This window comes from Coenobita brevimanus, chromosome 63, assembly GCF_032717465.1.
Source record: "Coenobita brevimanus isolate Jiangsu-jjx chromosome 63, ASM3271746v2, whole genome shotgun sequence".
Taxonomy (NCBI): domain Eukaryota; kingdom Metazoa; phylum Arthropoda; class Malacostraca; order Decapoda; family Coenobitidae; genus Coenobita; species Coenobita brevimanus.
In genome coordinates, this window is record NC_137016.1 from 28,177,302 (window position 1) to 28,249,390 (window position 72,089).

At 42.0% G+C, this 72,089-nt stretch overlaps 1 protein-coding gene and 1 non-coding gene across 2 annotated transcripts; one reads left to right on the plus strand and one right to left on the minus strand.

Moving 5' to 3' along the window:
• Positions 1-11,504: 11,504 nt before the first annotated feature.
• On the minus strand, positions 11,505-54,263 carry Hacd1 (3-hydroxyacyl-CoA dehydratase 1). The gene is made up of 6 exons (XM_080275836.1): positions 54,149-54,263; positions 28,094-28,211; positions 25,594-25,717; positions 25,360-25,465; positions 20,193-20,371; positions 11,505-12,112 (listed from the first exon to the last, which is right to left on the minus strand). Exons 1-6 carry the CDS (start codon positions 54,229-54,231, stop codon positions 12,036-12,038), a joined length of 687 nt encoding a protein of 228 aa, XP_080131962.1. The 5' UTR covers positions 54,232-54,263; the 3' UTR covers positions 11,505-12,035.
• LOC145404530 (5S ribosomal RNA) lies at positions 16,020-16,138 on the plus strand. The gene has a single exon (XR_013898187.1). It is a non-coding gene; the product is annotated as a 5S ribosomal RNA (ribosomal RNA).
• Positions 54,264-72,089: the final 17,826 nt, after the last annotated feature.

Consider the following 72,089-nt stretch of genomic DNA (forward strand, 5'->3'; position numbering starts at 1 on the left):
TCTTTGGTGCAGTACTCTGTCAAATGCATTCTTGAAATCTAAATAGATACTCTCCACCCATCCTTCTCTTTTCTGTAATGTTTGTGTAACACTGTCATAGTAGCTTAACAGATTAGTAACACATGATTTTCCCTTTCTAAAAAAGAACTGCCTTTCTGTTGTCATACTGCGTTTTAGATGATTTACCGAAACTTTTCATATCAGCTTTTTTAGTATCTTACAACACTGGTCAGTGATACTGGTCGGTAGTTGAGTGGATTCTGTCTATTCCTATTCTTGAATAGGGGAACAATGTTTGCTTTATTCCAGATATCAGGTAGTGTACCTTGACCTAAGGATTCCATGAATACAGTACTGTACTGTATTAAGTATAATCGTCTGCCTAACTCTTCTGCACATTCATGTAGCACCCACCCTGAAATTTCGTCAGGACCATATACTTTTCCTTTGTCTAGTTTACTTAACTCTTCATGCACTTCTTTTTCTGATACTTTTAAATCAAGTAATATGTGTGGACATGCATGTTCCACATCATCTCTTTCAAAATTATTTTCTTTTGTAAAAACTGATTGAAAGTTTTTATTTAGTGCTTCACAAGTACAGTATCTTTCTCTTGTGTATAGATGATCCCCTCGTCCATAATGGATTGTATTTTATCTTGAACTTTGGTTTTGGTTTGGTTGTGGCTGTAAAATAGCATAGGTTAATGACTATTATTTATAATGTCTTCCTCAAACTGTCTTTGAGCCCCCTTTCCAATCTTTGTATAATCATTTCTTGCCTGTTTATACTTATGATGTGCCCTCTCACTATTGTGTCTTCTGTATCTATTCCACAGCAAATATCTTTTTCCTTTTGATTTTTTACATTCTGTATTAAACCATTTCTTTAGTTTCATTTCTGTATCTTTATGCTGAGGGATGTAATTTTGGACTCCTGTTTCATAAAAATCACAGAATTTTCTAAATATAACATTCAGATCTTGTCTTGTGGTAGGTCGTGGCGACCATCATCCACTCACTTGATGTAGTGCTGCCTACTTCTTCCGTAGCCTGTATCATTCTTTTTCTGTGCCTGTCCTCCTCTCTTCCTATTTCTCCCATCTTTCCTGTCACTTCTTATTGCTTTTCTTTCCTTTACAGGTGGCTTTACATTGAGTGACAGGCCTAATGGTTTCCTGTAAGCCAAGAAACCATTTACAACGCTGGGTGGTAACCATATAACCAAACCATACGTGCTCCCTACGTGTCAACAAGTGGGTTGGTGGAGGGTTAGTGTCCCTCCTCGTAAAACAACCCCCTTACAGGATTATGGCGTCTGGCAGTAGATAGATAGTAGATAGATAGATCTTGTCCCCAAAGCTCCTTTTCCCAATCTGTTTCTTCAGGTCATGATAGTTGCCCTTTTTGTAGTTTAGACTCTTTGTAACTCTCATTACTGATAACTATGTCATATGCAGTCATGAAGTTGCAATTTAATACTGCATGGTCGCTTTTGCCAAATGGAGGGTGATAAATTATATTGTCAATATCATTTTCATTTCTAGTAAATATAAGATCTAGTCCTGATGGATCATCAAGTCCTCTTCTTCTGGTGTTTTCCTTTACATGCTGTGTTAAGAAAAACTGCACAAGATCCAGGAGCTTTTGATCCCAACAGTTTTCATGGCTTCTTACATCTAGAGTATTCTAATTTATATTTGTATTGAAATCTCCAGTTAATATATTTCTTTCAGATATCTTTTCCATTCTGTGTAGTAATGGTCTTGAACTCTGAATTGTACTTTCTGATAGGTCTTCATATTCGCGTCTGTCCGAAGTGTTTGTTTTGGGTGGCATGTATAAATTTGCCACAGTTAATTTCCTTTCATATGTGTTGATCTCCAATGCAATCAGTTCCACTTGTGAGGGTATATGTCCTTTTATTTCTTAGACTTGTAGATTTTTCTTTGTAAGATTATAATTCCTCCTCCCTTTCTTAAATTTGTCTCTTCTTCATATATTGTATTCCTGTAAGTTTAGTGTATGGTTCGATATCCATGAGGTTACGTTTGTTTCAGTTAGGCAAATGATATGTGGTTCCTTTTCTTTGGTATAGTCTTTTATCTCTAATAATTTAGGCACCATTCCATCCACATATGAGTACATCAATGTAACCCACCTCATGCCAGCTATTTTTAGCCCTATGGGTGCCCCAGTGCCGACTATTTTTCGACCTTTTTTTTTTTTTTTGCTGAAATGATAGTTTTTGATATGGAAACAACGAATTTCACCATTAAAATGGTCACCGAGGCTTGGAAATGGGTTTTATTGAATCCTGCATACTTGTATACAGGTATAGCAGCTCTCTCACTCTCATCACGTAGGAGAGAAAGCTGTTTTCTGTGTAAGGTATACTCGGGTATTTATACTGGGAAGGTATAGCAATGTTCAGTACACTTTTCTGATTACTTATTATTTCAACATCTATCACAATTTGCATCTTTCTCACTGTGAATGCATTATCTTACACTTGAAGATAGGTATAACCTGACTTCATTACATACAGTCCTGGGACTTACAAGAAGGTATTTACAACGTGACTTCACTACATAGTCCTTCCAGTTACAAGAAAATATTTACAACTTACACTTACATGAAAATATTTACAAAATGCCTTCACTACGTACAGCACTGGGTGAGACACACAGGCAGAGTGAGGCAGAGTGAGCGTGAGGGGGGGAGTGAGTGAGTGTGTGGCCTTGACAGCCTGGGGGATGGTAGAGGAACAGTTACCATACATGCCTGCCGATTTTTACCACATGAATCTTGAAAAATGTGGTCATAGTGAATTTTTTATTTTAAACCGTTTTAAAACAGCACTGGCACTGGCTGCAGAATTGTCAGACCGTTTTAAAACGGCACTGGCGCGCGGCGCGTTAATCATCTTATTTACATGCTTGCCATAGCTTGAGTCTACTGCCTTCCTTCCTTTTTTTTTTTTTTCCCCTGTTGGTTATGTACCACTTTCGTAGCTGCAAAAAATTTACAGTTCTTTTCCTCTGATCTTTCCTTGTTCTTTGTCTTTGCTTCCTCCCTATTCTCCTTTAGTATTCCCAATTCCTCGAGTTAGGCATCATTTTATCCATACGTTTTTAAATTCCTTGTTTTCCATGAGTTTGTTTGCATTTTTTAATATTTGCTCCACGGTGTTCACACTCTGGAAGGTTACTTTCAGTGTGTGTGTGTGTGTGTGTGTGTGTGTGTGTGTGTGTGTGTCCTGAGATTGCAGAATTATTTTCAGTTGTGATGTGAGGTTGACTTATTATAAATGACCAAATGTGTAGTTGAGGTATGGGAGTTCTACCAACCAGTAAAGAGAATGGGAAATCCTATGTGATGTCATCACATAGAGGGAGTGGATATGATTAAGTTGGTGAATAAGATTTATGTGAGAAAGTTTGAATGCATGAGGAGGTATGGTTTGATATGGTAAGTGAAATTATTTAGAAAATGTGGTAGGGAAATTGTGGAAGCAAGAGAATTGTCTATCCATCCATCATCCATTTCAGTTTACCTCAGTAGAAGTATGGAGGCCCAGGTCTATACCACTAATCTACTAATTCCAGATACTGAAGGCGAGAGTGACCAGTTGCTCATGTTTAAGTGGCCTGAGGAATATACCTCAGCCCTCATGGGCCACATCCAAATGGAGTATTTTAACTCCCTGCACCATCAGGCATCTAAAAAGTGCATAAGGGCAGTGGGATTAAAGTACTGTACCAGCACACAGCATGAAGGCCAACCCTTGATCTCCCAGCATGCATCACAGAACTATCCTGTAAAGGGGAGAGAACTCTACTGTAATTGGAGTTGCAAAAACAATAATGGGTAGAAATGTATGGGTGATGGATGTCTGTAGATGTATTTGACAAGGATTGTGCCTCTTGTTCTTAATTTGGCCATTAACAGACTGGTTTTGTACCAAGGGTGTTGCATGAGTAACTGGATCACATTAGAGCAGGGGTGGGGAACATCCAGCCTCCGGGCCTTATAAGGCCCGCAAGACCATTTGATCTGGCCCATGAGGCAATTCATAAATGCAATTTCATAAACTCGTGAACAAATATACATACATATATATATATATATACACACAGTATATATCTTCATCTTCATCATTCAATCCCACAATGCCCCACGAGGAGCGTAGGAGCCCGGCGGTATGACAAGTTGGTCCTGACATTTAAGATGAAAATGACCAGCCTCACTCATCCCAGAGTGGCATTATGTGAGCAATAAACCCCAACCACCCCTTGGGTATAAACCTTCACTGGCTCAGTCTGATTGGAGTGCTATAATTACCCACTAAACTACCAGGTGCCAAAATTTGGTTATATGGTTACCACCCAGCATAGTAAATGGTTTCCTGAGAGAGATATATATATCTATATCTATCTATCTAATATATATATTATGTACTGGGCTAAGTTGATTTTAAGTTGATAATTTTGTATGGCCCACGAATGATGTTACATATATTCTAATGACCCTTAATAGGAGAAAGGTTCCCCACCTCTGGATTAGAGTATGGGATGATATTGAGAATCTTCAGGGTTTCAGTGATCAGTGTATGACTCATTTCAGAGACAAGTCTGGTGATAAACTTTACTTTTCAGTTGTCTCCAGTTTCTACATCCTATCCATCACATTTAATTATGGGAAATTTGTTGTATTAGATTATGAATACAGTAATGGCGATGGTCTCCTTTGTTGGCAAAGAAGTTGGTGACCCCATCATTGGCTACATTTGATGTAAACATTATGTAACTCATGAAATACAGGAAGAGGAGTGTTAAAATTTAGATAATTTCTTGTGCAGTTGGTGTCCTAAAGGATTTAAGAAATGTTTAGATTTACTATTTAGAAACTAGGAAACAGGTTTAGGATAATGATTATGATGTACTGTACTCAGTTTGAGTGGAAAGTGTCACTAAGTGAAAATGTAGTACAGGTAATTGCTTATATTAGATTGCCATGTGTTGGTTGTGTACTGTCTATCTTATACAAGTATTATTTATTTAAAATTTTTGTCATTGTGTTGATGAAATGAAATTTACTCCAAATCAGCTAGTTGTATATATTGTCTGTTACAGAAAGCTTTAATATGTTGCCAATTGTGACTGCCAGCTTTTAGCAAGTTGTAAGTTTTTAAAGAATTGTAGGAAAGTGCATCCTGTGTCAGCATTGACTTAACCAAATTACTGATCATCTTCAATTACAGTTGCTTCATTGTATTTTCCCAATACTGTACTTGTACTAAAAAATTTATCAGTATTATTGACATGCACTATATTATCTTCACTAGTTGTAATGTGTCTGTTACTACTGATTACAGTTAACTACAGGCACTGACAAAGAGCATACATGTGGTGGTGCTGTGCACCGTGAATGCAGCCAAGTAGTTGCAGTGTCTGCATGAGAATCAAACCTCCTTAAATTTCCCTGCACCAAACCATTTGGAAAGGACCCTGGTCTGATCCTGGGAACCATTTACTATGCTGGGTGGTAACCATATAACCAAATTATGGCACCTGGTGTTTAGTGGGTAATTAAGGCACTCCAGTTGGATTGAGCCTGTGTAGGTTTATATCCAAGGGATGGTTGGGGTTTATTGCTCATGCAATGCCACTCAGGGATGAGTGAGCATGGTCACTCTCATCTTAAATGTCAAGACCAGCTTGCCTAGCCCCGGGCTTCTGTGCTTCTCTTGGGGCACCATAGGATTTGATGATGGATGGATGGATGTTGTACTACAGTATTAGTATCATTAGTAACACAAACTGATTATTTGTGTAAGGTGGACTACAGCTAACAGCGCCTCACCCCAACCCTGTAGCTAAAAGCCTTACGCCTTTGGGGCTCGGCCTCCCATCGGTGTTACAGGCCTACTGGACGCAGGGTAATTTTTGTACTTTTTGTTTTTTATTTAAATTACAAAGTACATCTTATTGGCAGGCAAATATGGTATGTGGGAGAAACTGTGATGTGACTAACAGTTTGAACAAATGGGAGTTCACTGTTGGTTATGAGGCAACTCAGAGATGACACGTGCAGCTTCCCAGTGCCCGTTTTTGTGACCATGGGAGATGCATGAAGAAACAAATAGTTTTTCAGAATACAGTTTGTTGTGACTGGCATGTGACCAGAGGGATTGCCAGTTTTGTAGCAGTAAGGCATTAATTGCAAGGGGAAAAAATAAGCAAGGAACTGGATAGGAAACAGAAGTGGGAAAGAAAATGGCTGACCAGGAAAGGTGACCTCCACAGCACGAATTTGATTCATTCATCATCCAGTCCTACGTTGCCCCATGAGAAGCATAGGAGCCTGGGGCTAGGCAAGTTGGTCCTGACATTTAAGATAATGATCAGCCTCACTCATCCCTGAGTGGCATTACGTGAGCAATAAACCCCAACCATCCCTTTGGATGTAAACCTTCACTGGCTCAATCTGATTGGAGCTCCGTAATTCTATCTATCTATTGCCAGATGCCATTTGACTCTGAGTTATTTGTTTTATGGGAAGGGGCACTAACCCTTCACCAACCCACTTGTTGACATAGGGAGCACGGATGGTTTGGTTATATGGTTACCACCCAGCATTGTAAATGGTTTCTTGGCTTACAGGAAACCATTTGGCTTGTCACTCAATGTAAAGCCACCTGTAACAGAAAGAAAAGCAATAAGAAGTGACAGGAAAGATGGGAGAAATAGGAAGAGAGGAGGGCAGGCACAGAAAAAGAATGATAAAGGCTAAGGAAGAAGTAGGCAGCACTACATCAAGTGAGTGGATGATGGTCGCCACCACCTAATTACCCACTAAAAAAACATCAGGTGCCAAAATTTGGTTATATGGTTATCATCCAGCATAGTACTGTAAATGATTTTGTGGTGTACAGGAAACCATTTGGCTTGTCACTCAGTGTAGAGTCACCCACAGGCAGAAGGAAGGGGAAAGAATGAGGGAAAGAAAGACAGAAGAGGGAGCATAAAGTCACCCGTAGGCAGGACAAGTAAGAATGAAGGAAAGAAAGACAGAAGAGGATGGAAGGAAAAAAGGATGGAGGAAAGGAAAGGGCAGACATCCGAGAGCAGCACTACATCGAGTAATTTGGTACCACTAATTACTAATCTGATTCTTAAATTTGGCTATCACTTAATCTTGATGTAGTACATCATTAATGTGGGAAAATTCTGTGCTGCTTGCAAATTCATTAAATATGTGTCAGTAAGTCTATATAGTGTCACAAAAGATAATGATAAACTTAACGTTTTTATTTATATCACATACTAAGCTCAAACTGGTTTATACATAACATTCTTACAACACCTTTGCACATTAAATGTTTCATTAATTCATTCATCATCCAATCCTACACTGCCTCATAAGCTTAGGAGCCCAGGGCTAGGCAAGTTGGTCCTGACATTTAAGATGAGAGTGACCAGCCTCATTCATCCTTGAGTGCCATTACGTGAGCAGTAAACCCCAACCACCCTTTGGATATAAACCTTCACTGGCTTAGTCTGGCTGGAACTCCATAATTACCCACTAAGCACCAGGTGCCATAATTTGGTTTTATAGTTACCACCCAGAGTAGTAAATGGTTTCCTGGTGTACAAGAAACCATTTGGCTTGTCACTCAGTGTAGAGTCACCCACAGGTAGAAGGAAGAGGAAAGAATGAAGGAAAGAAAGACAAAAGAGGGAGCGTAAACTCACCAATAGGCAGAAGTACGAGGAAAGAATGAAGGAAAGAAAGACGAGGATGGAAGGAAAGGAGGATGGAGGAGAGGAAAGGGCAAACACCCGACAGCAGCACTACATTGAGTGAGTGGATGGTGAGTGCCCCCATCTACCATATAGCACATTAGATGTGCTTCTACATTTTGCTTTTGCATTTGTAGGAGCAATTACTTTCATGCTGTAAAGTCCAACAGTAGTCGCCCATCTTGTTTGGAGTGAATCAGCCTTGATATCGGCTCTCCATTATGGCAATTTCCTGGTGGAACCTTTCACCATGTATATCACTGACATTGCAGAGATTAAATGAAAAGGGTCCAAATGAGAATGAAAAAAGTGTTTCTTGAGTGACATTCGACCACTGAGTGCATGGTAACTCTTCAACATCTTGTCCACAAGCTCCTCATAATTCGGTGCTTGAAAATTTCCTAGGTAATTCTTGTAAAAACCATGAAGCTCTCCCAAGCAGCCCTTTCCAGCGGAGATACACTCATTACAAAATCCTGATCGTTGAGTACAAGACGAAATTTGAGGACCATTTAAAACACTTGCCAGAGCTCTGGCCTCAGATACAATGCCTTAGAACGTCTTTAGCAAGTAGTGGAAGCCTGCACCATTTGTTCAACAGCCTTCAAAAAATTCTTCATCTAACCAAGTTTCAAATGCAGTGGAGGCAAGAACACCATCTCAGGGCCAACAGGAGGTTTGTGAAGAAGTTGAACCTTCCAGTCATATCTTTTGGTCGCGCCGGCAATTCCTTTTGTGTGTAATACGTAGTGTCTGCTCTGGTGTCCCATAAACAAAGAAAACAAGTGCTTTGTGTAACCTTGCTGAAGTCCTAGAAACAAGTATATTACCTTCAGGTCCCCAGAAATGTTCCACTGATGTTTTTTTGTAAACAGCAGTCAACAAAGTACTCATAGTTTCATAACTTTCATTCATTCCTTGGGCATGTGCAGTTGGAACAGAATGGAACTCATTTCCTTTATGGAGAAGGACTGCCTTCAATGTATTCTTCCCAGAATCTTAGAAAACCCACCATCCTCCTGTTTGATAAAGACGAGACTTACAAAAATGTTGCACTAACGATATGTCATAACAGTAACGATGCATGTTGTCCATCCTGGAGTACATTGAGAGCTCTTCATGTTTATGATGGAAGATAATGATACAAACTCCATTTTGTAGCAAGTCATTGAGTCAAGATCCAAGGAGTTCATTTTTCTCCTTGGGCAGGTTAAGGTCTCTTAAATGTGTGGCTCCTTTTTCTATAAACATCCTTGAAAGTCGGCATCCATGCAGCTATCCTCCTTACTAGATTCTGATTCACTTGTGGTACTTAATGAACGATTTGGAACTGGCGGCTCGGGGTCATGGGATACTGGACTAAGAGTAGAAGGTACAGAAAGTTAGGATACTTGATGTTGGACAGGGTTTTCACTGAATATCCTTTGGTGTTAGTGAGGCAAAAGAAGCAGTCAGTATAGTGATCCTTTGGTTCGCAACAAACCATTGGTACGTTGAAAGGCATACCTGATGTCTGTTTACCAAGCATCCATTCATTCATTCATGTGGTTTACATAGGGCTTGCATGTTATACAGGGTACCCATATCTTGTCTTGATCACCAGCAGGACATTTAAAGTAATGCCTGTAAGGAGATTCAACATACTTTGTAACTGGTTTCTTCAGGCTTTCAGGTGTAAAGGGCCTGCAGATGTAGCAGAAAGTTTTCGGATGTATTCATACAGTTATGCTGCTCTGTTGCTTGTCTACACAGATTGAGGTACTTTGTAGCAGTAATGAAAATCTGAAATGGAGTAATTGCAAATAAAAGATTACATATGCATGCATTGGTATTTAAAAAAAAAAAAAAAAAAATGATCATGGGAAAATTTTTACTCTTCTGGCTGTATGTAATTCACTGAGTTGCCAAATATCTTGTGATTCAAGAACTTAACTGCAACTGATATAGCCACCACAAGAACTAGATGAAGTGCTTCTTTATAAGGTATATTCATATGTCAGGAGTCAGGTTGGATTTTCCCACATAGGAACAGCTTTTCCTAAGGTATACTGGTTCTCAAAAACTGGACATGCTAGCAAAAATTGGATATCATATTCGAAATTTACAGGCTCAGGTTGCTTAGAATCACCTAAAACTATACAAGAACTGGTCGACCAGTGTAATTCGAATATCCCAATACTGTACTCTGAATTTTTCAAGGTGAAATTTTTTAAATTTTTCTGGGTTTTATCTAAGGATTTATCTGGCTTGGACTTGGATGTACCTACCTGCAACTATTCAGCCATACTTCTAAGCATTTCCGGTGAGTAAAACACTAACCCATATAATTTTAAGTGTTTATTTAATGAACATATACATATTTCTAATGTTTTAGAAGGTCCCTCTCAATGGTCCAAAACAAAAGTCTGAAAGACCCTCAGTCTCCTGCCATTTAGATTATGGGACTTTTACTACAGTAATCCCCTGCTAACCATGGGGTTCACCAACCACAAAATTCACTTATATATGGTAATTTATTTTGTATACCAAATCACCCACTGCAGGGCCTTGGTTCACATACACATGGTTAGCAGTGACTACCACCAGGTAGCAGCAATATTCTCCCATGCTAGCAGTTTTCCCGCCTTCCAATTCAGTCCGAGTTGTTACTGGGAAGAGACTGAATAGGTGTGCTGTTACAGTATCTCTCAATTTATCACTTGTCCCATTGTCATCACAGGCCCCTCCAAATGAAGTCTACTGAGGACAGAGTTGATGATGACAAGGACGATAGTGTGGTGCGTAACAAAATGAATCTTGCGAACCTTTGGAAAGGGTTACTCGTGGCCAACAGTCTTGCCGACTTCTTCATTGGCATAAATACTTTTAAGGAACAGAATCTAAATTTCATGCATGGACTGGACACATTATTAGGGGGAGGTGGCGGCTCAATTGGTAGAGAGGTGGCCTGTGGTCCTAGTGGACCCAGGTTCAAATCCCCGCTGGGGCAGGGAACAATTTAAGGATTTAAATTTCATGTAAAGCAGACTTTACTGATCTACCAAAAGACCCACAGACATGTCGTAAAAATACCCCCACTAATACCAATACACCAGTCCTGTATGAGACAGTCCTAGCACGTATCAATATGGACGGTGGATGTTTGCACCAAAGTGGTGACATGTAGAGGTGAATGATATGTAGGAGGCCTACTGGGCCTTAGAAGCAGGCTGTGAAGCCTATGCCCAGAGTCAAGCACATAAAAAAAAAAAAAAAAAAAAAAAAAAACTCCAAATTAAATGAAGCAACCATCAATCCTGTGCTATGTAAATGTATGCTTTACTTTAAGCAGCAGAAAGACCTTACCAATTCAATTTACATTCCTCCAGTTTTTACTGTTTTTCTGTACTTTCTGGCTAATTTTCAGGGTGGTAAATTGCCTTTTCCTGTTGAAAAAATTTCTCCCTATTGTTATCATCATGTTCCTTAAGTCATGCCTATGACTGTTTGTTTCCGGCATAATGGAAGAAACTTACTCAAAGAGTTCAAACGTGGATTTCGTTTTCCAATTTCCCAACTGGAGGTTAGGTTTGTTTAAATTACTGGTAGCTACGTTAAATTATTAGGCACTGTTAAGCTAGGTTAGGTTAGGTTAGGTTTAGTTAAACACTTAGGTTAGGACAATCCTTTCCACCACTGAGCTGGCGAATCAAATGAGTTGTCACTGCGGAATGGCTAAAAACAAAGGGAAAACAGATTTAACAAGAAATGTTTATTTACCTCCCCCAAAATAATTAGAAATATATAACAGACTATCAGGAAGAAGAAGAACTGATTTGAAGCACTACTGCTTAAAATGTATATTTACCCTATGTTACTTCAAGCCATCATCCCAAGTCAGCTGATAGTGGTCCCCAGCCTTCATCAGCAAGGCACTAGCCTGCTGATAACCTTCATAATTCTAAAGTTATACAGTAAATCACTTTCTACCATACTTTTGTTAATTTTGAACAGTGCAATATTGTGCAATAAAGACCAGAAAAATAATATACAGTATATTTTTCATGTTATAACCCTTTTGTCTTTGACCAAAGTTTCCCAATCTTGTTTTCACCACAGAAAGTTAACTTCACCAATTACAGTTTTCCCAACCAGGGTGGTTTTCAGGAACCTAACCCCTGTGGTTGGTTGGGGAGTTCTGAATAAATTTTTGTACAATGATACCACACTAAAGTATACCTTTATCTCTGCTTTAATTGATTTTCTTGTCTGTCTGGCCAAGGACCTTCTTCCTCTGGGCAAACATGTGAAGGTACAACATGGGGAAGCCTGAGGAAGGCAAAGAAAGGTTTTAAAACATTTTGCACATGCTATTCCCAACCATAATTACCAAAAGGAGAAAGCAAAAATGTAGAACTGTCAAACAGCACAATCCGTGAAATATGTTGCACAATCATAATATTTTAACACTTATGAACATTTCATTATGAAATATACAATGACATAATTACCAGTACACGTGAAACTAATCACATTTTCCTCTTGAAATACTTACCAGTACCCAGAAAACTATTTAATCATCCTATCATTATGAAATATATGATGGCAACTGGTACACGGAAAATTACAACTACTAATTTGTTAATTACAGTATACAAAAAATTAACACATGTATATTTTATTCTAGTGGTAGGTGGTGGCGACCATCATCCACTCACTTGATGTAGTACTGCCTACTTCTTCCTTAGCCTTTATCATTTTTTTTCTGTGCCTCCCCTCCTCTCTTCCTATTTCTCCCATCTTTCCTGTCACATCTTATTACTTTTCTTTCCTTTACAGGTGGCTTTACATTGAGTGACAAGCCAAATGGTTTCCTGTAAGCCAAGAAACCATTTACAATGCTGGGTGTAACCATATAACCAAACCATATGTGCTCCCTACGTGTCAGCAAGTGGGTTGGTGAAGGGTTAGTGCCCCTCCACGTAAAACAAATAACCCAAAGTCAAATGGCCACCCCTTACGGGATTATGGCGTCTGGCAAGACAGATAGATATTTACTCTATCTGGTTTACCCCTTCAATCCAATGGCATACTTTTGTATTTTATTCATGCAACCACCAGACAATTTTGTTATACATCTCTAGTAGTCAGACACCTTCTGGGAATGTGTGTTGTAGCTACTAATGTTTCTGCTGAGTCAGGGCTTCTAAAGGGCTCCAACATCACTGATGCATGGGAGAATGCTTTAAAGCTCATAAAAACTGGTAGATAACCCCATATTACGACTCTGAGGTGTATAAATCCTTAGCTGAAAATTATAATTTTGCAACCATCTTTTCTTATTTACAGCATTTTCACAGCTACCACACATTCTGGATATATTAATTTACTCAGTGCCTCCACATACTTCTATTCTTACTCCAAATGCTGTACATTTATTCTTAATCAGCATGCAGAACAATATCATGCTCAAACACCATTGTATTATTTCATGCATCAACCTTCAGTACTATTTTTACACTGTATTCCTGCCCAAGATACTCTGATGAACAATACTAAGTGGAATGGCCAAGTAAGGGCAATTGCTTGACTGAAGTTGATGGGTCTGCTCTGCCAGACAGACCACGGTTACTCTACAACAACAAGGAATAGCTATCCATATTCAGGTACACTGCACTTTCATTAACTACAGCAGACCCTTGTTGTATGATAAATTGCTTACACAATGACTAAAAAGTCTGAACATTTTTTCGATATACGATCACAGTTTCACTTACATCGCATGATCATTGTGATCCTGTATGAAGCCTCGCTGGTCAATGTATGATCACTATTTTCACTTATACAACTGCTGAATGCTGTCATTATCGGGTGTGTTAGTGTCAGTGATGGAACAATACTGTAATGCTAAGATCAAGCAACATGTGAAGCACAGTGAAGTGGAATGACTACCAGCTTAAATGAATTGGAAACTAATTTTTAGACTTACTTTTAGTGGTAACCAGCAAGTGTGGTGCAGGAAAGTGAAATAAATAGAAGTTTAGCTGAGTTGGAAACTTGTCTTTATACTCTGTTGGGCAGGTTACCCATGGCCAAAAACATATCCCCAATGAACCCACGTTATTAAATGACTCAATGCATAATAAATTGTTATGGATTTTTTACAAAGGCATCCTCATTGTACCATGAAGGCATGCTGTATTTCAGCCTTATAAGTCGCTTCTGTGCTGAATGAAATCTGTCCCCCGATTCAAAAGATTAATGAAGACTTTATCCTTCCAGCCTGTGGACCTTCTAAACTGTATACAGGGGAAGGAAGTCTAACAGGGAAATAAAATCTTGGACATTAGTACCTACAGTACAACCATACCCCAATATCCGATGAATCGATAACCAACTGTCCACTACACTGAACAGAAGAAATTGGGAAACATTTCCACAATCCAAACAGCCGTCGATTTGCTAGTCTGAACACCCTGCCCCTCCCTAGGTTTGAAACGAGCACATCTGAAAGCGGATGTGGTGCTGCATGAGGCTCTCCCCGTCCTCCCTCCATCCCTTCTCTTCTTCCCCCCTCCCTCATCCCCCCTCCATCCTCCGCAACACTAAGCATTGCCATGCGTGCCTCCCTCCCCATCCCCCATCCCTCCCCCACCCTGGTTATCTCCCCCACCCCTGGTTATCTCCCCCATCCCCCCACCCTCACCCACTCGTACTTGTCTCCCATATGTGTGTGTGTGTGTGTATTTACCTATTTGTAGTATACAGGAATTGAGCAATGCTTGTGTTGTCCTGTCTCCAAATCCACATTTATCAAGTCTACATACATGAATGTTTTTCTCTTGCACCACCTCTTTGTCTAAAGCCCTCTCCACACTATCGGGCACAAGCGAGCAGTTTACCTGTTGACGGGCTCACTGCTTGTGCCCGCGGGCACAAGTGGTGAGCCCGTCAACAGGCAAACTGCTCGCTTGTGCCCGCGGGCATTGCCCGCTAGTGTGGACAGGGCTTAAGTTGTTCCAAATATTTATGTATTTACCTAACATAACTAATTGTGATATACACGGAATGTGCTATGCTCGTGGGTTCCCACCGCTGTTTCTCAATAAGTCAAATTTAGCTTTAAACTCGTTTAAGTTTTTAGACTGGACGATCTCTTTGTCCAGGCTATTCCATAAGTCTATACTTCTGTAAGGAAAGCTATATTTCTTGATACCCTTCAAGCAGCTTGACTTTTTCAATTTCATTCCGTGTCCTCTTGTTGCTCTCTTATCCCATACAAACAGATCTTCTTTGTCAATTTTATCTACTCCCACCATGGTCCTGAACACTGCAATCATGTCTCCCCTCTTTCTCCTTTCCTCTAAGGAAGGCAAATCCATCTTTTCCTGCCTCTCTCTGTATGACAGGTCTGCCAGACTGGGGACCATCTTGGTTGCTGTTCTTTGTATTCTCTCAATCTTGTTTATATCTTTCTTTGTGTGTGTGTGTGTGTGTGTGTGTGTGTGTGTGAGTGTGTTCTTACCTTCTTACCTAATTGTATCTTTACAGGAATGAGTCATACTGTCCCATGTCTTAAACCATATTTATCATACATATCCTTAAATTTGTGAATTGTTTTGGCACACACTATTTCATTTGGTAGTGCATTCTGTTGATCAATTGCTCTGTTTGGGAAACTGAATTTCCTTACATCTTTATCACCTCTTTTCTTATGCAGTTTTTTGCAGTGTCCTCTTGCTGATGCTTCTCCATATGTTAAGTAATCATTTATGTCTATTTTCTCCTTCCCTGATATGCACTTATATAGCATTATCATGTCACCTCTTTTCCTTCTCTCCTGTAGTGTTGGTAGATTCAGTTTATTTAGTCTTTCTTTGAAGCTTAGGTCCCTTAAGCTTGGTATCCATCTTGTAGCGGCCCTTTGAACTTTTTCAATCTTGTCTATGTGTTTTTTGAGATGAGGACTCCAGACTACTGATGCATATTCCAGGGTTGGTCTAATGAATGATGTTATTATCCTTCTTAGCATGTCTTTATTTATGTATGTGAATGCTGTTCTCATATTTGCAAGCAGTGTATACATGTTCCGTACCTTCTCGCTGATGTGGTCAGCCGGAGACAGTCTGTTATTGATAATCACACCTAGGTCCTTCTCTCTTTCTGATGTGTATAGGGTTTTATTTCCTAACTTATAATCCCAATCAGGTCTTTTTCCACTTTTACCAAACTTGATGCCAACGGCCATACCACGTTGAGTACACCGCTTCCCGTCCGATCAGCGAAGTTAAGCAACGTTGGGTCTGGTTAGTACTTGGATGGGTGACCGCCTGGGAACACCAGATGCTGTTGGCATCCCTACGTGTCAAGTGGGGTTGGTGGAGGATTAGTGCCCCTCCCTGTAAAACAATTAACTCTAAGCCGTTGGCCACCCCGTTTGGGATACATGGCGTCTGGCAATGAATGAATGAATGAACCAAACTTGATTACATGACACTTGTCCACATTGAATTCCATTTGCCATGTATTACTCCATTCATGAAGTTTATTTAATTCTTCTTGTAGCTCTTTACAAGAGTCTGTGTTAGTAATTCTCCTTTGTATTTTTGCATCATCTGCAAACATATTCAGATAGCTCTCATTTCCAGTGTTACTGTTTATATCATTTATATACACTAAAAACATGATTGGTGCCAGCACTGAACCCTGTGGTACTCCACTAGTCACTTCTTTCCATGATGAGTAGTTTCCTCTTACTGTTCTCATTTCTCTTTTTATGATAAAATCTTGCATCCAACAAAACAGTTTGCCTCGAATTCCTCCTTGATGGTACAGTTTCCATAAAAGTCTTTGGTGTGGTACTGTGTCAAAAGCTTTCTTGAAATCTAAATAGATGCTGTCCACCCATCCTTCTCTTTCCTGTATTGTGTTTGTTACTCTGTCATAGTAGCTCAACAGATCAGTAACACATGATTTTCCTTTTCTGAAACCAAACTGTACTCAAGGATTTCTTGAAAATTAAAAATAATGGTTTACTTAACTCCTTTGCACATTCTCGTAGTACCCAACATGAAATTTCATCAGGACCACTTGTTTTTCCTCTGTCTAATTTACTTAACTCCTCCTGTATTACTTTTTCTGCTATTTGTATATCTGGTAGTATGTGTGGACATGCATGTTCCACATAGTCGCTCTCAAACTTTTTTTCTTCTGTAAAAACTAATTGGAAATTCTTATTTAGTGCTTCACAAATATCTTTCTCTTGTGTATAAGTGATTCCCTCGTCCGTAATGGATCGTATTATATCGTTTACTTTGGTTTTGCTTCTGATGTAGCTGTAAAACAGCTTTGGTTGATCACTACTTTTATTTATTATATCCTCCTCAAAATTCCCTCCTTATTCTTGTATAATCGTTTCTTGCCTGTTTGTAATTATTATACGCCCTTTCACTATTGTGTCTTCTGTATCTATTCCACAACAAATCTCTTCTTTCTTTTGATTTTTTACATTCTGTATTGAACCATTTCTGTATTTTCTTATCTGCTTCCTTGTGCTGTGGGATGTACTTCTGGACTCTTATTTCATAAAATTCACAAATTTTTTATATACAGCATTTAAATCTTGTCCTCTAAGCTCATTTTCCCAATCAACTTCTAAGAAATACTTCTTTAGGTCTTGATAATTTCCCTTTTTATAGTTTAGGTTCTTTTTGTAACTTTCATTGGTGTTAACTATGTCATATGCTATCCTGAAGTTGTAATTTAGTACTGCATGATCACTTTTGCCGAGTGGAGGGTGATATATTAAACTGTCAATATCATTTTCTTGCCTAGTAAATATTAGATCTAGCACTGAAAGTACATCGAGTCCTCTTTTTCTGGTGGTTTCCCTCACATGTTGCGTTAGGAAAAACTCTTGCACGAAATCCAGGAGCTTTTGGTCCCAACAGCTTTCTTGGCTAATTATATCTAGAGTATTCCAATTTATATTTGTATTAAAATCTCCAGTTAATATAATTCTTTCCGATTTCTCTTCCATTTTACGTAGTAATGATCTTAAACTCTGAATTGTACTCTCTGCCAGGTCCTCATATTCGTCTCTTTCCCATGTGTTTGATCTGGGTGGCATGTACAAATTGGCTACAATTACTTTCCCTTCAGATGTGTTGATCTCTACTGCAATCAGTTCTACTTGTGATGGTATATCTAGTTTTATTTCATTGACTTTTAGATTTTTCTTAGTTAATATCAAAATTCCTCCTCCTTTTTTTAAATTTCTGTCTCTTCTCCATATATTGTATTCCTCTAAGTTTAGTATGTCATTGGATATCCTTGGTGTTAATTTTGTTTCAGTTAGGCATATTATTTGTGGTTCATTTTCTCTGACATAATCATTCATCTCTAGTAATTTAGATACCATTCCATCCACATTTGAGTACATCAACTTTATCATCTTGTTTATATATTTGTCATGACATGGTTTTACTACCTTCCTCCTTTTTATTCCATCCTGTTTGTGTACCACTTTCGTACCTGCAATCCTATTACTTTGTAAAAAAATTTCTCCTCCTCTTCTGATCTTCCCTCATTTTTTGTTTTTGCTTCCTCCCTTTTCTCTTGCAGTAATTCCAGTTCCTCTTGTGTTAGGCATCTTTTTATCCATATATTTTTGAACTCCTCTTTTTCCATAAGATTCTTTGCATTTTTTAGTATCTCCTCCACAGTGTTTACACTCTGTAAAGTCACCTTTAGAGGTCTTGTCTTGCTTTTCTCGTATTTCCCTAACCTTTTGTGTTCCTCTATGTCTTTACTACAGATTTCCTCTGATACTTCTTTCAGTAAGCTCATTACATCTGCCATCTCCTTTTTGTCTCTTGTGATCTTGTTTTTTACTTCTTCCTCTTCTATACCAGTGATTACTATAGATTCGTTTATATCTACTGAATCTCTGACTAACTTTGGATTGTTTTGGATTATTCTTATCACTTCCTGTTTAATGCTTTTTTCCTCCACCCTTATTTCTAAGTCTTTCTTTACTTTCACCATTTCAGCATACGTGGTTTCCACATCATTTTTGTAGCTTTGCACAGCTTCATTCATCTGTGTTTTCTTCTCCTCAATATCACTGCTTTGGTCTATCAGACTACTTACTTGCCTAATTGTCTCTGTGTCATTTTTGAACTCTTCCATAACACTCTCGTGATTGACTACTGTACTTGCCATTTCACTCATTTTCTTCCTAAGTGTACTCAATTCCACTGTTAGTTCACTTATGGTTGTGTGTTTCTTGTTGGCCTCCCTTCCTAGTTTTTCTATTTCTTCCTTTTAAAAATCATCATTTTGCTTTCTACCTCTATCCCTTTTCTTTTCCAATTTGTTTTACTAAAGTATGTATCCATTTTGCAATACTAAAAGTACAGAGTATGTACTTACATTCCCCGTGCTGCTGTAGTCTAAACAAACCTCAGCTGACTTAGCGCATTCTTTCGTCTTGGTTCTCTTTTCTGTTTGAACAAGTCTTGTTTAAACTTTTATTTTTTTTTTATTTTTTTTTTTTTAAATGAAAAATCATTTAGTCTAACCTGGTACAGAGCTTGACTCATACAAAGCTACTAATTTAGGTAATGCCACTGGCCGTGTTGGTTCGGTATGAAGCGCCGATGTCGCACGTCTGCCTCCTTTGACTCTCTCTCTCTCTTCTGTGTGTGTGTGTGTGTGTGTGTGTGTGCGCATGCTCCTCCACCCCTGTTTGTCTCCCTTCTCATCCCCCCACCCTCCCCAACCCCCACTTGTCTCCCTGCTCCAAGCCAGCTTGTCTCCCTCTAGGCTCCCTGCCCTCCCCCACCGCTGCTTGTTTCCCTCCCCATCCCCCACTCTTGCTTGGTGTGCTTCCAGCTGCCTGTCATGCTGTCAGTTGTCCTGAAGCATCTCAACACTGCACGTCTCACCCACCTTACCTTCCTGCATGTGATGTTTGATGTCTCACTTTTTAGCAATAGTTACATCCATGAGGATAATAACATTACCTATGGCATATCTGTATCAGTCTCTGTTGACTGAGTAAGGTGTATGAGAGTTTGGGTTTGGGCCTGGAATGCATCTCTGGCTTTACTTCAGTACCTTATGGGGAAATTGTGCCAATATCCTACATACTCGCTGATCGAACACATTCACCGATGCGCAACACTGCTGGATATCGGGGTAGGCCTGTATAGTATATAGTGTTGTATGAAGCCAGTCCACTATAAGAGAGAGCAATTTACTTCATTGTTCATTATAGTACCGTACAGTATGTGCAATACATGTATTAAAAGCAAGACAACCAGGAAGAAATTTTAATGGCATTTGATATGAAGGCAGTTACACTTCTCTTAGTTTCTAGTGAAGCTATGCACTACTGTATACTCACATGGGATATAGAGCAGCATGATGATTATAAGCGCCCAGTAGAAGTCAAAGGCAAAGTTGAGCTTGTTGGGAAGTGTGACCGTGAAGGCATGTGTGCGAGCTATGACAGGCAGTGCAGTGTACATACACAGAAGTTCCCCTGTCACTCCCACTGGGTACAGCACAATAAAAAGTGTGTACCTGCCAAATACCCATACAACTGTAACATCTGTATGAAAGAAGGTTATGGCTGGGTTGCACTCTTTTAAACTTTCATTGTGCTGAATAACAAGTTTATACAAATCAGACTAGCTATCTTTTCAGAATGTATAGCTCTACAGTAGTGTTACAGAAAGTTTGATATGAATGGTAAAAATGTGAAGATTAATAATCCAGTACGTTATTAATAAAGCTAAAAAGTGGAATAATGTTCACAAAAAAATGCAAGAGATAAATTGCAGCACTGTACAATGTTCTACTATATGCTTATGCATACAACTGTCCTGTACAACTGACAATCACATAAAAACTGTTGTACAGTACATAAAAATTACTGTCATCAATGTCTTACTAGGAATGTTAATTAACCTCTGCATATCAAGTGAGTCCTCATTACACGCTGCTTTTTTTCAAGTTCTCTACTGCTAATAAGTCCTCAGTAAATTAAGCAATACTTGGCTTTTAAGATTTATTGTTACCAATGAAGATGATTATTGGCAGGTTTGTACAGATGTGGAATAAGAGAGAGACATATGAGGAAAGCAAGAAGGTGGAAGGGGTGATTGTGCTTCAAGAGTGTTAGGTACATTGTGATGGCACTGTATGAAATGAATATGAAAGGATGTGACGTGTTAGAAAGGGAAGGTGTGAAATGTATAAGGTGAGGTATGAATGCATGTTTAAGATGCAAACAAGGAACTGCATTGCTGGTAAGTGATGAGTGGCAGAGGGGGAGTGAATGACTGCAAATGTGTCAGCTTGAGTTGTATGTATGCCAAGTTCCAGTTCAGGAAGGTGAATGCGACAATGACTTGTAAAAACACCTCATGACGACTGGGACGAAGCAGAGAAAGACAGATTCTCAGATCAGCTGAGTGAAGTGATAGGAAAGATGCTCAGGATTTATAGTGTTTGTGATGGGTGACACAAATGAAGGAGTTGACACTGGTCCAGTGGATGATGTAATGGATTATTATAGAATATCAAGAGAGAATGAAGCACAACTGAAATGGATGTGTCAAGAAAGAAGCTTGTGCATTTGCAACTAACACATAAGCACAAAGATTCACACAAATATACATGGTACAGAAGGAAGGGAGACAGTGCAGAAAGGAGCCTGACTGATGGTGTGCTTGTAGAAAGAATGATGCTTTGAAGTGTTGCTGATATGAGGGTGGTGAGAGGACAGTGTGGAGGTCTGTCTGATCATATGATTGTTGCAAGCAAGTTTAAGGTGAAAGGAGTGTAATGGATAATGAGAAAGAAAAGCTGTTGGAGCAAAAGACTGAGAAACAAACGATTGGCAGATAAACATCATGCTGAAGTAATGGAGGAGCAGGAGTCAAATGAACTGGGAGCAAGTGGCCTGGGACAACTTGGGGAACACAAATGAGGAATGTTTATGTCAGAATGCCAAAGTGGCATGTAGGTAGTGTTATGAGATCAGTGAATCAGATAAAAGGTACAAAGTGATGGGATGAAGAGGTTTAACAACCAGTGGAGGAAAAGAAGACAAAGTGGGTAGAGAGAATACAGGAAAGGGATTCAAAAGAAAGAAGAGAGCACTCTTAAGTGTATGAAGCATGTAAATTTATGAGTAAAGATGAAAAAGGAGGAGGTAAATGATCTGGGAAGAAAATTAAATGCAAATCACTGTAAAATAAAAAATTGTTCTGGAATGAAGTGGAAATGGAGAGAATATTTTGAAAGGCTAATGAATGGGAATGATGCATGTATGGCAGCTATAAAATGACTGGTTTTGGTGGTGTACAGAGAAGGAATGCAATGCCAGGAAACATAATACTTGCAGAAGTGAAGAAAGCTGCGAAGCAGCTGAAGAATGGGAAAGCAGCAGGTGTAGGTGAGGTATGTGTAGATGATAAGTGTAGTGAAGAGATATATAGACATGGCTATGGAAGCATGGGTGAGTGAATCTGACCAAAAGAGCGGAAAAAAAAAAAAAAAAAAAAAAATAATCTGTGATTATATCCCTGTACGAGAATAAATGCATGCAAAGCGAGGGCAAAAATTAATATGGCACAGGTTATTGAGTGTTGTAGGAAAGGTACTGTATGTGGAAGAATTATCCCAAAGAAAGTAAGGGATATATCAGAAAGCCTAGTGAGTGATGCACATGGTGGCTTTAGAGTGGTAGAGGATACACAGATTAAATATCTGTAATGACATAGATAGTAAAGCAGGCGTGTGAGAAAGACTATATGGTATTTATGGCATTTATGGATTTGGATAAAGCATATGACAAGGTATGGTAAACAAAGAAGGCATATGGAAAATTCTGCAAATGTTTGGCACAGATGGCAAGCTACTGAATGTCATTAAGGGCTTCTATGATGTTAATGAAGTAAGGGTAAGGGTAGGTGGGCATTTAAGTGAATGGTTTAAGATCAGTGTTGACACGGGACAAGGTTATTCAATATACAGTATACAGTATATGGATGAGGTTATGAGAGAGGTACAAACACTAGTTACTGAGAGAGGGATGGTGTTGGTAATGAATGGTGAATATAGACTATCTCAATGTAGATGATGCAGTGCTGCCTGCAGATTGTGAACAAGGGTTTGGTAGAAAGATGCAGAGTTTTGTAGATGTTTTTGCACGTAATGCCTTATAAGTAAATGTGGATGACAGTAAAGTGATGATGACTCCCACTGTGATATTACTGCAAATGGAAAGAAACTTGAATGGGTGAGAGAGTTTTAGTATCTAGGTGCAGTGATGGGAATAAGGATTACTGTAAATGTGCAAAAGAAGTGGAAAGTGGAATGGGAACGAGAATGAAAGCAGCTGGTGCTATGAAGGACTTAATAAGACACAGAGGTCTGATTGTGGTGGCTGCATGATGCTTGCATGCATGAGTTTTAGTGCCTATGCTAACATACAAATACAAGACTATGGTTTGGCATGAAGTCACGAGTATGAGCTTTGGTGAAGGGATTGTTGAGGAATAAGTGTGGAGTTAAGAGAGTGGATAGGATGACAAATAATATGATCTGTGAAAGGTGTAGAGTAAGGAAGTCTTTGGATGATAGAGTAGAAGAAAGTGTACTGAGATAGTATGGTGGGTGTGAATAGGATGTTGAAAATGGTATACATATACCTGAGCTGGATCCATGGTGGTAGGAGGTGTAGTGGGCCAAGAAGGTGGACAGATATGGTAAATAACCGCATAAAAAAGATAAGAATGGAAGTTGTTAAGGCTAGGTAACTGACGAGAGATTAAGCCAACTGGATGAATTTTGTGCTGAGGAGTGTATGACCAAAGTTTGGCACCATCATTTAACCTGACAGTCATAGGAGTGACTCTGTCAGAGAGGTGGGTGTGAAGCTATGTCGTGAATTTTTTTGGCCTATCTGGTGGAGCCAGGATACCGGAGGATTGAATGGTGCATGAATAATAGTGTGGCCCATTCAACAAGCCAAATTTTGGTTAGTGTTTCATTCTGGCAAATTCTGGTTAGTGTCTCATTCTGGCAAATTTTGGTTAGTGTCTCATTCTGGCAAATTTTTGGTTAGTGTTGCATTTTATAAGGTTCTTTCTGGCTCTCTGGATTCTACCTCAACCCACCCTATGGTGGGAAGGAATGTTTGGCTGATGATGAAGAAGCTGATTTGCCAGTATCCTCTGCCATACAGTACCAACTGTATGTAAAAAGTCTGGACATTCTAAAACACATACTCAGCTTCAACTGGGGATTTGTTTTGTTTCATTTACAAAGGCTTCAACATGCTTGCATGCATTGGCCTTGGTCACCTATTGGCAGCTCTCCATGCTGTTCAATCTCTGGCAGCCTCCCTATTTAGTCCTATCCCTGAGGTCACACTCTATGACCTTATTCCAGGTCTTTTTTGGGCCTGCTTCTCACATTCCTACTCCCAATGTTAACACTTATCACTTTCTGCACCCAACTGTCATTCCCCATCCTCTCCACATGCACAAACCATCTCAATCTTCCTCCTCTCATCACAACACCAATACACTCCAGTCCCATCCTTCCTCGAAACTCTTCCATTGTAAACCCAGCCCCCTGGGCCTCGCATTCAAGGACACACTGCACATCCACCTAATCAGTGTCATTTCTGACTGTTTGAGCCTGCTAGTATCCTCTTCCTTTACTGCCCAGGTCTCACCATAATACAGCATTACACTCCCAACACATGCTGCATACAAAGATCCCTTAGAACAAAGGAAGAGCCCTCTTAATGTCAGAAGAGGCAACAGCTCCCTGAATTTCTTCCAACCACTCCTCACTCTAGTCACAGAGCTAGCTCCAGCTCCAGCTCCACCTCCAGCACATAACATATCTCCCAAGAAACAAAGCTCTTCCACACACTCAAGAGGCTCACCAGCAAGTTCAATCTTTTTGCACCCAGCAGTTTCCACATGCCCTCCCCAACACACCACACACATGAAATCAGCATTATCTTGCAGTCTACCTTTAATACCACTATATCTCTTCGACACCCACTTATCACAAACACTGCATAACATGGAATTACATCCCATGCCCTTGTGGCATGCTGCACATGGTCATCCTCCCTCTTCTCTGACTACCGTCAGTCAGCCACCAACCCTAGATATCATAGCTTTCTTTTTATCTGCATTTACTTTCAAGCCCTTGGGACCATACCATGTCTTCACTTCCTAAATCTTTCCTCTGCCTCCCTTTCATTCTCTGCAGTCAACACCACCATGTATGTACTATTAAGTCTATGTAGTATTAAGTCTAACAAAAGTGGAGCATGTATATACCTAAGGAATCTGATGAAGACACTTAGGGTGTTAAGGAAACAGTATGAATATCTACACTATTAATTATAACAATACTGGAGGATTTGTTTACCTTAAGAATGTGATGAAGTATGGGATATCCTTGTAGATGTTGAGGAACTAGCAATACTTCTAAAGTACTATTATTGTAATTCTAACAAAAGTGGAATGTTTGTTTACCTTAGGAATGTGATGAAGTATGGGACATGCTTGAGGATGTTGAGGAAATAGTAGGAATATCTGATGACCTCAGTAACACTCCACGCTACCAGCAACAGCGGCAGGCCTGCATATGGTACACACCCATTGTCATTATGTCACTGTTGTAACCACTACACTTGCTCAGAATGGCACAACTTTCAGAGAGGTGTATCTCCTGAGGTTAGCATTTTAGCCAAGAATGTCATCACTTACCGATGCTTGCATGAGTTTCCTTAAAAGGTACCAGTACAAGCCAGAGGACAGTAAGACGTGAGAAAACCTGTGGCAGCACTACCCCCACGCTGGATGGCACCAAGCCCACTGCTGAATGTACAATCTGTTCAACAGACACAAAGCATGTCAAGTTTTGGAATTAATTATATACTGCATCTGGTATCTTCATAATCATCCTAACCCATTTCCCACTAAAGAATGGAATGAATAATAAAACTTACAACCTAGCCATGCAGTAGTTTGGACAAGACTGTAACACATGATCCTCATGATCCATATGCTACTCCCACTCCATCACCACCAACTACCATATATCTAGTAATAAGTTTGTGATACAGTCAGACCCCTACTTATGAAAGATCGACCTACGAAAAACCTGCAGATCCGAAAAGTGTGTGTGTGTGTGTGTGGGGGGGGGGAGGCGGGTCAGTCATAGCAAGGAAGGATGGAGTCAGGTGAAGACACTAACATGGAAATGAGGTGATAATTGCAGTTCAGGGAAGGGTAGGGGATAAGTGGAGTGGAGACAATAATGGGCTTTATTCTTGGGGGGGGGGGGAGAGAGAGAGAGAGAGAGAGAGAGAGAGAGAGAGAGAGAGAGAGAGAGAGAGAGAGAGAGAGAGAGAGAGAGAGAGAGAGAGGGGGGGGGGGATAGCACATTTATTGGTATGGTGTAAAAAGGCGATGGGGTAGAGGGAAAGAACTTTGACCTCAGTAATTATGGGATTAGGGTTGGGTTGGGGGGGGGGAGAGAGAGAGAGAGAGAGAGAGAGAGAGAGAGAGAGAGAGAGGGGGATAGCACATTGATTGGTATGTAGAAAGGCAATGGGGTAAAGAACTTTGACCTCAGTAATTATGGGATTAGGGTTGGGTTGGGTTGGGGAGAGAGAGAGAGAGAGAGAGAGATATGGACTTACGAAAAAAACGACTAACAAAAGACCTTTAACCCCTAAAGTACTAATAGGATCGATTGATCCTTTTTCAGGATTACGCAAGATACCGAATGTGATCGATAGAGGAGCCTTTGTGAAAAATTGTGGACACTAGGCTTCAGACCAATTGTGACATATTGAAGTAAACCAACGAGAACTAAGTCCTGAGTAAGGAGGGGGGAGGATCCAGGTCCGTACCCATGGTGAAGGGGGGGTGATTCCCCCACTGCCCTCTCGCTGCCTTCCTCTACCCCAACACCTTTGTTCCCTCTCCCCCTCCCTCGCCTCTGACCGCTTCCTGCTCCCTCCCTCCCGCTCCCCCACCATCCTCCATCACGCCACTGTGGTTCCACCCCCCTTTCCTCCCCTCCCTGTCTCCCTGGGAGGGTTATATCCCCCATACCCACACTCCACACCCCTGTACTCCCTCTCTGCCTTCCTCTTTCTCTTGTGCTGTCTGTCTCCCACCTTTATACCCCTGTACCTCCCCTTCAGGCCTCTCCTCACCCCACCCCCACCCCCTATAGTATGCCATCCACTTACAACTCCCCTCCCCCCCTGCCTAGAGTATTATACATCATTGTTACTATTCATGTCACGTGTTTTCATTCAATACCAGATTATTGTTTGTGTAATTGTATACACTGATGCATGAAACATAGAATGTATGTTTTTTAATGTTTTTTTATGAATCTCCGTGTATATATCATAATGTTTCCTGTAAATGTTAGCAATGTTTGTTTTTTATAATAATAAATTGTGTATTTGTGTGTTTATCTTTCTCTTACACCATTACCATTATTTGGCATGCTTTAGCTTTTTTTTCCCCTTGAAATTCTTACAGCTACTTGATTTGACAGCTCTGAGGGGAGGGGATGGGGGAGAAGGGGTGAGGGGGAGTGGGTGTTGGGGTGTGTGAGTAACACCAAGAAAAAGATTTTGCATGCTTTTGCTCAATTTTTTTTTTTTTTAATTTTGACAGCTACACAGCTATGAGGGAAGGGGATGGGGGAGGGAAGCTGGGGAGGGAAGAAATGTGTTGGGAGTGAGCGAGGAACACCAACATAATTATTGTGCATGGTATTGTTTGGGGGGGGGGGAATGAACTGGAAAATTCTGAAGGGGGGATAGTGGGAGGGGAGGAAGGGAAGGGGGGTGGGAGTGCACAGAAAACTGGAGTCGCCCCGCCTGGAAGGGTAACTTTTTTCAACTTTGACGGGCTATAGTTCGTGAACCAGTTGGTCTAAAATGCTCTGGTTTGTGGCATAAAGTGTGTAAATTCAAGCTCTTAACCTGGGCATAAAACTTTTTACTTCTGCAAGAGCAGAAAAATCGGCTCCATGTATAGATTTTCACAGCAATACGGGAGTTAAGAACCAATTATTTTCGTATGAGGGGAATTAAGTTACAGATGAGTTTTCCTACACCTGATGGCATATATAAAACAACTAAATGTATGAATGACTTTTTTTAAATATTCTGTAGCTAACATAACTTTACTCCTTTAAAAAATGGATCAGCATAAAGAGAACAAATAAGAGACCTACCTCAAGGAAAGCAAGAGACTGGTATATTTTGAGAACAGTGGAAGTGGTCTCCCAGAGTCCCTTCACAGATCCCTCATCCAACAAGTGATTCACTGTCTGAATCAACACAATCAACCATCTGCAAACACATAATCATTAAATCATATACCATATAATCAGTTTTCAGTCATGTGCCACTTAGCGTCCATGATACTTTCTGAAAAATAGGACATTAAGTGATCTGGTCACTACGCGATCAACCATAACTTATGCACCACATACTGTATATTGTACCATACACAGTAGATGCTTGATTTAACCAACATCAATTTAGCAGAAGCCCAAGATAATGGAATAATTTTTTCCCAGTATTTTTTTGCCCAATTTAATGGAAAATTTCTGTTAACCCGCCACGAGCCAGTGCCATTTTAATACGGTCTGACATAATTCCGCGGCCAGTCCTAGTGCCGTTTTAAAACAGTTTAAAATAGAAAAATTCACTGTGACCGCATTTTTCAAGATTTGCAAGTAAAAATTGGCAGGCATGTATGGTAACTGTTCCTTTACCATCCCCCAGGATGTCAAAGCCATACACCCAGTCACTCCCCCCCTCATCTCGCTCTGCCTGTGTGCCTCACCCAGTGCTGTACATAGTGAAGGCATTTTGTAAATATTTTCACGTAAGTGTAGGTTGTAAATATTTTCTTGTAAGCAGAAGGACTATATAGTGAAGTCAAGTTGTAAATACCTTCTTGTAAGTGCCAGAACTGTGGATAATGAAGTCAGGTTGTAATTCACCGGGTCGGTCAGGATCACTTGATGGTCGTGATCGTCAGCTTTTACCCTTCCGGAAGGGAGCTGAGAGCTCATATAGTCCGATCTAAGGGCAAGGCTGTGACCTTCACACACGCACACACCCGTCCCCTTGCTCAAGGGGGACAGTAACCACCCACTTCGTCAGTGAAACTTTTCGCAACCTGAGCGAGGCTCGAACTCCCGTCCACCAGTTGGCAAGCAAGAACGTTACCACTGCACCAGCTTCAAGTGTACAATAATGCATTGTGATAGATGTTGAAGTAATAAGTAATCAGAAAAAAGTACTTAACATTGCTATACCTTCCCAGCATAAATACCTGAGTATACCTTACACAGATAATGGCTTTCTCTCACCTACGTGGTGAGTGTGAGAGAGCAACTATACCTGTATATGAGTATGCAGGACACAATAAAACCCATTTCCGAGCTTCAGTGAGCATTTTAATGGTGAAATTCGTTGTTTTCACATCAAAATCTATCATTTTAGGGAAAAAAAAAAAAAAAAAAAAAAAAAAAGGGTCAAAAAATGGCCAGCACGGAGGCGACCCATAGGGCCAAAAATAGCTGGCACGCGGTGGGTTAACATGAGTAAAATTTCGTTGAGGAAATTCCATTCCAAAAACCACCAAATTACCACAAAAAGTCCCGTAAATCAAGTGCAGCATCTAGGTCATACCGGAAACACTTCCCTTACTGGTGGCGTGTGGTGTTGCCACATGTCCCCGCCAAGCTGCTTGGGCAGTGGCGGGGACTTGGCGACATCACTCGGCCCAAGCAGTCTTCACGTGATCCCCCAACTGCAAACAACTGCTCCCCGCTTATGTGGCTTTGCCTTGGTACTGCGGCCTTATTTGTGTTTTTTTTCAGTGAACCAAAGTTTTCATGAACCATGCCCAAGCTTCAGGAAAAGAAGGGGAGGGTGAGGCTTTCTTTTTTTCTTTTTTCATTTTTCCATCCTCTAATCATCCATGGAAATAATTGAGAAGATGGAGGGCCATCCCTGATGCTCCCCAGCCCCTCTGTCACCCCTGTACCACTTTGCATCTTGATGGAGGGTGACTCTGACAGTGACCACCCCCAGCCCTGACACAGGTTTGGGAGCCAGTATGGCTACCTGTATCAGGCATATTTCTGCAACAAGTGCAGGACCCCTACTTTTGGTGGTAAGCATTACTGTTGTTTACCATCCCTATTTACTGCTGTATACTATTTGGGTCACTACTACCATCACCTTATTATCTGTGTAGATAATTTATTACTATGTCATTATTGGATGTATCACTGTTAACCTGTACACAATAATGCATTTAAGTCTATCAATCTATCTATCTATCTATCTATAGCGCGACGCCCTAATCCCACAAAGGGTGGCTGCAGACAAAACGCCTCCAAGTCGCTCTGTCACCCACCATTTGACTACCCTCCCCCCAACTCACTCCCCCCTCCCTCATATACCTCTTAACTCCATCCCTCCACCTCATCCTCAGTCTATCCCTCCCTCTCCCTCCCTCCACCTCACCTACATACACCCTCTTAGTCGGTCTTTCATTCTCCATTCTCTCCACATTAATTATGGGTTCAGGCTATTAACAAGTATAAAATAATGCATTTAAGTGGCGGCATTAATTATGGCTTCAGACTGCTGTGTGTAGTAATGAGAGATAGCATAGTTTGCTAGGTTTGGTTGCGCATTGTCAGTAATTCAGCTTGACCAATGCCTTCAAGGATTTAGCGGAAAGAACCTCAAAATACCAGAAAAGTTTCCATTATATTGTGCCTTGGTTACGGAACTCAATTTTGCAGAAAATTAGAGAAAATGGAATAGGGGCTGGCTGAATTAGTTAGTTAAATTGAGCATCCACTGTATACGGTATTATGTACTGTACATTACTTTTAAAGTACAGTAGAGTATAAAAAAAAAAAAAGACAAAAATACTATCTATCTATCCAGTACATCTATTGCCAAACACCTTTATCCCATAAGGGGTGGCCACAAGACAAATCATCTCCATGTCATCCTATTCCCTGCCATCTCACTGCCCTGCTCACAGCTCACATCCCACTCTCTTATATATCTCTCCACTCCATTCCTCCATATCATCCTTGGCCTCCCCCTCCCTCTACCCCCCTCCACCTCACTCACATGCACTCTCCTCGTCAGTCTCTCGCTCTTAATCCTCTCCACATGGCCAACCACCTCAATGTGTTTCTCCTAATGCTTCCAATCACATCCATATACACACCACAATGCTTCTTCACTTCCTCATTTGTCAGTCTGTCTCTCCATGTGACTCCACATGCTCCACTTGAATAACTCATTTCCATTGCTCTCACTCCTGACTTGTGTCCCTCCAACAAGGTCCAAGCTTCACTTCCATACGTTAGAACTGGCATCACAATACTGTCATGGAGTAACTTTTTCATTTCCATGCTCACTTCCCTGTTTCTTATCAGTGCTTTCAAAGAACCAGAAACCTTTCTTCCTTGTTGTATCTTTTGAAGCACTTCACCCTCTAAACTTCCATCCTTATTCATCACACTACCCAAGTACTTAAATGCACTCACATTTTTCATTCCCTCCTCATCCAACCTCACTGTACAATGTGACTTCATTTCTCTCAAAGACCATACCTTTACTCTTCTCTATATTCACCTTTACATTCTGTTTCTTACACACTCTCCCAAACTCATTCACCAAGCCTTGAAGATCCCCTTTGTCTTCACTTAACAACACAGTATCATCTGCAAACGACAGTACAGGGAATTTCCACACACTGCCCTCTCTCATTAGGGCTGCTCCAAAATCCGCTGCCCTACCTTGTATCTCTTTTATAACCCCATCCATATACTGACTGAACAACCATGGAGACATGACACATCCCTGTTTCAATCCAACCTTCAAACAGAAAAATTCACTCAGTTCACTGTCTACATGCATTGCAGCCTTAGCACCCTCGTACATACGCTTCACAGCATTCAACAACTTCCCATTTACTCAATATATTCTTAATACTTTCCACAATCCTTGTCTATCCACCCAGTCATATGCTTTCTCCAAACCCAAGAAGGCTGCATACAGCTTCTTTCCCTTCTCTAAAAACTTTCCCACTATACGAGATGCATATCTGGTCTACACAACCTCCTTCCTCCCTAAAACCTCCCTGTTCTTCTCCAACTAATTCCTCCATTATTTTCCTAACTTTGTTAAATAAGTATCCTACTATTAACTTTCCCTATTACACTAAGAAGACAAATAACCCTATGATTACCACAAACTTCTTTTCCCCCCTTTTCTTTTCTACAAGGGAATAATTATACATGACTTCCAATCCTTTGGAACTTTACCTTCCACCCAGGCCAATCTGCACATCTTCCACATCCATTCTACTGCTATCTCTCTGCCAAGCTTCAGCATTTCACCACACACTCCATCAATTCCTGGGGCTTTCCCCATTTTGACTTTCTTCACTGCTTCCACAACTTCCATCCTACCGATTTCTTCATCTCTTCTCACATCCCTCCTTCTCCCAGCATTCCCCAGGCACTTATACACACATTACTTTCATTCTCTATGTCCAACAATTCTTTAAGGTGTTCTCCCCCTCTACCCACTTTTTTTTCCCTTCTTCACTAGAAATATACCATTTTAATCTTTCACTCACCAATTAACTTTTGTAACATCCTGTTTAACTCTCTTTATCTCTCTCCAGAACATTTTCTTACATTCTCTCCACTTTACACTCAACTTCTTTCCAATTTCCTCATCCACTTTCTTCTTACTCTCTCTTACTAATTTATATATTTCTCTCTTCCTCTCTACATATAACTCTCTCTTCTGTCTCTCACCTTCCTCCACACCCCTGTTTTTCATCCACTCACTATATGCTTTCTTCTTTTATGCCACAGCCTACCTCACTTCTTCATTCCACCATACTGTTCCTTGCACCCCCACAAACCACCTTACATGCTGCACAGATTTCTTCTGTGAATATCTTGCACACACCTTCCACGTCCCCCATCTGCTCCAAATCATATTAACCCAATCGGTCCTCCATATCTCCCTTATATTCTGCCTTTTTTCCATCCTCTTGTAACCTTTCCATCCTCCTTGTAAGAACTACTTCCTCCTGTCCTTCCCTTCATCTCTTCCTCTACTTCATTTCAACCTTGACTTTTACCACAGAAAGTCCACTCCCCCAACCTCTATATGCTCTTGCATCCCTTACACACCTTCTCATTCTATCATCCATACACATACATAATCAACCTCTGCCTTCCATTCATTCAGTTCACCATCCACCCTTCTCATCACTCGCCATGTATACCTGTGGATCATTTTGTGTCTGAAGAGGGTATTGGCTATCACCAACCCTCTCCCAGCACAGATGTCCACTAGAGCACTGCCATTCTCATCCACTTCTGCAGGCACACCCCCACTCACCAACTGCTCCATCCACCTCCACATTCCCTTCTTTTCCATCCATATCTCCAATAAAAAATCCTCTCTCATTCCTTTCGCACTTTTCCATGCATGCCTCCACATTTGTCCAGAACTCTTCTTTCACTCTGGTTGCACGATCTTGCGGTGGCGCATACACACACACAGTCGCCCACATTTGTAGTCCAACTTTCAATCTTACCCACGCAGTTCTTCAGCCAACCGATCCATACTCTCTTATATTCTCCTTCCATCTCTCGCACAAAACAAAACACACTCCTTCATTTGCCCCCTCATTCTCACCCACTCCCGTGTGTATATCCTATCCATACTCCCATTCTCTCACACTCTCACCTCTTCAATTAGTTTCAGTTAATCCACATACATCCACTTCTGCACCCTCAAGCACCTGCGCAATAATACATAGCCTATAAAATATGTGACTGGCCATGACTGCCTGCAGCTGGTGTTGATGATACTGTTATATGATAAACGTTTTCCTGCTTGTTAGGTAACTTTTTCTTGCTTTTTGGATTAATTTTTACTAGTTTGATGTAAGTACGGAAAAAAAGAAAAATATTAAGACATTTGAAAAGTACTACAGTGTATCACTGTAGGTTATACATGCACTGCGTATCATACAGCTGGCAGTGTAATCGCTTTGTTTTGGGATGCTGGCTGGCCGTCATGCAGTAACACTGCTATGTGCCCGCATACACTTGCTACATCTTGTTCTTCGGATGTTTTTTTTTCTCTCTCTCTCTGTTATATTCTTATGGGTCTCCGGACATTAAAGCAAAAAGATGCTGTATGGTAGGAAGTTAAGTGGCGCATGGCTGTACAAGAAATACAATGACCATATTGGAGGGGAAAAAATACTGTACAGTACATGTACATTGTGAGACTGAAACTGAAACACAGAGTTATGTTAGGCTATCTTTCTTATAAATAAGGTTATATAAAGCTTTGCTTGGTCATTCTTTTATAGAGGCTCCAACAGGTTGCATGTACTGGGTATATCACTTAATGCTCCATCACTAGCAGCCTCTCCATCCAGTCCCTAATTCCTGAGGTCAACTTCTATGACTTCATCCCAAGTCTTTTTCAGCCTATCTCTCGCATATCTACTCTCAACATTCAGACCTCTCACTCTCCACACCTACCTGTTATCCTCCATGCTCTCCACATGCCCAAACCATCTAAATCCACCCCTTCTCATTACAACAATAATACATTTACTGGTAAGTCCCATCCTTCCTCTCAATTCATAATCTTAACCCCTGCATCACGCCTGTCATATAAGGATACACTATACATCCATCTAATTATTGTAATCTCATCTCTGTATGTCTGAACCTGTGAATATCCCCCTTCACTGCCCAAGTCTCACTACCATGCAGCATTACATTCCTAACACATTTGCTACATACAAGAACCCCTTAGCGTGGAGGGAGAGCCCTCTTAATATGAGTTAATATGAAGTAAAAAAAATCTTATGTGAATACCTCATCACTCTATTTCCCAATGCTGCATCCTGTGAAAAGTGGTCTGGGGTAGAGGGGGGGAAACATATTTGTATCTACTCTGCAATGACCATTCCTCTCACTTTGCCCTCCCTCACTTAGCTTGTCTCCCATCTAATCTCTCCTCTCTCCACCCCCCTTCCACCCAATCTATCATACTACTTTCTCTTAGGCAGTCTCACTCTTCACCTACTCCACATGGGCAAATAATTTCATGAGTACTGTAGCTGTTTATTTTTACTTTTCACACTACAATGATCTTAACACCACATTCTCTAAGATTCAATTAATTTGTCCATCTATCATTCCTGGTCACTCCACAAGCACTTCTGGGGTAACTTTATTAATGACTTTCACTCCTACAGGCCACAGTGGCTCCATGGTTATTGCATTCACTTTATGTTTTGCATTCCCTATTACGTAACACAGTCTTCCAGCCACCAGCCACCCATGGCATCCTTTAAATTATGATTTTTTTTTTTTTTTCCTGCACACACTTTCCTTCTGTTGATCTTCATCACCTCTCACCAGATACAGTAAAAGTCCTATTATTCGGCAGCTGATTATTCGGTAGATCCGACATTTCGGCAGTTTTGAGAAATAGTCCCATTTACGAAAATCTTTTATTGTTCGGCAGATGTCTGGAATCATCTCGGCAGTCCAGGAAGTCTTATCTGTGACTTGTTGGCCTAATGTTTCATTACACTTCTGTATGTTCACTTATTTCTATATTTTCAGATTCAGGTATAGTATTGTACTGATTACAACATTGCACAGTATCATACAGTACAGTAACCACCTCTACCAAATTAGTGAGGGTTACATTCCAAGCCCCCTCGCTAATTCTTGAAATTCGTTCGTTCTTGACACTTTCCTGAAAATGACATTTACCGGCAACTGGGTAGCCCATGAACCACTGATACTGTAATGCATTACCCATAAATAAATGTTGCCTGTTAAATCAGTTTCCCCGTTGTTTTTAGCTGTATGGCTGTGACAGCTCGTAGTATTTTTATTCTTCAGCATACTGGCGGAAGGAACTGTCCTGTTTAACTAAACCTAACCTAACCGAGTTTAACTGTACCTAATAATTTAACCAAAGCTAACCTAACCAGTCAGAATATACTTAAAAATAAACTGGAGGAATATGAATTGCTAAGGTCTTTCTGATGAAAGTTAAACGTACATTTAGCGCTCATTCTTTTGTTCGTTTTTGTGTTTAATGTGAAAGAGAGAGTATTGATGCAAACAGTAATATATCCCATTAACCCCTTAATAACCTCCGGCACTGAACAACCCTTTACAGTGATGTCAAGTTAGTGTGAGCTATAGAAAGAAAACTGAACAATTATGGGGAGGGAATGAAGGTCACTGGTATGTTTACACGACACTATGCTACGATTCCAAGCGGTCAGGGGGTTAGTTAATCTCAGATGTTTTTGCCCATTTGGTAAATGCACCGTAACTTCATCAATTTTTCCGTGACTCGTAGCGAATCATAGCATGGGTTTAGGAAGCTAAGTAACACATTGCTAGGTGAGCCAGACGATTATCTTCACATCTTTAAGAAAAATAAATTGATTTCAGAAGAATGGAAGACACTTACTCTACGTACTCAGAGAGGGATTAAATTTCCTCCATTTTCTTAAAGATGTGAAGATAATCGCCTGGCGCACCTAATGTGTTATTTAGTTCTTAAACCCTTGCTATGATTCACGGGAGAAATTACAAAGTTACGGTGCATGTACCACATGGGCGAAAACATCTGAGATTAACTGATCCCCTGCCTGCTTGGAATCGTAGCGCAGAGTTGTGTAAACATACCAGTGACCTTCGTTCCCTTCCCATAATTGTTCACAGTTTTTCATAGCTCACTAACTTGACATCACTGACATTGGTACTGTAAAGGGTTGTTCAATGCCGGAGATTATTAAGGGGTTAATGGAATACATTACTGTTTGCATCAATACTCTCCCTTTCACATGTAAACAAAAAAATCAACAAAAGAATGAGTGCTAAATATACGTTTAACACCCATCAGAAAGACCTTATCAAGTCATATTCCTTCACTTTATTTTATGTAAAAAGTACTGTATACAGTAGTCACTCCAAACATATTTGTAATAATAAAAATAGTGATGAGTTCACCAATATAAGTGATGTACTGAGCTGGTAGGTAATATTCCATATCATTTCGGCCATCCAGGAAGTGTTTTCTGACTTGTATTACACTCGTATATGTTCACTAATTTATATATATACTGTATTTCAGATTCAGGTATAGTACCGTACTGACTGCAGTATTGTACAGTATACAGTACTCTCTCCAAACACAGTTATAATATCATAAGTGGTGATGACAGTGTTCACCAATATATTTAAGGTACTGAGTGAGTAGGTTTTTTGATTATTTGGCAAATCCAATTTCTCGGCATCATCCCGGTCCCATAGATGCCGAATAATAGGACTTTCACTGTACATAGGTACTGTAGTACAATGTTTCTCTAACTAATGATTTATCAGATTTAACTATACATTACTATATCTCACTTCATTTTGCTTTCTAATCAATAAAGCAAACAAGTACAATAAAAAGCTACCTGTACGTGTAAAATTAAATGTAAAACTGAAGGCACTTTATATAAAATTTATGACCGGGAGAGAGAAATTTCTGGCAAAAGTGTACAGTAATCCTTTGATTATCCGATGTAATACAGCCAAAGGGTCATTCCATCATGAGGAACATTACATTCGGAGACAAGTTATTGAACTACTCTCAGTTATATCTGCAAAAGTATGCAATATAAACAAATGGTTTGGGGAAGCTATATAACACACACTTCACCCTACATCATACCACAGTCGGATTGTTCATATGTTTTAATTTGGATGTTATACTGATTTTCAAAAGTTGTATGAGGGGATGTTATACCGATTTTCAAAAGTTTCATGAGGGGATGTTATACAGATTTTCAAAAGTTGCGTGAGTAACGTTACTGCGATGCTACCCCCTCTTGTAGTTGACATATGTAATTTCAAAAAGTCTGTGATTTGACTGGTTCAATCAAGGAGTGCTTCACATCAGTAATATGTCTATAGCTAAGGATCATAACCATACCCAGCAAATTTGATTATTCCTAATACTGTAACTGTTTTTCTGTTAAGGAAAATAAGACCATCAGACACATTACCGGAAAAGTGAGAAACGTTACTTGTGCAATTTTAACTGAAACATCATCATACAATCAACTCCTACTATGGTTACAGTACCTGCATCACAAACATAAACAAAATGTGTCCTGATGTGAAATTTACATAATAAACTAACCTGAAAGTGGTTGGTGAGGGAGCTACACTCACTTGGTGCAGTGCTGCTCTCAGGTGTCTGCTTTTTCCTCTCTTCCTTCCTGCTTTCCATCCTTCCTCTGTCTTTCCTTTCCTTAATTCTTTCCTCTTCCTTCCGTCTATGGGTGACTCTACACTGAGTAACAAGCCAAATGGCTTCTTGTACACCTGGAAACCATTTACTTTGCTGGATGGTAACCATATAACCGAATTATGGCACCTGCTGGTCTAGTGGGCGGTAAGGCACTCCAATTGGATTGAGCCTGTGCGGGTTTATATCCAAGGGATGGTTGGGGTTTATTGCTCAAGCAGTGCCACCCAGGGATGAGTGAGGCTGGTCACACTCATCTTAAATGTCAGGACCGACCTGCCTAGCCCGGGGCTCCTATGCACCTCATGAGGAAACACTGGATTAGAATATGAATAAATAAGTGAACTAACCAGAAGACAATTCTGGTTTAAGTGACATCAACATATTCAAGTGACATCAACAATATAACATCAACATAGACTAATTGATTGAGAAGGGAAAAGTCACTCCTTTGAATGTATATACCATTCTTGATACTTGAGGAGTTGGCAAAGCCTGCACAACCATGTCCTCTGCTCTCTCATCTCTGTCTGGGTTGTCTGGGAAATGAAACTGAGCAAGACCCACTCTGCTGATGTCCCTCTTTCTAAGGTAATTAATTTTGATCATGCCCTCTTGAGGGACTAACTCAACAACTGCAGTTCACAATGTAGCACCAGCTGATCAGCGTGGTACTCCCAAGGGGAATGGGAATGTTGGTGATAGGGAGAGCTGGAGCTCCCATGTCACTGGCTACCTAACCATCCTCTTTTGCTGACCTTTTCAGTGTGACACTAACAATGGAAGTAAACCTGCATACTCTCCCAAACACTTCCTCTAACTATCTCATACACTACACCATGTGCACTTTACATATCACAAAACATACCCCACTACATCACAGGAGTTGATGCCAGCAAGGCTATACCATACGAAAACTCTGCCTCCCGCTACCTAGTAGTGGACCTTTTGAGGGGAGGCTTGAGGAGGGTTCCACCAGCATAGATCGTGGGGCTGGGGTAAGATTGGGCTTGAACCTGAGCTAGAGGGTACTGGGCATTGCAATTCCCAGGCTGCCACTCATGCCCAACAGAGAGGGGCCTGAACCTGGGAGTAGCACCCCAAGAGGTTGCCCTATCAATGGGTGCATAATGGAGAGGCAGTTACAGTGCCAAGGCGTGCTTGGAGGGTGTCACTGTAGCTGTCTTGGCAGGGTGCCCTGAGGCCATTACCACAGCCACTGGCCATGGCTGGTGCACTAGGGGTCTCAGATCCATTGCCAAGGCCTGGGACTGTGCAGTGGCTGGGGCCTATGGCATGACTCTCCTCTTCGTATTTTACTGATTATGACCATGTAAAAAAATGTAATTCAAAGCAAGCCTGTGGACATCAAATCACCCAGGGCGATCAGGGGTGGGAAGTTTGAAGGGTTGAGCGGGGGAAGTGGCTGAGGTAAGGCGCAGGAGGTGGGTGGATGTGGGATGTGCAGGGCCAGATTTACCTACTTGTGGGCCCCAGGCCAAACTCATCAGTGGGTCCCCAAATTTATAGAAATGTCTGCATGTTTCAATAATCTATATATATATATATATATATATATATATATATCTATCTATTTATCTATCTATTGCCAGACGCCTCAATCCCGCTTGGGGTGGCCACAAACAAATCGCCTCCAAGTCGCCCTGTCCCCCGCCATCTCACTGCCCTGCTCCCAACTCACACCCCCCTCTCTCATATACCTCTCCACCCCATCCCTCCATCTCATCCTCAGCCTCCTCCTCCCTCTTCCCCCATCCACCTCACTCACATACACTCTCTTCGTCAGTCTTTCACCCTCCATCCTATCCACATGGCCAAACCACCTCAGTGTGTTCCTCATAACGCTTCCTATCACATCCACATCAACACCACAATGCTCCTTTATATCCTCATTCGTCAGCCTGTCTCTCCAGGTGACTCCACAGGCTCCTCTTAAATAACTCATTTCCACTGCTCTCACTCTTGACTTGTGTCCTTCCAGCAATGTCCAAGCTTCACTTCCGTACGTTAGAGTTGGTATCACAATACTGTCATGTAGTAACTTTTTCACTTCCATGCTCACTTCCCTGTTTTTTATCACTGCTTTCAAAGAACCAGCAACCTTTCTTCCCTGCTGTACCCTTTCAAGCACTTCACCCTCCAAACCTCCATCCTTACTCATCACACTACCCAAGTACTTAAACGTACTCACATTTTCCAATTCTTCACCATCCAACCTCACTGTACATTCACTCACTTCACCTCTCTCAAAGACCATCACTTTACTCTTCCCTACATTCACCTTTAGATTCCGTTTCTTACACACTCTCCCAAACTCATCCACCAAGCCTTGCAGCTCCCCTTCGTCTTCACTCAGCAACACAGTATCATCTGCAAACAACAGTACAGGGAGTTTCCAAACACTATCCTCTCTCACCAGGGCCACTCCAACATCCACTACCCTACCTTGTACCTCTTTTTATTACCCCATCCATGTACAGATTGAACAACAATGGAGACATGACACATCCCTGTTTCAACCCAACTTTCAAATAGAAAAATTCACTTAGTTCACCATCCACACGCACTGCAGCCTTAGCACCATCGTACATACTCTTCACAGCATTCAACAACTTCCCATCTACTCCATATATTCTTAACACTTTCCACAATCCTTGTCTATCCACCCTGTCATATGCTTTCTCCAAATCCATGAAAGCCGCATACAACTTCTTTCCCTTCTCTAGAAACTTTTCCACTAAAGATCTAAGAATGAATATCTGATCTACACAACCTCTTCCCTTCCTAAAGCCTCCCTGTTCTTCTCCAACTAATTTCTCTGTTCTTTCTCTAACTCTGTCAATAAGTATCCTACCATACACTTTTCCTATTATACTAAGAAGACAAATGCCCGTATGATTACCACACACTTCTTTTTCCCCTTTTCCTTTGTACAAGGGAATAATTATACCTGACTTCCAATCCTCCGGGACTCTACCTTCCTCCCAGGCCAATCTGCACATCTTCCACATCCATTCTACTACTATCTCTCCCCCATGCTTCAGCATTTCACCACACACTCCATCAATTCCTGGGGCTTTCCCCGCTTTAACTTTCTTCATTGCTTCCACAACTTCTATCCTAATGATTTCTTCCTGTCTTCTCACCTCCCTCCTTCTCCCAGCCATTCCCCAGCCACTTATACTCGCATTACTTCCATCCACTACGTTCAACAATTCCTTAAAGTGTTCTCTCCATCTGCTCACTTTTTCTCCCTTCTCCACTAGTAATCTACCATTTTTATCTTTCACTCCCCTGCTAACTTCACTTCCACCCTGTCTTACTCTTTTCACCTCTTTCCAGAACATTTTCTTACAGTCCCTCCACTTTACACTCAAATTCCTTCTAAATTCCTCATCCACTCTCTTCTTACTAATCTTTTCACCTCTCTCTTTCTTTCTACATATAACTCTCTCTTCCGCCTCTCAACTTCTTCCACGTCCCTATTTCTCATCCATTCATTGTATGCTTTCTTCTTTTGTGCTACAGCCTGTTTCACCTCTTCAGTCCACCACGCTGTTCCTTGCACCCCCCTCCGTCTTCTCTTCCTTCCACACACCACATCACATGCTGCACATATTTCTTCTGTAAATATCCTACACACACCTTCCACGTCTCCCATCTGCTCCAATTCATATTTGCCCAATCGTTCCTCCACTTCTCTCTTATACTCTGCCTTTTTCTCATCCTCTTGTAACCTTTCCACTCTCCTTGCAACTACTCCTTCCTCTCGTCTTTCCCTTCTTCTATTTCTCCATTCTAATTGGGCCTTGGTTCTGGCCACCACCAAGTAGTGGTCAGAAAGTCCACTCCCCCAACCTCTATAAACTCTTGCATCCATTATACATCTTCGCATCCTTTCATCCACACACACATAATCAATCATTGCCTTCCTTTCATTCAGTTCACCACCCACCCTTCTCATCACTCGCCATGTATACCTGTGGATCATTTTATGCCTGAAGAGGGTATTGGGTATCACCAACCCCCTCCCAGCACAAATGTCCACTAACGCACTCCCATTCTCATCTATCTCAGCAGGCACCCCCCACTCACCAACTATTCCATCCACCTTCACATTCCCAACTTTACCATTCATATCACCAATCAAAAACACTCTCTCATTCCTTCCAAACTTTTCCATGCACACTTCTACATTTGTCCAGAACTCTTCTCTCACTCTTCTAGCACGATCTTGCATTGGCGCATACACACACACAATTGCCCACATTTGTATTCCAACTTTCAACTTTACCCACACAATCCTTGACCCAACTGATCCATACTGTCTTATGCTCTTCTTCCATCTTTTACTCACAACTATACATACTCCTTCCTTTGCCCTCTCATTCTCACCTACTCCTGCACATATACCCCATCCATACTCCCATTCTCTCACACTTTCTCCTCTCCATTTTGTTTCAGTTATTCCACATACATCCACTTTCGCATCCTCAAGCACCTGGACGATCTCTCTCTCTTTCACCTCATCATTCGCTCCTCTTACATTCCAAGTACCAATTACCAAGTCCTTTGTCCGGTCCTGGGTCGTCATCGTTTGGTCAGTCCTTGTCTGAGGCTTATTGTTTGTTTTCTTTAGTTAGTTGTTTTCCGGGGAGGGGCACTAACCCTCCGCCAACCCTTTTAGTCGCCTTTTACGACAAGCAGGGATACTGGGGGAGTATTCTTGAAAAAAACCCTACCCCCAGGGGGTATATATATATATATATATATATATATATATATATATATATATATACAGTATATATATATGTAGGTATGTATATGTATGTATATAAGTATGTATATTCCCAGAGGCCCCATACTCTGGGCCCTATACTTATCGTACTGGGGCTCTTATGGTTGTACAGTATCATGAAATAGTGTACTCCTGAAAAAAGGTCGTAAGTTGGGACATGGCATGACAAATTAGTTTCAGTGGGCCCCCATATACCAGTGGGCCCTAGGCCAATGGCCTACTTGACCTATTGGTAAATCCAGCCCTGGGGATGTGTGCAAGTCCAGTATAGGTGTGGATCAGCCAGAAAGATTGTTGGGAAGGATTGTTACTATAAGTTGTTTTGGCAGGGTAGGATGGATGGATAGGGGGTGTGAATGTGTTGGTTAAGGAGAAATGGTTGGAATATGTCATGAATGTTATGAGAGTATGTGACAGGATAATAGTAGTAAAAATTTCGTTCAGTGGGATGGTGTTTGCAAATGTATCAGCATATGCTTCACAGGCAGGCCTGGTTGAGACAGAGGAGGATAGATTTTGGGATGAGTTAATACGTGTAGTAAGTGGTATGGGGGATGATGAAATCATGGTATTTGGGGGGGAATTAAATGGTCATGTAGGTGAAGCAGCTCAAGGATATGAAGAAGTACATTGGGGATGTGCACATGGTACAAGAAATGAGGAGGGGGAAATGATACTTAAGTCTGGGGAGACAATAAACAAGATTGTGTGCAACACACATTGTAGGAAAAGAGAGATTAGGTTGATTGTGTACAAGTCTGGGGGAAACAGCAGCCAGATAAACTATTTCCTGGTCAGGAGGGCTGATATGAGGTTAGTGAGGACGTTAAAGTTTTAGGGAATGAGGAGCATGTGCAGCAACACAAGTTATTGATATGTGACATGGTCCTCAAGGAGGGAGTGATGAAAAAGAGGACCTATGCACCCAGGAGGAAATATGGAAGCAGAAAAACCTTGCAGTATGGGATGCCTTCTATAGCGAGATGAGGAAAGTGGTGGCTGAACAGGGAGAAGTGGATGAAAGTGTTAATGAGTGGCCTTCAAGACCAACCTCTTGAGAGTTACTGATTCAGTATGTGGATGGAAAAGAGGCCCACCATGACATAAAGTGACTTGGTGGTGGGGTGAGGGTGTGGAAGCTGCAGTTAAGGAGAAAAGAAGGCTCTTCCAGGAATGGAAGAAGGGTGGTAACAAAGAGGAATACCTGGCTGCCAAGAAAAGGGTTACAAAAGAGGTTTACAGGATGAAATCTGAGTCACAGAGACTCTTACTTGATAACCTAAATCATGCGGGAGGGAAGAATGTGAATTTTAAGGTGGCAAATCTGATGAAGAGGGAGAATAGGGATATCATAGGTGAGCAGCGTGTGAAGAATGATGAAGGAAGGGCTGTAGTGAACAGTGGGGATATTGAAGACGGATGGAGTGGGCATTACAACCGGTTGTTGAATGAGGAGTTTGACTGGGACAGGGAAGGTTTGGAGCCAGAAGATCCAGTGTTTGGCCTTTGGACTTTGATTGACGCTGCTACCATGAGCGGGACAATAGGCAGGATGCAGGTGGGAAAGGAAGCAGGTGTGTCTGGGTTGACGGCTGAAATGTTGAAAGCCTCAGGTGATGCAGGATTGAGAAGAGTCACTGACCTGATAAATGTGATCATACAGTATAAGAGTGTGTTGTTCCAGATGACTAGCTGAAGAGTATAATTGTAAATGTGTACAAGGGAAAGAGTGATGCCCTGGAAATAGCAAATTATTGGGGCATTAAGCTTCTGGACCAGATAATAAAGGTAATGGAGAGAGAGTTCTAGAAGGTATGATCAGAGAGAGAGAGAGAATACTGATAAGATGCAGTTTGGGTTTATGCCAGACAAAGGGACCACTGATGCCATAATCACTGTTCAACAGATTCACGAAAAATATACAGGAAAGAAAAGGGATACGTACTTTGTTTTTGTTGATTTGCAGAAGGCCTCCAAAAAAGAGTCCATAGAAAGGTGGCGAGGTGGGCAATGAGAAAGCCTGGGACTGAGGAGTGGCTGGTTAGGGTGTTATGGCCACGTATGTGGGTGCTCACACTCAGGTACGGGTGAATGGAGATTTGAGTGATGAGTTTTCCATGAATGTTGGTGTGCATCAGGGGTCTGTCTTTAGCCTCTTGTTGTTTATCATGGTACTTTAAGCCCTCTCATGTGACTTCAGAAATGGACTCCTGTGAGAGTTGTTGAATGCTGATGACTTGGTGTTGGTTGCAAAGGATGAAAGGGAGGCAGAGGAAAGATTTAGGAAGTGGGGAGATGGTATGGGGCATGAGGGCTTGAGAGTAAATGCATATAAAATAAAGTGATGGTATCTAGGGCTGGGGGTGGTACTATCAAAGAAGAGGGAGAGTGGCCATTGGCGATTTGTCACAAGGCCGTGGGAAGTAATCCCACCTTGTGCAGTGTTTGTGATAAGTGGGTGCATAAGAGATATAGTGGTATCTGAGGTAGACTGCCAGATAATGCTGATTTCATGTGTGCAGTGTGTCGCGGGAGACCATGTGGGTATTGCCAGGCATGAAAGGCTTGAATTTGCTGGTGAGTCTCTTGAGTGTATGGAAGAGTTTTGTTATTTGGGAGACATGTTATGCACTGGACATGGGGTAGAAACTAGCTCTATGGCTAGTGAGGAATGGCTGGAAGAAGTTCAGGGAGCTGTTGCCTCTCCTGACATTGAGAGGGCTTTCCCTCCATGCTAAGGGATCTTTGTATGCAGCATGTGTCAGGAGTGTAATATTGTATGGTAGTGAGACCTGGGCAGTAAAGGAACAGGATACTCACAGGCTCAAATGTACAGAAATGGCAGTGATTAGGTGAATGTGCAGTGCATCCTTGAGAGCAAGGCCTGGGGGGGCTAGGTTTACGAAGGAAGAGTTGAGAGGTAGGCACGTGTAGAGGATGGGGGATGATAATTAGGTGCAGAAAGTGAGAAGTGTTAATCTTGTGGGTAGGGGAGTGAGAGGTAGATCAAAACAGACCTGTGACGAGGTTGCTGAGTGTGACCTCAGGGTTAAAGGACTAAACAGGGAAACTGCCACAGGTCGAGCAGCATGGAAAGCTGCCATTTGGTGACCAAGGCCGACACATGCAAGCATGTTGGAGCCTTCAAAAACGAAAACAAAAAAGAAAACGAACTTCTTGGTTGTATAATGAACCAATAGAGCAATGAACACTAATAAGGGGACAGGGTAGTCTGCCGCCAGAGGGCAGGTTAAATGCACAATGCCACCCCCCAACTCCCCCTCCTTACCCCAACAAATACAACAATTTGTTAGGCGGATGGATCAGAGATCTGAAGCTTCGCTCTCTCTCACGTCTTGCCGCACATAATATTCGTATAATTTATTCTTCTATTCTTCCATCCATTCTACTATTACTGTACGTGTATTATTATCAGCATACATCCACCTTTAGCTCAGTGAGAAATAATTATATTGAGCCTTTAACAGATTTCAGTAGAATGACCCTGCTGTATAGAATTTTATTCCAAATACTTATTCGTCTTCTGAACGACATACAGTACTAAAATCTAATTAACAGTGACAACTTATATGACTACTAGCCCTAAAAGTCCCACTCCTGCCTTGTCATGTGAGAAGCCACATATCCACCCATCCACATATCCACCTGCTCACTCAACCCATCCAACACTCACCCTTCCCAGCCACCTGTGCGACCCACAAGCATATTAATCTCGGCCATCCACCCTGCCCACGCACAAATGCCACCTAACATGCTCACCTAACGATGCCACCCAACACACCTACCCACCCTGAACTCACCCACCCACTCAACCCAACCCACCAACCCAACCACCCACACGGAGCATCCTGGACACAAATCTTCTCAGCCACCCTGGCGACCCACCGTGTCACCACACACCCTGGTGAGCTACATACAGTAATCCCTCCAAGATCTGACGTAATAGAGCCAAAGGCATGTCCGGGACTTGGGAAAATGCCCCCTGGACAGATACTTATGGACCCTAACCTAACCTAACTTTGAAAACCACCTAAATAACTCCCTAACAGACACGCACAGCACCTATTAAAAAAGACCTTATTCACACAAATAAGTGATAAAAAGCATGAATGAGGAATTAAGTGAGTATGGAAAATATTTAGCAGTGTACAGGGTACTTACAACACATCCATGTCTGTCACGAAGATTAACCCACCTCCTCTAAGGCTCTGACAGTGGTGAAAATGCTCTTGAAGCACGTACAGTAATCCAGTGTTGAGCTGCACTTAATCCTTTGCACTGTGAATTATAACTGTTTAACACTGAACATTCTGTTTTTACTTGTGCCACGCCAGTTGCAACACGCCAGTTTGCACACTGCACTTAATCCTTTGCACTCTGAATTCTAATTTCTGAACCGCAACATTGCACAACATCGTAAATTTCCATGTCTAGTGGCGAGGTATTGCAGTTTATTCACAAAAACGAGCACGTGGGACAGCCACTGCGACGAGCGTCTAGTCATGACAGTAGTTAGGCGAGGACTAGGGAGGGGAGGATGCAGGGGGGGCGTTCTACTATGTGCAAAAACGCAGCTGTTCGTCATTGTATGGCAAATTTAAAGTAGGGATGAACATATTAGCTTTTCTTTTTCTTTTTTTTTTTTTTTTTTTTTTTTTTTTTTTTTTTTTTTAAAGGACCCGAGCCCAAAATGTCCAGGACTTGGGTGTCCGGGTCTTAAAGGGATTACCGTATTCCAATGACCCATCTTGTCCACCAACCATGGTCATCCACCCTCACCAACCACGAATGCCACCCACGCTGCTGACCCAACAATGCCATCCATGACATCAATCCACCCAGCCCTCCCACCATACCCACCCATCTCTCCATGAATTCAGTGTAACTGCAGTGATTTCTTGTTTAAAGCCATGCGTGAGAAACGTTACATTTTTTTCCGGTAACATTCCTCACACTATGCATGTAAAGTGTGTGACAAAGCATATGGCCTACCAGAGTCTCTAATAAGATATCACAGGGCTACATTAGTAAGGTACTAGGATGCTCATTTATATTATGAATTTGTTAGTTTTCTCCAATTTGTAAGTTGTGCATGGGAAAAATGTTAAAAAAAACGTCACACACATTACTCTGAAGTACTTCCACTTCAAGGTTGTGCCATAATCTGACTGCAAAGTATAAGGAAACAACTATAGTGACAACAACTAAAATTGATGCCATTTCAATAAAAACCAATGACAGCATTCCAAACAAAAACATACTCAGGTCAATGATCATAAGAAAACCAATAATTTCACATGAATTTTTCTTCAGTGACATGGTACGACATTTTTTAACACCGCACTCTCAATAGAGAGTTTAGAAACTTTTTCTGTCCAGATACATAAAATTTAATTTTCAAGCTTTAAAATTACAGTAATCCCTCTACTATCTGATGCACTAGAGCCAAAAGCATGTTCGGAAAGTGGTCCCATCCGGATAGTAGGCCCCAGCCTCCTGGACCTGTACTTATGGACCCTAACCTACCCTGACTCAGAAAAACACCTATACAACTCCCTACTGGACATGCATAGCACCTATATAAGACCCAGTTCACACCAATAAGGGACATAAAAGACTGGAAAAAAAAAAAAAAAAAAAAAAAAAAAAAAAAAAAATGGAGAATGAGGTTTTAGAGGTGAGTTTATACAATATTAAACATTCTGGGTACTTACAAGAAGTCCCTGGCTCCTGGACTGGTACTTATGGACCCTAACCTGGCCTAACTCAGAAAAACATCTCCCTACTGCACATGCATGGCACCTAAGACACTATTCACACCAATAAGGGACATAAAAGAGTGAAATGAGGTTTTCGAGGTAAGGGGGAAGGCAGTGGCTGAATTGGTAGAGAGGCGGCATGCAGTCCTAATGGACCCAGGATCGAATCCCAGCTGGGGCAGGGAACAGTTTAAGGATTTGAATTTCCTAAAAAGCAAACTTTCCTGATCTATCAGATGATCCGCCGACATGTCGTAAAAGTACCCACGCTAATACCAGTACACCAGTCCTGTATGAGACAGCCCTAGCATGTATTCAATATGGAAGGTGGGTGTTAGCATCGAAGTGGTGACATGTTGAGGTGCAGGAGGACTACTGGGCCTTGGGATAGGCCACTGCCCCCAAGAAATAGGCCCTGAGCCTTTGCCCAGAGTCGGACACGTTAAAAAAAAAAAAAAAAAAAAAAAAAAAAAAAGTATGGAAAATACAATACAATATGAAACATTCTGGGTACTTACAACAAGTCCCTAGCCATTTCGATGAATAACCCACCTCCTCTCAGACTCTGACAGTAAAAAGGAGTATCTGAAGCACCTGCAGTACACTGTACATGAAGTCTTGCACTGAACTAGTCATTTGCACTCAGAATTCCATTCTCTTAACATTGCGTACTCTATTCTTACTTGCGCTCCACTGCACCTTAATGAAATAAGTGTTGCACTCTGCACTCAAGTCTTTGCATTCATAAATCCATTTTCATACCACTTCACACTCTGGTCTAATTTGTGCTCCATTGAACAGCAATAAAATCAGCATTGCACTCTGCACTTAAGTCTTTGCACTCAAAATTCTAATTACTTAACACTACGCACTGTGTTTTTTCACTGCACAGCACTGTAAATTCCCGTGTGGTCTAGTGGCAAGTTCTTACTGTTTATTCACTGTCAGAGTCTGAGAGTAGCTCATGCAGGTGGCCTAGGGGTGCGTCGCTGGGAAGTGGTGATGGACTACCCACTGCAGAGGACTCTGAAGAGAGGCGCAAACTCACGTCCAGTGGTGACTCCACCATGGCTGATGTGCTGGGCTGTGGCTCGGAGGATGAAGGCCTGTCTTGGGGAGGCAATGGTGTGAAGCCAGGGCTGGGCACAGCAGGGGTCACTAGTCTGGAAAAGCTGTCAATGGTTGATTGACGCAAGGAACAACGATTTTGGTGATTAATGATGCGCTGCCTGAAAGCGCGCACTTCCTACACAAGTCCCAAGGGCCCCATCTCCCTGTCGCAGTCCGGGTGTTCCAGGTAGTCAAGAACGAACTCTATGTGTTCCCGGAGTGCGCTCAGCTTGGGGATGGCTGGTGAACTTCTCCCTGAGAGAAGTCTACATCATCATTGCTGTCCTCGTCAGAATCTTCAAGCTGGGTACTGACACCTGCAACTGAAGATGCGATCTCGATATCAGACATGGTCTGATACCCAGGATCGCCCTCGTTGTCATCCAACCACTCACGCACTTCGTCCACATCAACATCGTCGCCGTGCACATGTAGACGTGCATGGAAGTCAACCATGTCAAAACCTAGGAAATCGTGCTCCACATCTGTTCTGAGAAGCAGACGAGACCAACCATTTTCTAGAGTCTTGACAGGGACTTCCTTCCATGTACAGGCCCAGTTGTAGATTGCAGACTTGATGTTGTAGCGGCGAAGGTTTTCCAAAGCCCGGTGGCCTCGTGTATCCCGTCCCTCCCTGCACTCATCCTCGTCCTCGAGAACAACCATCACCTCTTCCAGGAACTTTCTTCGGTACAGCCTCTTCGTTGCCACGATCACTCCTGGGTCCATTGGTTGGATGAAAGCAGTCGTATTAGGTGGCATAAACATGCACCTAATGTGCCCATTCTCAGCCACGAACTCCTTGTCGCACAGGTGGGCAGGTGCATTATTGAGGAGGAGGAGGGCCTTTACCTGGTCGCGCGGGATTCCCAGTGTCTTCATCTGGTAATGGATGACCTCCTTGACGAGATGGCAGTGGAACCAGTCTTTGAAGATCTGGGCAGTGAACCAAGCCTTCAGAGAATGGTACCAAACGACAGGAAGGACATCCATCACTCCACGAAGACACCGAGGCTGCTTTGCACGGCCAACAATAACGGGCTTAAGCCGGTGCATGCTGTTAGCATTGGCACAACACAGAGCAGATATCCATTGCTTGGAGAGCTTGCGGCCAGGTACACGCCTCTCCGTCTCCTCGGCTAGAGTGTTCTTTGGCAAAGAGCGATAGAATAAACCAGTTTTGTCAGCATTGTAGACTTGACTGAGAGTGAGGCCCTCCCTGTCAATCAAGCCCTTCACCTTGTGCCAAAACTCCTCTACTCCATCCTCGTTGGCGTCCAAAGCTTCGCTATGAGACTTGGTTGGTAAGGCCATGTCGTAACTTGAATGCGAAGAGCCAACCTTCGGATGCCTTGAAGTCTGGGGGGTCGTAAAGCCTTGTCAGCTTCTCAGCAGCAGCCATCAGCTCTGTGCCACGCACCAGCAGACCAGCAGCATGTTGCTGTCGATACCAAATCAACGTGAAGCGATCGACTTTAGCATACCGGGGAGTAAATATCATCTTCCTCTCCACGTTGCATTAGTTCTTTGATGAGAAGTCAACTGTGTACTGCATGAGTTTGTCACGGGATCTCCTGATATCAAACAAAGTAGATTGGGCCAGGTTGAATTCACGAAGGATGCGTGAGGAAGACCAACCCACGTCCACCTTGTCCAATATCTCCCTCCTCTTCTCCAGAGTCAAAACCACTCTCTTCCTCTTCTCAGGCGGTGGGGCCATCATCACACACACTAACAAGAGGCAGGAGAGCAGCAGCAGAGCCTGCAGCCAGTAGCGCACCACCACAAAAGCGAGAACGTGGGCGGCCATGATGACGAGCGTGCACTCACAACAAAAGATGGGCGGTAAGTGGGGAGGATGCAAGGGCACTCTAGCGGATGGCGGCGGAACTACGCACCAAAACACAGCTGGTCCGTGCTGCGCTTGCCGAGTTCAAATTACGGGGGAAAAAAGTCAGATTTTTTTTCAAATTTCTTGTGCTTTGGGGTCAATTTTGGGAATATTGAATCCTGGGACCAAAATGTTCAGTAAGTGGAGTGTTCGGAGAGTAAGCGTCCGGATAGTACGGGGATTACTGTATATACAGTAAAACCTCGATATAACAGACTTCAACAGACTGAAATTCGCTTTTATCGGATTTGAGGAGGTACCGAACTAAATTCCTACATATCGGAAAATGTCTGATAAAGCCAGAAGCAGTCCGGACTGCCTGACCTCTTCAGCTATGTTCACCACAATGAGGTAAAAAAAAGACATGTTTATCAGTGTACAGTACATTATTATTATATATATTATATCATTTGATTAATGTAGTGAAGTCATAACACATTACTGAGCCACAATGGTAGTCAAAACAGTTTAAAAACTGTTCATGCAAACCGGACTAATGTCTGATATATTGGAAAAAGTCCGAATTAGCATGGGGAAGTCTGGATGTCGCTTTTATCGGAATTTCGCATTTTTCGGAATGGTTTGGGCCCCAATTAGACCATTATAGTGAGGTCTTACTGTACCATAAAATTCTTACCGGTACATTTTTTTATTAATTCTTAGACTGACACTACAAGGTGACAATGGCATGGAATGACTCCATAGGCATGTCTGGGTAATGGCTCTGTACAGATAATGGACCTTTCCTCTGGCCCCCATTCATACATTACCTGACTTTGAAAGCCAGTGTAAATGGCCACTACAGTACATCGTACTACACTTGTTCCTGTTGTTTAACACTACTCTATCTGGTCAAGCAGACCTATAAACCACAGCCAAGCAATTACCATGGTCAAGCAGACCCATCAACCACAGATAAGCAATCATCACTGCATGGCCATATCCTGCAGAGACCTGAAAAAAATGGCTACACAAGAAAAATGCAGTGGTCACACAAAACAAAATGATAAAATGGAATAAAATCATGGTACAATAGAATACTGTACTGTAAAATCATGGTACAGTACAGTTAGCTAGAATTAAATAAACATCAACACTCACGATTCAACCATCCCATATCAATATTACCCAGGATCTCCCGCTTCTCCAGAATCAGCACTACCCTCTTCCTTTTTCCTGGAGGAGGGGCCATCATCACACCCTAGAAAGAGGCACGCAGGAACAGCATGGCCAAAGGCAGGTAGGGAACAACCACAAAAACCACCATGTGCACCACCATAACAACTGTCTGAGAGGAGCTGTTTACTACACTGTCACCGGGTAGGAACTGAGAATGACTGAAGGGGTCTCTAGCAGACACTGGGTAAACTACCCAGCCAGACAGGGTGGCGCCACTGGGTTATTCCTGCCTGGCCAGGCACAAAAGTGTTTGTGCAGCCATAATTTCCACCTGGACACATGCATCCTGTCTGGATATTATGAAAGAATGTTTGAATATGGTTTTGAACAGCCAGATCACAATGTCCGGGTAATGAATTGTCCGGGTAATGGCTGTCCAGATAATTGAGAAATTACTATATTTTGTATAAAATGAATAATCCAGACAACGATAAGAGTGTGATATCTGAGGCTTATTTACTTGTCTTTGGGGTTGTAAAAAATAAATAAATAAAAGCACTACAATAAAGGTTCCATACAGGCTAATCTATCTATCTATCTATTGCCAGACGCCTCAGTCCCGTTTGGGGTGGCCACAAACAAATCGCCTCCAAGTCGCCCTGTCCCCCGCCATTTCACTCCCCTGCTCCCAACTCACAGCCCCCTCTCTCATATACCTCTCCACCCCATCCCTCCATCTCATCCTCGGCCTCCCCCTCCCTCTTTCCCCCTCCATCTCACTCACATACACTCTCTTCGTCAGTCTTTCACCCTCCATCCTCTCCACATGGCCAAACCACCTCAGTATGTTCCTCATAACGCTTCCTATCACATCCACATCAACACCACAACGCTCCTTTATATCCTCATTCGTCAGCCTGTCTCTCCATGTGACTCCACAGGCTCCTCTTAAATAACTCATTTCTGGAAAAAAAAAAAAAAAAAAAAAAAAAAAAAAAAAAAAGTATCTTTCTGCATCAAATACATTCTAAAGTTCAATACAATACACACAAAGTTCACTACTACATCTACAACATTACTGGTACTGGTGTGCCAAGTGTTATGTTTAGAGATTTAAGTTATAATAATGCTTGGCAGTACATACCCAAGACTCAAGAAGACATTGTAAAAGATGAGGTATATGTTGCCAGGAGAGGTTGGGTCTGCATCCTTTGCCTTGCCTGACATCTTAATCTTCTCTGCAGATTTTCAAACTGAAATTTGGAAAGGAATGATGACATTTGATATATTGTAGTAAACAATTTGACTCTATATATACTTGCATGGGTAGGCACTGGGCAGTTTGCACAAGTCAGTAAATGAGTACTGTAACATAACCATTGAAGTTCTCAGTAACTGTCAAACAAAGTTCCCAACTGGATAGTAAAATACAGCGCTACTGGGTACAAAGTGCAGGCTGTCGGGATGCTGTGTCAAATACATAAATCTTCAGGGGACCAGGGTATGAACAGGTTCAGTAATCAGTGAGCAGGTATGGAGGGAGAGCACGTTACTTGTGGGATTCCTCCCCATCATCTTCCTCCTCCTTATTCATTCTTGTTTTCTGCCTGGACCCTGATACACAATGATCATACAAAGCCTTAATCCTACAAAAAGTGTCTATGGCATGGGATGACTAGCATGAAACAAACATCATCTCCCACACCATGCTGTCTTCACAGAACCTTACCAGCCTCCCAGGAGACGGCCACATGAGAACTACCTCCAAGCTACTTGTCCTTACATACTTTTCTCACTGTCTGTCACTACTCTTCCTCGTTCTTTTCACAAATTATCCTACCAGACTTTGCCTTCCTCTATCAACAGCACCCTCAATCACCCTTTACACTTTCTCTGATACCCTATCTAGGAGCATCTTACATATGCAACATGTCAATTTACAGGGATTTCTCTTTATCCAGTCACTGATGTCACATCCCAAACCTATAGTGCTTTCTCACATTCAGATCATCTTACATTTTTCTCTGAAGTATTATTTTTTTAAATGAACTCATATCAGCCATGGTATTCATTCATCATCTAATCCAGTGTTGCCCTATGAGGAGCATAGGAGCCTGGGGCTATGTAAGTTGGTCCAGACATTTAAGAGGAGAGTGACCAACCTCACCCATCCCTGAGTGGTATTATGTTAGCAATAAACCCCAACCACCCACTGGATATACACCTGTACTGGCTCAATCCGACTGGGGTGCCTTAATTGCCCACTACACGACCGGGCGCCATAATCTGGTTACATGGTACCATCCAGTGTAGTAAATTGTTTCCTGGTGTACAGGAAACCATTTGGCTTGTCACTCAGTGTACAGTCACCCACAGGCTGAAGGAAGAGGAAAGAATGAAGCAAAGAAAGACAGAAGAGGGAGTGTAAAGTCACCCTTAGGCAGATGGACGAGGAAAGAATGATATACAGTAATCCCTCCAATATCCGATGTAACAGAGCCAAAGGCATGCCTGGATAGTGGTCCTGTCCGGATATTGGGGCCCAGCCTCCTGGACTTGTACTTATGGGCCCTAACTCAGAAAAACACCTATACAACTCCCTCTGGACATGCATTACACCTATTTAAGACCCAAATCACACCAATAATGGACATAAAAGACTTAAATAAATGCAAAAGAACCATAAAATGAGGGTTTAGAGGTGAGTTTATACAATATTAAACATTCTGGGTACTTACAACAAGTCCCTGGCTCCTGGACTGGTAGTCATGGACCCTAACCTAGCCTAACTCAGAAAAACACCTCCCTACTGCACATGCATAGCACCTAAGACATTATTCACACCAATAAGGGACATAAAAGAGTGAAATGAGGTGTAGTCCCTGGCCATCTTGATGAATAACCCGCCTCCTCTCAGACTATGACGGTAAGAAGGAGTTCCTGAAGCTCTTGCAGTACACTGTTCATGAAGTCTTGCACTGAACTTAGTCATTTGCACTCAGAATTCCATTCTCTTAACACTGCGCACTCTTGTCTTACTTGCGCTCCATTGTCTATCTATCTATCTATTGCCAGACACCATAATCCCGTAAAGGGTGGCCATTTGACACAGAGTTAGTTGTTTTACAGGGAGGGGCACCATCCCTCCACCAACCCACTTGCTGACATGTAGGGAGCACGTATGGTTTGGTTATATGGTTACCACCCAGCGTTGTAAATGGTTTCTTGGCTTACAGGAAACCATTTGGCTTGTCACTCAATGTAAAGCCACCTGTAAAGGAAAGAAAAGGAATAAGAAGTGACAGGAAAGATAGGAGAAATAGGAAGAGAGGAGGGCAGGCACATTGTACCTTAATGAAATAAGTGTTGCACTCTGCACTTAAAGTCTTTCCACTCATAAAACCATTTTCTAAACATAATAAACTCTAGTTAATTTACGTTACATTGAAAGTCAATTAAATCTTTGTCTTTTCACTCAGAACTCAAATTCTATAACACTATATGAACTGATTTTTTTCACTGCACAACACTGTAAATTCCCGTGTGGTGGAGAAGTTCTAGGTGTCTAATCACTGTCAGACTCTGAGAGTAGCTCATGCAGGTGACCTAGGGGTGCGTCGCTGGGTCGTGGTGATGGCGTACCCACTGCAGACGACTCTGAAAAGAGGCGCAAACTCACTTCGAGTGGTGACTCCACCATGCCTGATGTGCTGGGCTGTGGCTTGGAGCATGAGGGCCTGTCTTGGGGAGGTAATGGAGTGGAGCCAGGGCTGGGCACAGCTGGGGTCACAGGCCTGAAAAAGCTGTAAATGGTTGACTGACGCAAGGAACGACAATTTTGATGATTAATGATGCGCTGCCTGAAAGCACGCACTTCCTCCACAAGTCCCAAGGGCCTCATCTCCCTGTCGCAGTCCGGGTGCTCCAGGTAGTCCAGAATGAACTTTAGGTGTTCCCGGAGTGCACTCTGCTAGGGGATGGCTGGAGTAGTGTCACGCTGAGAGGAGTCTGCATCATCGTCATCGTCCTCGTCGGAATCTTCAAGCTGGGTACTGACACCTGCAACTGAAGTTGCGATCTCGATATCAGACAATGTCTGATACCCAGGATAGCCCTCGTCGTCATCCAACCACTCACGCATTTCGTCCACATCAACATCGTCCCCATGCGCACGTACACGTGCATGGAAGTCATCCACGTCAAAACCTAGGAAATCGTGCTCCGCATCCGTTCTGAGAAGCAGACAAGACCAACCATTTTCTAGAGTCTTGACAGGGATTTCCATCCATGCACTGGCCCAGTTGTAGATGGCAGACTTGATGTTGTAGTGGCGAAGGTTTTCCAAAGTCCGCTGGCCTCGTGTGTCCCGTCCCTCCCTGCGCTCGTCCTCGTCCTCAAGAACAACCATCACCTCGTCCAGGAACTTCCATCGGTACAGCCTCTTTGTTGCCACGATCACTCCTTGGTCCATTGGTTGGATGAGAGTAGTAGTATTAGGTGGCAGAAACATGCACCTAATGCGCCCATTCTCAGCCACCAACTCCTTGTCGCACGGGTGGGCAGGTGCATTGTCGAGAAGGAGGGCCTTTACCTGGCCACAATACAGCCAAGAAACGATTCCTTGCAGGGAAAACTAATAAGGCAGATCGCCAGAATATTCAAAGAACCCTTGTCCCCCCTTTCCATGAAAATTTTCTTGATGTTGTTCACATACTCAGGAAACTTAAATGTACAAGTAGTATTCAAATATGAGAACACTATAAAAAAAACCCTCATCAAGAAAGGCCCTTTCAGTAATTCAGGCGTTGTTTACAAAATCCCGTGTAAAAGCTGTAACAAATTTTACATAGGACAATCTGGAAAAGATTTGGAAACTAGAATCTCACAACATAAATACAGTGTAAGGACAGCCCAACAGAGTAGTGGTTTATTTCAGCACAAAGCATCCAGTGATCACCATACTGACTGGGCAGGCTCTAAGATTCTAGCAAGATCAAAAAGCTTAGATGAAAGAAATGTAATAGAATCTTGTCTAATTTCTGGCACATATGAAAAGAATGTAAACATGAGCTATGGTCATTTTAAGTGTGATAAATCGTTAACTGAATTAATTTTAAAGCAGTATACCCCAGACTAACAACTGATTGTTCCTCGTCATGTCCTGGTAGTGTAGTCACATTTGTGTGGGACACACCAAGCATTAATCCTCTAGATCTTAAGTTAAGCAGAAGTATTTATCCCCTCCTCCTCCCTCCCCCCTCTCCCCTTCCCCCTCCCTCCCCCCTCTCCCCTTCCCCCTCCCTCCCCCTTCCCTTTCCTCCCCTCCCCCTTCCCCCTCCCTCCCCCTCCCCTTTTCTCCCTTCCTACTCCTTCCTCCTTTGTCACGTGCATCCCTAAGGAAGAAAAGAGAAAGGTACCTATTGTTCTGTGCATCACCCATTTTTAGATTCAGGTCATCCTTTGTTGTGTACCACTCCCTGCTGCAGGTGACCATAAGTTAAGCCGCAGATAAAAATTCAGGTCATCCTTTGTTCTGTGTGCCACTCCCTGCTGCGAGTGTGCACAAAAGACCTCAACCCTTTACATTTCTGTCTCACTCTGTCCGAAGATGTAATATACGAAAGTATTCACTGTCGCTCCTTTCATTTCTCCGGTGGTTATTTTGCATAAATATCTTCATGGTGAAGTGAAGTCTCTCAATATATATATATATATATATATATATATATATATATATATATATATATATATATATTTTTATATACATATATATAAACATATATATATATATATGAATATATATATATATATATATATAAATATATATATATATATATATATATACAGTACCCTCGCATCCAGCACGGTAATATTGTCATGCATGGGTCACGTGTTGGACCAAAAACGTGTTGGACTAACAATAGAGCTTATGGGGAAAAATGAATTATGTCAGCAACCCTCGGAAAAGTCACCCTAAATACCTACCATATACCTATACATATATTGGTACTATTGTAATTATAATAAATGATACTGTGCTATGAATGATAACTAACCTTTTAGGATAGTGTTGGTGGGCTTGCTGGGAATGGAAGGTGGTATCCAAGGCTGTAGTTGGTCCTACTGGGTCCCCGGAGGATGGCTGCTGGCATCACTAGCAGGTAATGGCTGTTGCTCCTCCTCAACCTCCCTCATAAATCCTTCGAAATCAAACCTCCCTCATAAATCCTTCGAAATCAAACCTCCCTCATAAATCCTTCGAAATCACACTCAGAATCACTATCTTCGTCCACAGCCATGGAAGATCCTGCTTCTGCCTGTCCTAGCCCAGCAAAGTGCATGTTTCTCACACTGTTGCCAGAGCCCCGCCTCATGACTGTGGAAAGTGATCGCTGTCGCTGACTCGGTAGAGAATAAGGAGAAGCAACTTTGTTTATAAACTGGTACACACGCCGATGAGAAGGGTTTCAAAACAATTGATATCTATTCTAAAATATTAATATGTATTCAGTGTCAGGCTAAATGTTCAATGCTGTAGTACGATACATTCTCTGTCGAGTCGCCTGGGTTTTGGTCACACTGTTTTCCCCATTGTATGCTTGGCAGGAATCCATCCAGATGAATTCCAAATGCCCGTGATATCGTTGGCAATTTTACCACGTTACCGTTCCGATTTACCATCGTATCCTCGGCAAACCTGGTATGAAGTGCCGTGTGATAGCCTTCGGCTGCCAGGATCTTGTCTTAAGTTTTTTATTATGATCACGTTGGCTTCATTCATGTCGTAGGCCTTGGCAATGTCAACTTTCCTCTCCCCTTTCTTCTTCCTCTCGATGCTTTCTAGCTTGGTGGCCTGAGGGAGGTGCCGACGCTTCTTGGGGTTCTCAGAAGGCTTCCTAGGCATCATGAGCAGGGTAAAATGCAGTAACAAGGGCAGAATATGCAGCAAGAAAAAAGCACCTTCCAATGCAATTATGCGACTGAGTGGCTCTGTGGTGGGAGAAATGTAAACAAAAAATCACGTGACACCAGAAGCGTTTTTAATTGGGCGGCATCACGATCACATCACGATAGCGGGCGGGGAAGGCTACTTGATCAGAAGTTTTTCATTGGCTATCATCATCATGGGAATGTTCAGTATGGCCGTGTTGGACCGGGGGTGATCGTGCTAGAGTGAACTCTGCGGATTTAGCCCACTTCTCGGAGCTCTGTGCGTGTTAAGCTAACACACTTGTGTTGCAGTAATTAAATCGTATTAAATAATACTAATTAATTGCTCACCGTGCTGGACTCGAATCGTGCTGGACTAACGCGTGCTGGACGCGAGGGTACTGTATATATACATATATATATATATATATATACATATATATATATATATACAGTATATATATATATATATATATATATATATATATATATATATATATATATACAGTATATATATATATATATATATATATATATATATACAGTATATATATATATATATATATATATATATATATATATACTATATATATATATATATATATATATATATATAAATAAATATATATATATATATATCTACATATATATATATATATATATATATACACACAGTGGGCTCGCACAGTGCACGAGCTCAGAGTGCACGAATCACATTGTGCGCGAGTGACCAAAAATCATAACCAAAAAACCTTGAATGAGCGAATTTACCTCACAGAATGCGAGGTAGAGGCAGGGAGTGGCTCAAAAATGCCATTTTCCCTTAGTACATGACCCCCCACACACACACACAACACGTCCATTGTCATGTGTCGTCGTCTTGATGCGCAGAAATTCTTAGGCATTCTACTGTGCAGCTTGGGGTACGAGGCAGCGGGCACACCATTACAGACACAGCTCGTGCACAGTGCGGATCCACTCTCTGGAGCTAACCTGTCGTGTACAACGTGTGGCGCTTTTTTTGCTGCTCCATCCTGGCCTGTACTTCGCCGTCCCATGGCTCCAGCCCCAAGAGTTAAAAAACTTCTGAAACACACAACCAAGTTAGAGGTTATCAAGATGAAGGAGGAGGGACAAGGAAACATTGCTATCGGGAAAGCCCTGAGACTGGCTGAATCAACAGTGAGGACAGTGTGGATGAACCACGATGCCATCACGGCTCTAGTGAAGATGTATGGTGCATCTGACCTAGACGGCCGTTCCAGGGTAGGAAATCGTGAGATGATACTACTGGAATGGTACCTTGCCACCTTCATAATGAGGAAGGAGAAGGAAGGTGTTCCACTGAATGGCAGATTTATTCGGAACTGAGCCCAGCTCTTTTACAAGGCGGCATCTCGCAAGTTAAATGTGGACAATCCTTTCAAGGAATCGGTAGGATGGCTGCACCGTTTTTTGAAATGCAAGGAACTCCGTCACGTCAAAGTGTCTGGTGAACGAGCCACTGGCGACGAGCTGGCCACGAGAGAGTATCCTGTGATATTTAGAGCGCTTCTCGAAGAAGGGCAGTGCACCAAGGACCAGATCTACAATGTCGACGAGACGTCGTTAAACTACAAGGCCATGCCCAAATCGACTTACATCGCTAAAAAACAGAAACAAGCCCTGGCCGCAAGCTCCAGAAGTGTAAGATGATGGTAATGTACGTTGTAAACCTGTAAACCTGTCTGGGAGCCACAAGATGAGGCCAGTTGTTGTACACACAGCTTCAAACCCAAGGTGCTACAAAAACCTCACGAACATGGATGCCAGTGGCGTGTACTGGTACAAGTCTGGAAATGGTTGCATAACCGGGAACATTATGGCAGACTGGTTAACAAGGCACTGCGTCCCCGATGCCAGAGCGAAGTGTCGGGAACTTGGCATTCCATTTAAGATGCTCCTTGTGCTGGGCAATGCACCAAGTCACCCTCGACACCTAGATCTGCACAAGGATTGTTGTGCTGTGTTTCTGCCGCCCTGGACGACGTCACTAATGCAGCCACTGGATCAAGAACTGATCGCTACTGTGAAGCACTTCTGCCACAAGCAAATGTATGACCACCTATGCAGGAAGACCGTCACACAAGAGGAGCTTCAGGTCCTACAAGGAGTTCACGACGAAGACCTCGATGAGGCAACCGCTCCCGTACCATCTCTGCCGGCAGCTGTATCCCGACCCGCCACAGGTGATCTGACTGTTGAGGCATTTGGCATCATTTTACAGTGAAGGATGCAGTTGACTTTCTCCTACAAGCATGGCACCAGATTACACCTGCAATGGTGAGCCATACGTGGCAACTGCTCGTGCCTCACTTATGCACAACCCAGGAGACAGCCATTCAACCACTGGCCGAGGCTGAGGCAGCAACACTGACAGCAGTACAAGTTGTGCCAGGTTTTGAGGACGTTACGTTGGCGGACATACGGGAAGTGCACGCAGCTAATGAGGAACAGCCTCTCGAGGAAGTCTTGCAACGGATAGATGAGGCTGATGCAGAGCCCGACGCCTGGCAGAGTCAAGTTGAGCAGCCTAATGTGATGAAGGGGAATACAGAGCTGTGTATGTCAAGAATATGCAACATACAATGAAAGACAACTATCTTCCCAGTTTCGACTGAAGCAAATTTACACCAGGCAAAATACAATGAAAACCCTGTTTCTACTAGTGCGTGTTTCATATGGTTCGATTTTTCCACACTATATTCGTCAGACTTTGGGAAGATACTTGTGTCTTTCATTGTACACTTGAAGCAGCAGAAAGACCTTACCAATTCAATTCATAATCCTCCAGCTTGTTTCTGTAATTTTCTGACAACTTTCAGTTTGGCAAATTACTTTTTCTTGCTGAAAAATTTCCTTCCTGTTATTATCATCACTTTGCCCTACAATCATTTCCAGCACAGTGGAAGAAACTCAACATACTCAAAGGTGGATATCGTTTCACAATTTCCCAACTGGAGGTTAGGTTAGGTTAAATTATAGTAACCCCTCCAATATCCGGATCAATAGAGCCATAGGCAGGTCCGGATAGTGGTCCTGTCCGGATATTGGGCCCCAGCTTATGGACTAGTACTTACGGACCCTAACTCTGAAAAACACCTATACAACTCCCTCTGGACATGCATAGCACCTATTTAAGACCCAAATCACACCAATAAGGGACATAAAAGACTGAAATAAATGCAAAAGAACCATAAAATGAGGTTTTAGAGGTGAGTTTATACAATATTAAACATTCTGGGTACTTACAAGTCCCTTGGTCTTGGACTGGTTTGAACCGCCAGTTTGCAGTCCACAGTTAATCCTCTGCACTCTAAATTCTAATTTCTTAACACTGCATAACACTGTAAATTCCTGTGTGTTCTAGTGGCAAGGTATTGCAGTTTATTCACTGTTTATTCACAAAAAACAAGCACCTGTGGCTTGCACTGTTATGAGTATCTGCTCTCCATCGGAGTTAAGCTGTGACTGTTGATGTTGGTGGGGTAACAGAGTTGCCAGATCGCAACAGCCACATTACCAATCTCCTCAACTTTCATTGTCAAATATAACTTTTCATTACCAAATTCGTAAAGCTAGCATATATTCTTCACTAATTATATATACAAGTGGAAATACATGTAATCACTCTCCTTATAACTAACACCATGTTGATTATTTTCACACTATGTAGGGTAGCAGATTAATCAGAGAGAGCAAACAATCCACCATCTCCATCCTGTGTATCCTCATACATGTGAAAAATCCATTTGGTAATGCATTATTCTAATGCATTACCAAACGAATTTTTCATTACCAAATTGGCCCACACTTGGTAATGAAAAATACCAAATGGCAACCTGACAGGGGAGGGGGGAGGGGGAGGAAGGAAGGGGTGAAGGGACCATGGTGTAACAGCTGTTTGGCGCCAGGCGGGAATTTCAAATTATGGGAGGGAAAAAAGTCAGATTTTTTTCGAATTTTTTGCAGTTTTTGGCCCATTTTGGGAATATTGGATCCCAGGAGGATTATGTCCGGTTAGTGGGGATGTTCGGATATTGGGCGTTCGGATATTAGAGGGATTACTGTATTAGGTACAGATAAGCTCGATTAGGCCAGGTTTAGTTAAACACTTAGGGAAGAACAGTCCTTTCCGCCATTATGTTAACAAAATAAACTAGAGTTATCGCACCAGAACAGCTAAAAACGGCAGGGAAACAGATTTAACAAGAAACGTTAACTGTATTTACCAACCAAGAAAAAATCTGAAAAATATAATAGACTATCAGGAAGAACTGATGTGGTAAGGTGCTTTTACGGCTTAAAGTAAAGCATATGTTTAGCCCCCTCAATGGCTGTGGGTTCAGAAATTTGAGTGCTCCTGTGGTTGGCTTTGGTTCTAAATCAATTTCTTTTTCTTACATATGTGAAAAGACTCCCCTGGCACCTGGCTTTTTTTTTATTATTATTTTTTTCCTCGGACAAGGACTGACCAAACGATGACGACCCAGGACCGGACAAAGGACATGGTAATGGCAACACGGAATGTAAGAGGAGCAAATGATGAGGTGAAAAAGAGAGAGATTGTCCTGGTGCCTGAGGGTGCCAAAGTGGATGTATGTGGAATAACTGAAACTAAATGGAGAGGAGAAAGTGTGAGAGAATGGGAGTATGAATGGGGTATATGTGCAGGAGTAGGTGAGAATGAGAGGACAGAGGAAGGAGTATGTATAGTTGTGAGTAAAAGATGGAAGAAGAGCATAAGACAGTATTGATCACTTGGGTCAAGGATTGTGTGGGTAAGGTTGAAAGTTGGAATACAAATGTGGGCGATTGTGTGTGTGTATGCGCCAACGCAAGATCGTGCTAGCAGAGTGAGAGAAGAGTTCTGGACAAATGTGGAAGTGTGCATGGAAAAGTTTGGAAGGAATGAGAGAGTGTTTTTGATCGGTGATATGAGTGGTAAAGTAGGGAATGTGAAGGTGGATGGAATAATTGGTGAGTGGGGTGTGCCTGCTGAGATAGATGAGGATGGCAGTGCGTTAGTGGACATTTGTGATGGGAGGGGGTTGGTGATAGCCAATACCCTCTTCAGGCCTAAAATGATCCACAGGTATACATGGCGAGTGATGAGAAGGGTGGGTGGTGAACTGAATGAAAGGAAGGCAATGACTGATTGTGTGTGTGTGGATGAAAGGATGCGAAGATGTGTAATGGATGCAAGAGCTTATAGAGGTTGGGGGAGTGGACTTTCTGACCACTACTTGGTGGTGGCCAAAATTAGGATCCAAGTAAGATGGAGAAATAGAAGAAGGGAAAGACGAGAGGAAGGAGTAGTTGCAAGGAGAGTGGAAAGGTTACAAGAGGATGAGAAAAATGTAGAGTATAAGAGAGAAGTGGAGGAACGATTGGACAAATATGAATTGGAGCAGATGGGAGACGTGGAAGGTGTGTGCAGGATATCCTATTTACAGAAGAAATATGTGCAGCATGTGATGTGGTGTGTGGGAGGAAGAGAAGACGGAGGGGGGTGCAAGGAACAGCGTGGTGGACTGAAGAGGTGAGACAGGCTGTGGCACAAAAGAAGAAAGCATACAATGAATGGATGAGAAATAGGGGCATGGAAGAAGTTGAGAGGCAGAAGAGAGAGTTATATGTAGAAAGAAAGAAAGAGGTGAAAAGATTAGTATGAGACAGTAAGAAGAGAGTGGATGAGGAATTTGGAAGGAATTTGAGTGTAAAGTGGAGGGACTGTAAGAAAATGAAAGAGGTGAAGAGAGTAAGACAGGGTGGAAGTGAGGTTAGCAGGGGAGTGAAAGATAAAAATGGTAGATTACTAGTGGAGAAGGGAGAAAAAGTGAGCAGATGGAGAGAACACTTTAAGGAATTGTTGAACATAGAGGATGGAAGTAATGCGAGTATAAGTGGCTGGGGAATGGCTGGGAGAAGAAGGGAGGTGAGAAGACAGGAAGAAATCAGTAGGATAGAAGTTGTGGAAGCAATGAAGAAAGTTAAATTGGGGAAAGCCCCAGGAATTGATGGAGTGTGTGGTGAAATGCTGAAGCATGGGGGAGAGATAGTAGTAGAATGGATGTGGATGATGTGTAGATTGGCCTGGGAGGAAAGTAGAGTCCCAGAGGATTGGAAGTCAGGTATAATTATTCCCTTGTACAAAGGAAATGGGGAAAAAGAAGTGTGTGGTAATAATAGGGGCATTTGTCTTCTTAGTATAATAGGAAAAGTGTATGGTAGGATACTTATTGACAGAGTTAGGGAAATAACAGAAGAATTAGTTGGAGAAGAACAGGGAGGCTTTACGAAGGGAAGTGGTTGTGTAGATCAGATATTCATTCCTAGATCTTTAGTGGAAAAGTTTCTAGAGAAGAGAGAGAGTTGTATGTGGCTTTCATGGATTTGGAGAAAGCATATGACAGGGTGGATAGACAAGGATTGTGGAAAGTATTAAAAATATATGGAGTAGATGGGAAGTTGTTGAATGCTGTGAAGAGTATGTATGATGCTGCTAAGGCTGCAGTGCATGTGGATGGTGAACTAAGTGAATTTTTCTCTTTGAAGGTTGGGTTGAAACAGGGATGTGTCATGTCTCCATGGTTGTTCAATCTGTACATGGATGGGGTAATAAATGAGGTACAAGGTAGGGTAGTGGATGTTGGAGTGGCCCTGGTGAGAGAGGATAGTGTTTGGAAACTCCCTGTACTGTTGTTTGCAGATGATACTGTGTTGTTGAGTGAAGACGAAGGGGAGCTGCAAGGCTTGGTGGATTAGTTTGGGAGAGTGTGTAAGAAACGGAATCTAAAGGTGAATGTAGGGAAGAGTAAAGTGATGGTCTTTGAGAGAGGTGAAGTCAGTGAATGTACAGTGAGGTTGGATGGTGAGGAATTGGAAAATGTGAGTACATTTAAGTACTTCGGTAGTGTGATGAGTAAGGATGGAGGTTTGGAGGGTGAAGTGCTTGAAAGGGTACAGCAGGGAAGAAAGGTTGCTGGTTCTTTGAAAGCAGTGATAAGAAACAGGGAAGTGAGCATGGAAGTGAAAAAGTTACTACATGACAGTATTGTGATACCAGCTCTAACGTATGGAAGTGAAGCTTGGACGTTGTTGGAAGGACACAAGTCAAGAGTGAGAGCAGTGGAAATGAGTTATTTAAAAGGGGCCTGTGGAGTCACCTGGAGAGACAGGCTGACGAATAAGGATATAAAGGAGCGTTGTGGTGTGGATGTGGATGTGATAGGAAACGTTAGGAGGAACACACTGAGGTGGTTTGGCCATGTGGATAGGATGGAGGATGAAAGACTGATGAAGAGAGTGTATGTGAGTGAGGTGGAGGGGGGAAGAGGGAGGAGGAGGCCGAGGATGAGATGGAGGGATGGGGTGGAGAGGTATATGAGAGAGGGGGGTGTGAGTTGGGAGCAGGGCAGTGAAATGGCGGGGGACAGGGCGACTTGGAGGCGATTTGTTTGTGGCCACCCCAAATGAGATTGAGGCGTCTGCCAATAGATAGATAGATAGATAGATAGATTTTTTTTCCCTTAAACCCATCCTGTGATTTGCTATGATTCGTGTATGAATTAATAAAATTAGAATACGTGCTATATTAGCATGTAAACATCGGCAAAAACATCTGGGATGAAGTGAACTGTGAATGCCATGACTGCTTGGGATGGTGGAGTAGGGCCGTGTAAACACACCAGTGACCTTTGTTCCCTTCCCATAATTGCTCGCAGTTTTTTATAGCTCAACCTAACTCAACATCACTGACACGGGTACAGTAGGGTGTTGTTCAAGGCCAGCAGCTATGAAAGTGATAATGGAATATACTATTGTTTGTATCAGTCCTCTCTCTTTCACAAGTACACATAAAACTGAACAAAAAAATGAGCAGTAAATGTACACTGACTTTAAGAAGCAGAAATAACTGTGCTCAGTCAGTCCAAAATATATTGCGAAGAGCGATACTGAACAAAGAATGTGGAACTGAATTCTAACCTATGAGAACATGTGGGACGAAAGAGTAATTTTTTTTTTCTGATAAGCAAACATTTTTGTTCCATATCGTCTCTCAAAATTGTAAAACCCATAATCTTTTGTGTAAGCATACAGCCTAAAGACCTTACCAATTCAGTTCATATTCCTCTAGTCTGTCTTCCATATTTTTCTTACTATTTTGAGGGTGGTAAATTATGTTCACTTGTTAAAAGAAACTTACTCAACCATCGTTCCCCTTCCATAACTGTTCGCAGTTTTTTATAGGACGCCCTAACTTAACGTCACTGACACCGAAACAGTAAAGTGTTGTTCAAGGCCAGCAGCTATGAAGGGTTTAATGGGATCCTGTCTGAAAAATTCAAAATGGGCGCGGTGCACAGCGCCACGCTCGCTTGCTGAGAGAAAACGAACTAACCCCTCTCTGGTAAACAAATTTCCGCGCGCTTCTCAGTTGAGTTCAAGTCCCTCTTCTCCTCGCAGCTTCGCTGTACGTGAGGATATTTTCGCAGCTCTTCACCTTTTCGTATTGTTTCGCCATGCCTCCCAAGCGCCCTGCATCATCTCCAGCATTGGGGGAGCCCACTGCAAAGAAGAAGCACCGTACTCTAACTCTGGAGAGGAAATTGGAAATTATAAGACCCCATGAAGAGGGGCAGGGAGTCTCGGAGACTGGGCATGCTTTAGGCCTTGCAGCTTCCACCGTTGGGACTGTGATGAAGAAAAAGGAGATGTACAAGAATATGGCCACCTCCTTCTCTACAACTGCAGACAAGTATTGCTTACTTCAAAATCGGGAGGGGGGTAGAGTTTAAGTGGGGAACAAGGGGGTCCTGGGACGCATCCCCCCATTTATATGTATATTTCAATAGGGAAAATCGTTCCGATATACGAAATTTCGAATTATGAAAAGCTTTCTTGGTCCCTGTCCCTTTTGCATATCAAAGACTTACTATAATACTTTCCCTTGGGTGGGAAAGGAGGTCCGGATGATGATATATATATATATATATACAGTATATATATCTATCCATCCATCATCCAATCCTACATTGCCCCATGAGGAGTGTAGGAGCCCGGGGCTAGGCAGTTGGTCCCGACAGTTAAGATGAGAGTGACCAGCCTCACTCATTCCCGAGTGGCATTACATGAGCAATCAACCCCAACCATCCCTTGGATATAAACCTTCACCGGCTCAATCCGATTGGAGTGCAATAATTACCCACTAAACCACCAGGCGCCAAAATCTGGTTATATGGTTACCACCCAGCATAGTAAATGGTTTCCTGGTGAACAGGAAACCACTTGGCTTGTCACTCAGTGTAGAGTCACCCATAGGCTGAAGGAAGTGGAAAGAATGAAGGAAAGAAAGACAGAAGAGAATGGAAGGAAAGAAGGATGGAGAGGAAAGGGCAGACACCCGAGAGCAGCACTACATCGAGTGAGTGGATGGTGAGTGCCCCCACCTACCACAAATATATATATATATATATATATATATATACAATAGAACCTCTTTAGTCCGGACCCCTTTAATCCGGACTTCTGTTAATCCGGACAAAATTTAAAAATAATAAGCTCCAAAAATATGTTGTAAGTACTTCTAAAGACATTTTCAGTATCGGCGCGGAAAGCGATCGTCATTAGTTTAGTCTCGGAACACGCTAGATCGCTACATGGGCGCCTGTTTAAACACACGCTAGCATTCGTTCCATCAACTAGTTCACCATCCATTTATATTTTTACGCTGTATTTCAAAAGTTAATCCTCCTTACTATGCCCCTTAATGCAAGTGTAGCTTCTGTAATGAATAAAGGTGTTAAAGGAGGAGTTTGCTTACACAAAAATGGGTCAGAATATTCTGCAGTGTTTAGTGATTACTGCAGGTTATTTTTTGTACTTAAATGTGCTTTACTTGTACATCAAACATTAGCTTCTAGCCCATATGGGCGTTATCAATATGCCAAAGATGACAATGTATTTTTTGCCTACATAGGTTTTATTTTTATTCCAAATATTACAGTTAATTAATTAATTTATTTTTTTGCCTACACGGGCCTTAGTCACTTACTACAATTTAAAATGTAGGCTACTTTCTTGTCATGGCCTTACCTGTAAATTATGCAATACAAAACTATCTTACATGATTAGTTTTGTTATTTTAGTACCGGTATCCTTTCATCTTTTGCAGTTACGTAGGGTTGACATATGCCACATATGTTAATAATTAACAAACATACCATATGTAAATAGAGTTTGTATGAACTGAAGATTACCCTGATGGTCCGGACAATCTGCTAATTCGGACAACCCTTCCCCCCATATAGTCCGGATGAGATAGGTTCTACTGTATATATATATATATATATATATAGAGTAATCCCTCCAAGATCTAATATAACGGAAGCCAAGCAACATCTGGGATTTGGTCTTGTCTGGGACTTCGGAAAAATGCCCCAGGACAGGTACTTATAGACCCTAACCCCACCTAACTTTGAAAGCCACCTAAATAACTCCCTACCAGACATGCACAGCACCCATTTAAGATCGTATTCACACAAATGAGGGAGAGAAACCATAAAATAATTGAAAAGGAACCCCACAATGAGAATTAAGAATAAGGAAAATATTTAGCAGCGTACAGGGTACTTACGACATGTCCGTGGCCGTTGCAAAGATTAACCAGCCTCCTCTATGGCTCTGACAGTGGTGAAGGTGCACTTGAAGCACGTACAGTGATCCAGTGTTGCGCTGCATTTAATCCTTTTTTGGAAAACTACATTTCTCCATTTTGAAACCAAAAATATTTTTTCTGATAAATTTTAGTGTGATCTGAATGAATCTGACTTTCATTTTGTCGGAAATCACTTGTTTTGGAGGTAGGCCTACCCATGCCTATCTCCAAAATGAGTAATTTCCAACCAAAACAAAGGTCAAATTCATTCAAATCACACTAAAATTGACCAGAAAAAATATTTCTGGTTTTGAAACTGAGGACATGGGTTGAACCGTGTATCTTAACTCGGGGTGCTTCGCCCCCCAGACCCCCCCATATTATTAACCTAACCTAACCCAACCTAACAACCAAACCCAACCTAACCTAACCTTACCTTACCTTGAATATCATCAGAGGAGAATGAGGTGGAAGGGTTTGCCTCAATCCTCTAACCTCACATGCCCTCTCCTTCTTTCAATTTGCGTAACTCTTAAAATTCTTACAGTATCACTGATGAAGGTCCTGTCTTATAATATAGGTCACTTCCACACTCTTACACTTCGGGGAGGATGGAAGAACACCGTGACTGTGCAGGAAATTCACACTTTCCTCATTATTCTTTAACCCCTTAACCGCAGGGCATCACTTTCGTGACGCTCGGGACCAAGGGATCATACCGCGGGGCGTCAGTTTTGTGATTTGGTGTTATTTTGAATTCACCCGGGCTTTCAAGTGGTGGCTTGTATCATCTACCAGTACTACCAGTGTCCAGCTATACTCAGTTCTGCTAATTTCACCTGTACTCCCATCCACTGTTGACAATTTAGCCATTTTTCTCCTGTCCTTGACTCCCCCCCTCCTTTACCCTCTCCTCCCGCCTGACCAGCTGCGCTGTGCTACACAAATGCTGGAGGGATTTTTCCACTCATATTATCCACTGAAATGTGCCCTCTGCCCTATTCTTATACAAAATAATATATAAAAGAAAGAGAAAAGGTAACTGATACTGCCATACATCTGGAATGGGCTAATTATCACCAGGCAACATCTCACGTGCACTCGTTCGCTAATTTTCCCTGTTTATTTCCCCTTGAAATATGCCATATGACCTGTTCTCATAATAAAAATATATATAAGAAAGGAAGGGAGAAGCCTAAGTGATATTTACAATCACCTGGAACTACCTGATTTATTACGTATTGTCTACATATCCTGCCAATCAATTCATAGCATACAGTATATATTAGCAGCTGTCACCACGCTGACAATGGCAGCCCTTCACTGCCCCTAGGCCACAGCATTCAGTTTACTGTTGTCTTTCATGGTGAAACCACGTCGGATTCGCGCCTGTCCAATTCCGCCGCTTTTTAGCCCCATGCAAAGGGCCCTGTGACCTCTACTCCTACTAAACCTC

Bases quoted from the DNA above. Each gene is read 5' to 3' on its own strand.
- Hacd1 (XM_080275836.1), bottom strand. From the start codon at position 54,231: ATGTCAGGCAAGGCAAAGGATGCAGACCCAACCTCTCCTGGCAACATA. The intron at 25,466-25,593 runs GTAAGTGATGAC...TACCATATGCAG, and splicing joins GGAAACTCATGCAAGCATCG to GCCTGCCGCTGTTGCTGGTA. The intron at 12,113-20,192 runs GTGAGTATACAG...TGCCTTCCTCAG, and splicing joins CATGCTGCTCTATATCCCAT to GCTTCCCCATGTTGTACCTT.